We start from the raw sequence: 72089 nt of genomic DNA, 5'->3' as shown, positions 1-72089 counted from the left end.
TCTGATCTGCAGTTAGAGCTCCTGTCCCACCCCCCATAGCTCCTCTCCTTGCTGCTCATCTCCAGGGAGACTGATAGATGACCCCATCAACTGCCTTAATCTGCCCAGGTGAACACTGGGTGAGCTTTTGGTGGGAAAAGTAAGATGACCACCAGTATCTGCATGTTTCCCTGCCTAGGGAGGCCTAATATCCAGAAATGAGATCTCAGCCTAGGCCAGCAGTCGCCTTAAGTATGAGTAGTGAGAGGGGCCTGAGGCTCTCATGTCCCAAAGCAGCTGCCCCCATAGCTCCCACTCTTTGCTGCAGCAGCCCTCAGGCATGTGGCCTTGGGCCATCAGGTGGTGACAGCTGCCAACAGCTGGCAAAAGAGGCAGTAGGACGTCTGAGTTTTAGGGCTGTGTTCTGGCTGGGCTGGAGCTCCGTTCAGCTGCATGGGAGCTAGTGAATTACATGCAGGGACTTGAATATCTCTGAAACATTTCCCCCTCCCCATACAAGGTTAGCATGTAGAGCTTCTGCTAACAGGGCCCATAAGGAAAATCGTAGCAGCAGTGCTAGGGTTGGAGACTTCGTGAGGCTCATCTGTGTCCAGGGTCTGAAGATCTTGGGACTGTCAGAGAGCCAGCTAAAGAATCACAGACAGAAAGCTGGAGTTCTGGGACATTGTGGAATTACCAGGCAGGTCTCTGTGAGACTGGGGAGGTAGAGGGAGAGTACCTGGATGGTTGTCCAAGGAACTCATTTTTCTGGGGACATAGGCTCCTGTCTCTCTACTCCCACTAACCCCTCTCCAGGTTATCTTAGCAGCCAGTTCAAGGAACCCTTATCCCACTCCTTTCCAAGGTCCTCCAACTTTCTTAGCAAAGAGTGGAGGGCTGTATGTCCAGGGGGACAATCTGGCTTTAGTGGGGGATCCAGTGATCCTGCTGGTCAGGTTTTTTTTAAGGCTAGAGGCCAGCCTTCATGAGAACCCAGGCCACACAGGGTCCAATATCTGACCCTTCAGTGAGGTTATGTGCAATCATGAACCTGGGATTTGTCTGCTGTTCTGAAGCCTGGGCATGATCTCAGCTCTGACCCTCCAACAGGTGGCTCGAGGGGGCATGGCTTCTAGAACCCCATTGTTCTTGGTCTGGATTTGCTAGTGCCCAGGGCAAGCACTCCTGACTGGGTGCACGGACCAGGTTCTCTGGGACTAGGGAGACCCTCTACTGTGAAACCCCAGGAAGCCACCCAGTATCTCAATGCACTCTTAATAGGACAGAAGCTGGTAGAAGCCAGCGGTAGACACACAGAGGGAACACACAGACCTGCTTAAGAGAAGTTCCTTGTCCATTTACAGCTTTTTCTTCTACTTTTCCCTCTTTCTCCCAAAAGCTGTCCTTCATTTCTCCTTTTGGAACTTCTCCAAGGCGGTCGGCACCCGCCTCACTCATAGACGACAAAAACCCTCTTACAGAAGTAGCCAAAGTAACAACAGTCGAGCAAGAGCAGCCACAGGAGGGTCAGTGCTCAAGGCACAGGTGGTGGGAACATGACTCCAAGGTTGACCCTCAGGTAAGGCCTAGATCCTTCAAAGGTCAGAAGTGAGCATCAAATTAGGACCCTACCACCGTGGTGCATGTGCCTATGACATTGGTGCTCCTGCTTCCTGGTATGGGGCTGGGTGTACTGAACCCAACCCTATACCTGGACACAGACAGACCGGGCCTCTCACAGGAGCTTTTTGCTGCTACTTTCCCTAATCTCTGTGCAGCCATTCCTATTCCCAATTCAGATACATTCCCAAGTTATTCTCTACCCAGCAAGTGGCTGAACTGGGGACTTATTGGAGTAAGAGGAGGCTTCTGCATCATGAATTCTAGACCCACACTGACTGGGTGTGTGGTGGGATCATTTGTGTAGCTGTGGGTACTTTGCCCCACTGGGAGGAAAGACTTGGCCTTGTTTGGCTCTGCAGAGTCTCCCAGGGCCAACACTGAGCACAGGGCACTCCCAAATCCTCATGCCAGGGATCTCTGGCTGTGAAGTAGAGGTTCTTGCTCCTGATTCAGCAGAGTAGAAGGGCTGGGGGAAGATTGCAGGATATAGAGGGTCCCAGTGAGTTGGGGGCTGGGCTAGTTGTCATTGGCATAGGTGGGGACAGAGTTGTTGTACAGGGGTAGACACTGGAAAGGCTAGGCAACCCAACCACTATCTTGGACTTCTGGAGGTGCTTGGGGCTGGTGTTTCCTGAAGCCCTGTTTTTGGAGCCCACGAGAATTGACCAGGGGAACCCTAGTTGGCTGGAAGCACTGCTCTCACCTATAAACCCTTGTAGAGGCAGTGGCTGTGCTGAGGAGCCTCTCAGGCCCAGGGCCAGTATACAGGCCTGAAGGAGGCACAATCCACCCTTTGTTTCCAAGGCAGCCGAGCCTTCCAGCCAAGAGGAAATGAGAGGAGCAGCAGCCAGCAGTCCTTGCCAGCCTGCCTGGGCCTGGCCGCCAGAGCCCAGCCCAGCCCAGGAGCTGCAGGGCCCTGCTTATGGGGAGGGGCAGTTCATCGTCCACGTCTCTGCTCAGTTCGGCCCTAGCTGGCATACCTGTGAGGCAGTGGAACCTGAGGGAGCCTCAAGGATTCTGAGACATGCATACAAAGGGTAGAGAATCTGGAAGGGCAAGACTGGCCTAAGAAGGTTGTGCTACCACAAAGTCTCTACCCAGGCCCTAGGCAAACACTCCTGAAGAGCCCTTTATTGGAAACCCGGGGGAAGGGTCCCAACTGCATGGTTCCAGCTCCTCACCAGCCTGTAACCCACCCTCACAGCCCAGGGGCATTTTGGAGGGCTTGGTCTCTTGAACCTGCAGGACATATGATCTGGACTCCTGTTTTGCATGTTCCATGTGTGCTATGGCCAGGTCTGGTATATGGCTCCTCCCAAATCCTGTCCTTCGAATTGAAGACATACCTCTCACTATGACCTCCAGCCTCCCAACCCACGTTCTTGCTAGAGAGTGGTAGAAACCAGTCAAGGGTCTATGGGATTAGGTGCCCTGCCCTGCTGTCTAGAAAGGGTTTGCTCCTGCCACCTCCACTTCCCACCCGTGGACTGAGGTGAAGCTTCTACAGGGCATCTTCTGGCTACTGTTCTTGTGCTCACTGAGGAGTCCAGTCTGGAGAGCCAATCTTGGATGGTCCCAGGCTCACCTCAGAATCCCATCTCCACAGCTACTGATGGAAGTGTGCATATGCGAGTGTGTACATATACTTCTGAGACTCCGCTGTCCCCTCTGTCGCATTTCCTCAGAAGCCCCCTAACCCACATGTGGCTTGGTCAGATGGACAACACGGCTGAATTCACATAATGGTCCCTTGGGCCCCACAGTGCTAAGGTTGTTCACTGAAACCCCTCATCCCCCGCCCCACCAGCAGGGTCTCAGACAACAGCTAGGCAGCCAGATGTCATCTGCTAGTTCCTATTCTGTGGCACCCTCCAGCTTGGCTGGCTTAGGGCTGAAAACAGAGCTCTGAAGACCTGTCTTAGCTCCATGCTTATGTCCTGGGTTCAGCTCTTTATCCAGCTGACCCTGCCTTTGATCCTGACAGGCATAGATCTTCATCAGGGCCCAGAAACCCTAGGGGACCAGTGTCACCTAGAATATAAACAGTTCTCATGTCACTAGCCTCGGAAACTTAAACCTCAACCTTTGTGACAGATCCTCTGGAAGGTCCTGGGACCTGAAGCTCATCTAGAAGTATGAGGGGCCTGAAAAGCTACTCTTGAGGCCCAGGAGTCATCACCTTCCCCAGAAGTCTTGGGTTCAGCTGTATGATTGAGTGCTTGCACCCAGGACTGCATTACATGGGCTTGAGTGGAGCTCCTGTGGGATCCTGTCTCGGGAGCAGGAGGATGGCCAGTGACTAGGCCCTTTGAACCAGCATGTTGCCTATGTTAGGAGTAGGGAACGGTTTCTCTATTATTTGGGGCCTTGTACATCCACCTATAGGAGAGGAAAAGTGTACCCAAGCTTGAATACCATAAGCCCTTAGGCATGTCTGTGTACTTGCATGTGCTAATCCTGCCAATCATTAGTCATCAGGGACCTCTCAGACTCACCCACAGCTCTGTAGCCTTGGACTGTGGTGCCAGCAACTGCTAAGAAGGCAAACACTCAGTCTAGGGGTAGGATAGGGCAGTAGCTCCCTGATCTGTGAAGGGGTTCACCTTCACTTTTGGTAGATTCCAAGTATATCTGGTACTATCTTGGTTCCCCAAATGGCCAGCATCTTCTCCTGGCTATTTTCCACCCCATTTTTGGTGTATCCATCACATGGAGAAGTTCTTGGAGCTCTGAACACCTTGAATTCCTATAATATGCTACACATCACTAGCCCAATGCCTGAATTCTGCTAATCAGTAGCAAATCACTAAGGTATGGTTGACTTCTAGTGCTTTCATTGGGGCTTAGTCCACCCTCTGTCGAAGAATCTCAGAGCTCGCTCAGGAAGCTTGCCAGAGCAAAACTCGGTTGGCCAGGAACACAAGCCCAGGACTGCCTGACACTGAGGCTGATAGTCCCCTAGCCTGGTAGACAGGTTCAGGGTGCTGCAGTCAGAATAAAGGGACATGTCACATTGTATGAGAGCTTCAAGGCAGGCACCAGGGACCCCCTATAGCTCCTGGTCTGACAAGGCTGTGAAGAATAACTGGAGGGCTACATGTGACAGGCAATACTTGGCTTTCTTTCCAGGAACAGTCTTGCCACATACAGGACATAAAACTTGCTGAAAAGATCCTACTGGGTGGCATGGGTAACTTCCCCAACAAGGGTACTTGCCAGCCCCTATAGAAGACTATATACATAGTAACTCCATAGTGGACATTAGGTACCTGCTGGCTGGGTGGCTTTAAGTTCTGAATTATTTGTGGATGCTGCATCCGCAACATACAAGCATGGCTGGGCTTGGAAAGAGAAAAGTCCCCAAGGCTGTCACTCTAGGGATTCAGAGGTCTCATTCTCCCAGTGACCAGGGGTATGTCAGTCCTGAAGGTTAAAGTTCAGAAATGGCATCCCAAGCTGGGCAGGGCCCACATCTGAGTGTAAAAACAGACCCTTGCCCTGGGTTTCTGGGAGCCTTTGACTATGGTGGGGATCACTTCTTTCTTTGGAGCATAAATTCCTAAAGTGAATATTGCTCAGATGAGGAGCCCTAGGTCAGCATAGGGCTTAGCGGAGAAAGCTGGGAGTCAGAAAGGCTGACCCCACCCTGCACCACCCAAAGATCTTTAATATTCTGCTGGATGCAAGCAGCTGAAGCTTCAAAGGGCCACCATGTACTCAGTTCCCTCCACAAACATGGCGAGCACCTTCTGTCTTCTAGAAGTTTGGCTGCAGGAGGGCTGCAGAATCAACAGCTTTTTGTTTTGAACCATGGCAAGGTCAGGTGGCTGCTTTCAGGACAAGTAGCCACAGGTTTGTCAGGCTGGTGGATGCAGATTTCTGCCCCCGCAGGAGATCTCAGAGCTGAGGGAGCATGCGTGCGCAGGACAAAAGCTTGTTCCTGCCAAGTTGCAGCACTGCTGGGGCCAGGCTTCACTGCTGCGCACCTCTGCTTCCCACTGGAAGCCTAGCCATTTGGAGCTATACTGCTCATGGTGTTAGTCTCAACAGGGCCTTCAGTTTCTTCTCCTTGGCAGGCACCTCACCTCCCCCTCTGAAGATGAACTCTGTGTTCCTATCTGGGTGGAAAGAGCTAGTTAGTTTATCCTGGCCCCTGTAAGGGTCACTAGCTTCAGGTGTTGGAGGCATCTTTTGGTGAATCAGCACAAACTGCTTTGGGCTGTTGCTTCAGTTTCCACTGGAAAATAGCCCCCTGGAGTGCTGGCTCCAAGCTATGCAACAGTTGCCACTGTTCTGAGTAATCCTAGGCAGACATGGCCTCTTCTGCTGGACCTGTCCAGGCGGGGGGGGGGGGGGAGACAGCCTTTGGCTTATGAGGGACGAGAGAGTCAGCCACTCAGAGTCCTCTGTCTTAGAAACTCACCAATGTGTCCTAGAGTAGGCAGCAACACAAGTAGCTTCATAGTCAGGTCAGGAGTCCACCCCCAAAGTAAGCCTCACCAGGTCCCTAATCTCCCAGGTATCATTCTATATGCCCAAGAAGCCATATGCCCATACACATGAGTCTGTATATAAGTGGGTGTGTGCATTAGTGTGCACCTGCATAGGCAAGTGTGCTCAATGTGTAGGGTCAGAACAGAGCTCAGAATCTCCCACTACTTCTGCAATCATGGGGAGACCTGGTTTCTGGAGAGAATGTACCATGAGAACTCATGAATGGGTTACATTGGGTAGCAAAGGGCAGGCTCCCTGTTTCCTAGTGTCCTTTAAAGAGGATCCCAAGGGTGAGTCAAACAGCTTCCTGTTGGGCTGAGGCTTCTTGAGCCTCTAGGCACTTACATGTCAAGCCAGGTCCCTCTTCTGCCAGGGTTCAGGGCCTGTGTCCACCCACCCAACACGAACCTCCTGCCCTGGCCTGTTTTCTTTGGAAGGCAGAGGATGTTCTTTGGTGCAGTATGGTTGATACACCAAGCTACAAAAGGACCCACTGGGTAAACTGGAGGTCTCAGCCCCTGAGTAGGCTGGACCCTCAGGAGTACAGGAGGATCCAGGGGCAAGAGTCATGCTCTTCCTACTCAAAAGTCCTGGTACCTGTGGAGGACCACAGGCTAAGAGCTCTGGGAGCTGAGGTAGAGTTTCTTGAGTAGCACCTGGTAAAATGCTTGCTCTGCAAGAATGAAGAATGGATTTGACCTCAACACCCACACAAAAGAAGATGAAGCTTGTAATCCCAGTCTTTGGGAGGCACAGAGGGATCCCTGAGGCTCACTGGCCAGACAGCCTGACCTAGGTGATGAATTCTAGGCCAGTGAGAGACTGTGTCTCTCCTTTCCCCAAATCAAAAGCATACGAGGAATGACACCTGAGGTTGTTCTTTGACCTCCATGTGCACATGCACATCCATACATGTGTGCCCCACACATACATATGTACTTGTTTACAAATGAGTGTGCAGAAACACACACACACACACACACACACACACACACACACACACACGCTACTTCAAGTAGCTCAGAACTAGGCATAGAGGTTGCCTGCCTACTCCCTAGTGGTCAGACAGATGACCAGCAGGCCCTTCAGTTCATGTCTGGCAACTCAGGGCAAACCAGACCAGGAGGCAGGAGCTCGAGATGAGTAAAGGTGGTGATGATGCAGAGAATTCGAGAAGTCACAGTGTATCCTGTCCTATTCTCAAAGTGTGGGATTCTGCTCTACCAGAGTGGGCAGGAGGAAGAGAGTAAGGGGCCTCTTGGATCATCAGCCCCAGGGGTCGTGTGAACAAGGCCTCCTGTGGGCAAAGCCTTTGTGCTTCTTCACAACAGGAGAACTTGATGCCTCTTCTCATGTTTCCTGCAGTGTGTGTGTGCAAATGCACACCAGGGCTACCTTCACTCCCGCTGCCTCAATCACAGACAACAAGAAGGGCCTGGTTGGATTCTACAGCTGAACTTTGCAGAGAAAACAAACTTTAACAGAAGGGCCTTCTGCAGTGCTCCAGGGCCGTGTACTCAAATCATTAGCCAGTCTGTCCTCACAGAGGTCTTGGCTCAGAAAAGTCTTGCGGCGAATCAGTTTTCTGCCAAGTGTCAGTCTGAGATGTAAAAACAGGGAAACCAGAAGCATTAAAACTAAGCAGGATGGGAGGGTCGTCTCAGCAGGAAGCAGGCCTGAGACGTGTCTGTGGCCAGGCCAGCAGCAGTCTTCCCACATGCACCTCACTGGGAGCATTTAGCCAGTCCCTAGGGGAACTGCAGCGTCTTCACTTCCTGTAGCCTGGGACCTGGTGTCAGGACCAGATTTCCCAGGACCAGAAAGAGCCAAACAGCAAAAACCATGGCCTCCTGGTCTGGGGCCAGTTGCATTTTTCACATCTTCCTGGTTTCTCAAACACTGGGTTTGAGAGTGATCCCCAAAACAGAGTCCATCTCTCCTTGCACACCACTGGATACTGTATGCCAAGAGAGTCACAGTGTGCAGACTGCTCCCACGGGGCCTCAGGTCCCAGTGTAAGTGTGTGGTATAAGGAGATTCCAGGCTACATTCTGTGGGGTCAGCATATGAACAGCAAAGGGAGCCAAAGGCACCTGTCTTGGGAGAGACAGCCTTGAGGTATGGCCTGTAGGCTATACATGAGATAAAGCTTCATTTTCCCTAAGTCTGGAGCCCAAACCCAGACATATTTGTGTCTTTGGGTCACCAACTCTGACACCCTCCCATCTGGATTTGGGTTTCTAAGGATGACTCGTACCTTTCCTTGCTCTACATCAGCTTGGGGGCATGGCTTTTGTCCACCCTAGCCTCTAACAAAGGAGTGAGGATTATGGGATGAACCTGTGTGGGCTGTGTGCTGTCCCACTACACCCCATCTAGCCCTTGCCCCTGAATCTGACAAAACAGACAGAGGCCATGGAGAGGGGATACAGGAGGGGCCGAGGTAGAGATGGTGAGAAGACACTCTACCATGGTGCCCGAGTCTTGTCCCTATACCCTTTGGTTCTTCCCAGCCCCCACCCTATGTCACCTCCCCTGCTGCCCTCTCCAATGGCTGCCAGGCTTGGTCAAACCTAGACCAAGTGACCAAGGGGATTGCCAGACACCAGGAAGGGAACCTGGGCACCCTTTCATAATCCTCACACCCTGGATACTCCCTCTAATACCTTCCCTCAACAGGGCCCTGAAGTCTAGGTCTTTCCCATGCTCAGCTCAGGAAGAGCTGTGAAAGGCTCAGAGGAGTTCAAGGTCATATTTCTCAGTGTTTCTATGGTGGGAGAAAAGATATTTCCTGAAAACAGATTCCTGAGGTTTCTAAAGTGCCCTCACTCCAATTACCAAATTCCTTCCTCCTCCTCCTCTGAGAGCTACACAGTGCCCTATGTCATAGAGAATGCACCTCAGGCAGCCTCAGGATACAGGAACAGCACTGGGGTCCTGGGTCTCCTACCCATACCTCTAGGCAGCTAGAGTCTCTTCCAAGTATTCTGAAAGTCCCTTGGGGAGGAAAGTTTGGGTTCCTGGCTGGACACACGCGGCTCTGAGGCCCCAGTGTGTTCTGTAGGCTGACTGACACCGAGACTGGTATGCTCTGCTCAGATGGCAGCCTTTGAAGGAGAATCCTGTTACACTGTGTTCTATGCTGTGTGATCACAGGAGCTCTTTTGGAGGGAGCTTTCTGAATAAATGTAACAACAAATGACTCATTGCCTTCAGAAAACGAGGTGACATCTCCCCACAGACAAGCCATTTTATCAACAACTTTTCAGGAAATCTTTGGATTTACCTAATCCTGTTTATGGATGTTCACCAATTCGTGCCCATTCTGATCATGTTGAACCTGCAGCTACTGTTCATGGAGATGGTTATATAAGCAGCTACCAAAGCCTTATGTCCTTCACATACTGTTGATCTGGGGTTGAAGTTCACCTAGTCAGGCATCCCCAAGAGCCTGCATAGACCAGGGTGGCCTCTGCTTTTCCTCATCAAAGTTGTGTCCCCTTTCTGTTGGTCTAATCAATTCTTACACTCTGTGGGAAACTCTAGAGTCTCAGAAACCTCTGGTTTCTGGTCTGGTACAGACAAACTTCTGTCTGCCTGTCTATCAATCTGCCTGAGGATGAACTGCATGGCAGGGCCCAGTTGACCCTGGGTGAGAAGAAAAGGTGAGAACTGGTAGATGTGCATACATGTGGCTAATACTCCTGTCTGACAGTAGCAATAGAGACTGACGTGCCCATAGATAGGCCAGAAACAGAGCAGATCTTAGGAATAAGGGCCTTGAAGCACTGGTCTAAGCTGCTCTCTGCTGTGCCCAGTAAAATAGTTTAATTTTTTTCAGATTTAAAAAAATTTGAGGATCAGCAAAATAGTTTAGTAGGTAAAGGCATTTGCTGCCAAGGCTGATGACCCAAATTTGACCCCTGAGACTCACATCATGGAAGGAAAGAATCCACTTTTGCAAGTTGTTCTCTGACCTCTATAACATACACTGTTTGTGTCAATGCACTAACAAACCCATATAATGAATAAAAATATATGTAATAAAAAAGACAATTGAATGCGGTGCAGAGCAATGAACGCAAGTTTTTGCACATGCTTTATCACTGAGCTATTTCCAGTTCCAACAGATTAGTTTTGTGTATGGTATATGTAGGTGCACATTGCATAAGGAGGTCAGAGGCCAACATTAGGTATCTTACCACTATCATTTTCTCCACCTTTATTTTTTAAGACATGACTTTTCAGGCTGGGCAGTGGTAGCACACAATTTAATCCTAGGACTTGGGAAGCAGAGACAGGCAGATTTCTGAGTCTCTCTGGTCTACAGAGTGAGTTTCTAGGACAGCCAGGGCTACACAGAGAAACCTTTTCTTGGAGACACCCACCAAAAAAAGACAGAGTTTTTCACTGAACCTGAAGTTTATTGATTCAGCTATGCTGGCTGGCCAATGAGCTTCAGCTAATTCACCTCTCTAGAGCCAGAGTTAAAGATATTCACCACCATTCCTGTTCTATATGGGTGGTGGGATTCTGAACTCAGATTCTCATGCTTGTGTGACAGGCACTTTGCCCACCTCCCTAGCTCTCCCGAATAGTTTAATCTTTGAAAAGAGAGACAGAGGAATTATGGAGCAGCAGTATCCCCTGAAATTCAAGACAGCTTACCCTGTGCTTCCCATAAGTGACTGCATAGGGACACATCTCTATCAGTGACAGTGTATAGTCAAGGTTACCGATCATAGGTCCTGGCATCAATGCCTGGGGTTGAATCATGCCACACTCCTGAGAGGCTCAAAAATATCATGCATTTAACTGTCTCTTGTGTGGGCTAAACAGCATTCCCTGCTATCCACAACTACACTCCACCTGTACCACAATTGTGGTGCCATCTGTCCCTTCTTTGGCCCTTGGAGCTGCAAACCAAAGCTCTGTATATCCTGGCTTTTCTGGACCCACCTGTCAGCAGAGTTGGCATTTTTCCTAAAGTTTTGTGTGCAGCAAGGCCTTCCCAGGTGACTCCTGTGTACATGTCCACTTATGGGAAACCATATGTGTATTCACTGATGGGAGTTCTATGTGTGCTAGTGATGGGGACCATTTGTGTGCTACCTGAGGGAGAACCATATGAGTACCCACTGAAGAGGAACTACATACATGCCAAATAAAGGAACCAGGTAAGTGTCCACTGACAGGGAACTATACATGTGTTCACTGAAGGGAACTATGCAAGTGCCAATTGATAGGGAAATACTTGTCTGCCAACTGAGGCAAACAGAGTGCTGATGGGATTTCACATACCTAATGCAGACTTGTCTTTCTCTTCAATACTATCTTTGAGGCTTAGTCTTGTTGGTGCTTTTACATCTAACTCAAGGATGTTTATAACTTTGGCATTTGTTTTTTGTTTGTTTTTCAAGACAAGGTTTTTCAGTAGCCTTGGAGCCTGTCCTGGAACTTGCTCTGTAGATCAGGCTGGCCTCGAACTCACAGAGATCCACCTGCCTCTGCCTAACTTTGGCATTTGTAAAGCCAAGTCTCTCACGTGCCTGTCTGTGGACAGTCTGGATTGTCCATGTGGTGTGTCTCTCTTTGGTGCAGAGGCTAAACTTCAGCCTTTCCAGCTCTGTTGTCAGTATCCCCAAGACACTTGTGTTTCCAAGAATCACCAACTAGCATGGTGGGGACAGGGTCTGCCGATGGCTTCAGACGAAGAGCTTTTATAGCACATAGCCCGAGAGAGTTCACTTGCAGTGGATACTGGTCCAACTCCAGATCCTTGGCCCACCCCCACAAGGAGGTTTTTTCAAAGCCTGAGTTAGTTCGGTGAACTGTATAGGTAGACATACTGATGCAAAGTACATTAGATGGGGAAAGTGTTCCATCAGGACCTGAAGCCATACGAGGGCTCTCTAAGAACCTTTTGGCACATAGCCCAGCTGCTTCTCAACTCTGCACAGCAGGTGGAAACATGCACAGCGTGGACATGCACTTTAGACGATTCTATAGCTCAGACCTGTCCACAGTTTTACATTAATTGAATCTAGTAAAAAAGAAAACCACAAAACTATGAGATAAGCAGTTACTAGAAAAAAAAATGGGCCTGTACTTTGTACTTTAAGAGATTTGTTTCGTAAAGTTTTCAACTATATTTTACCTAAGTATTGCTTTGTGACAGTCTAGAGCAAAAATATTTGTCAGAATGTAGGTTGGTGCACTCTCATCTGGGGCTAGCAGGTGGTTATTGCCTTGAGACTAATGGATATCAGAGCCTTGGGCATTCTTTTGGTGGGTGCTGTGGGTCCTGAGGAATGGTCTAAGTTAACTGCTAACACCTGTGAGAATTCACCACATTAAAGTTGAAGCCCAGCAACTAGCTTAAAGAAAACAGAATCCAAACTCAACTAGTCCCTCTAGGATTACACCACCATTCATGTATTAGTAAATGTGCTTAGAAAAAAAATATCACCAGTAAAAGGAGCTGAATCTCTGTGTTCACCAAAGGAAGATATTCATGAACAAAAATCAGGCCTTTGTCTAAAATAGTCAATGTCATAAAACAGGCAAGTTATGGAAATGTTCCAGATCCAAATTCACCAAAGAGGTACTTTATGCAGCACAAGTTCCATACTAGACTTGATCCAGACATACCTGGCTGTGCAAACTGGAACACAATCATGGGATGAAACTAGTCTGTGGCTGACCTCAAGATTACCTCTAGAAAACACACAATAGTACACAAAACCTGCAACTATCAAATAGCTTACAATAAAATTGTATGTACATGTAAATGTGGGCAGACAAGAGCAAGCATGTTTGAGTACATGCAGGAGTATGTGCAAACACATGCAGGAATGTGTGTACCGAACATCAACGTGTTCACACGCACACACACACACACACACACACACACACACACACACACACACACATATATATATATTCACTGGGGGTGTCAAAAGCTGTTTTTTTTTGTATCTACCTCTATACTGTAAATTTTCTGCCACTGTGAAATTAATCTCAAACTGAAAGGTAACCATAGGTACTTCTGATGAAAGGGCAAGGGCAGGTGGGACATGATGGCCTAGGGAGACTCAGGATAGCAGTGATGAATGGCTTTCAAAGTGTGTGTGTCCAGTACACTCTCTGCCCAGCTCTCCAGTAGGCATTTCTCGTGAGGATGTGGGGTCTCTTTTAGGGTTTGTAGACCAATTTGCACTGATACAGGAAGACCTGGAGTGGGGCTTCGTAGGGGTAAGATAGGTGCCAGGGCAAGGTAGAACTTTATGGATATCAGGTTGCAGGCCACACTTACTCCCAGCCTCTCCTTTGGTGCCATCTCTACCTAACAAAATGCTCAGTACCAGTGAAGTCAGTGTAAAGGCTTGGATTTACCACATAAGAATTTTAGGAATTTCCTCCTAGTCTGAAAACTTGTTCAAAACATCCCTTCATATTTACAATTGCTTGGGTTTGAATTTTTGTCCTGTTCAGAGAATCCATGGCTTCTTAAGAGTTTGTGAAGAACAGATCTGACACTTCAGGCTGTCTAGCTGTGCTCCATTCCATTTGATGCTCAGGCTGGGTCAGTATAATGGTGCTGTCCTAGGAAGGTGGCTAGGAGCCCAGGGTTCCTCTGGGCCTGGACAGGAGAAACATCACTGCTTGGAGGGCCAACTAAGAGTGACTCAGGCTCAAGGGAGCGTGTCTTGTGGTGACAGGTCAGCAGAGGTGGCTGGAGCACAGGGCTTTGGGCCATTTGGCTAGACCCATCTCCTGTATGTTGGTACACTTCCTGAGCCTGGTCCTAGACTTTCTTGTCTATTTGGGGGCTTCTGGATTGTTCTGTTAGGACTGGTGGGTGGGTGGGGGTGTAGGGGTCTCCACACTGTTATTTTTCCCAATCCCATTTTATGATTTCTAGTTTCTCAATGATAAGGCTACACAAGCAACTGCCTGGATGCTATAGTCAGGAAAGGCACATGTTTAGCTGAGGCTAAGCACTCTGGTCTCTCCAGAAGCATGCCATCAGTAGTAGATTCTGCATGCCACTGGAAACAGTACCACTTATTTTGAAAAGCACATTGTATAGTAACATCCAACTTTATAGTCTTTATCCTTGGAAAATTTAAAGCTAAAAATGCAATCTCTGCTAGAAGTCAGGGAATTTTGAGCATTAGAGATGGAAAGCCAATAAAAGCAGAAGTTGTGGTTGACTTAGAATCTTGTCAGTTCAGCAAGGGCACATGAGAAGGGACAGTACTGGAACCATAAGAAAAAAATAGGGATTCTGATATGGGAGTGAAGAAGTTCATGTCAGGAAAGAATGTCTCTCTAAGCAGTGTCTAGGATACCTTTGAGATATGTTTGGGGAATAAAGTGTTGGACAGAGGAAATACAACACCATGGAAGTCCGGAAGTATTGATTGCTCAAGGAAATGTGAATGAGGCACAGTACTTACTGTTTTCAGGGAACATACTTGGATTCTGGTTTTGGTCAATGTGGGCAAGTGCTGCATCCCCTCAAGAGCCTTTTACTGAAACAGAGATGGTAATGTGAACAGACAACTGGTGCAGATGGATGGACAAACCATAGAGAACCAGTTAAGTCTACAGAGAAAGGAGAGAGGAGAGAGGGAGAGATGAAGAGAGGGAGAGGGTGGGTGTGAGAGAATGCTAATGAAGACCGAAGTAGGGGATAGAGGTCTTGAAAGTTTTTAGTAGGTAATTCTACCTTCAAAACCATGCATGTGTATGGAATTGTGAGCAGACTTAGAACAACAATCCCTAAAATGAGCAAGAAGAATACTGTTGCCTGCTTGTTCATCTGGAGATATAGCTATACAAGGTCTCCTACAAGGGTACCTAGAGAAAGCTGCTGGTGTGGGAAGAGGGCAAACGTGACCAGTCAGCCAATCATTGGGCTTGGGCCCTAAGCTGACTCTTTGATGCAGATGTGGACTGTTTCGTAATAGAGCTTGTCTTTATTAAGCCTAGCCATAGCTTTCAACAAGATGGTCCCCTGAAACTAGTGAGGTCAGCAGACTGCCACCGTGTCATTGATGATTCCCTCTGAGCTCAGCCCACAGGAAGCCACCCTTGCCTTCCTTGTATGGACCTCTAACCCTCCTCCACACTCCTGTTCCTTGGCCACTTACTCATATTGACTCTGTTCCCACTGTGCAGAGAAGTGACAAAGACCCATATCTCCACTGGAGCCCCCAGTTGGGTCACCCGATCCTGTTCCGTGTTAGAAGGCCATTGTGAAATCCCTGGTCTCTCTTGTCCCCTATATATCTACGAAATTCTTCCCATCTTCTCTGTGTGTGTGTGTGTGCGTGCGTGCTCGCACACGTGTGCATACACATGCATGTATCCTAGGCCTTCAAATCTCCCTGCTTCAGTGCTGGAATTAAGGCATGTGCCACCAAGCTTTATTGGAACAGATTAAAAAAGGGATTTACTTATTTTTATTTTATGTGTATGGGTATTTTACTTGTATGTGTCTGTGTACCACATGCACATAGTTTCAGCAGAGGCCAGAAGAGGGCTCTTGGATCTGGAGTTACAGACTGTTGTGATCCACTATATTGGTGCCCAGAACCAAACCTGGGTCCTCTGCAAGAGCAGCAAGTGTTTTTAACTGTGGCCTTATCTCTCCAGCCTCTGGGTAGATTCTTAATGGGACTTCTGCTTCTGACTTGGGGCGGGGGGAAGGTTCAGCTGTGCCTCCTGTACTCTTGGTCACTTGCTCTTGTATGTGCAATAAGGTTATGGAAGATAGGCTATAAGGTGTTATCTTGTAATCCAAGTTAGATACATACAGCATGGGCTACACAGCAAGATCCTGTCCCAAATAACAAACAGCTGGGGTTGGTGGGGATGTGAAGTGTGCACTCAAGAAGGAGGACGATGAAGAAAAGAAGATAGATAGTTACAGTGGGTAAGGATAATATTTACTCAGTATCTATTGGGTGTGCTATGATAAAGGAGATTAGAGATGAGAAACAATGTCATTATAAGACTAATTACCAATTAAATAAGAATTCAGTGTGGAGTAACTTAAGGCTGTTGGACTCCATTCTATGTCTGAATGTTTAGCGATAATCTTTACTTTTGGGCTCATGGTCCTGCTGCTGTACATAGGAACGCTCCTAAGATACCCTAGCTTTTAGGGACATGCAGTTGCACCCAGTGTGTCCCCCTGGTGTCACTGATAGACCGTGAGGCACACACACTGGAGAGGAATCAGGCAACCTCTGCATCTGACCTTATCCCATTTTTCCCTTTGTGAGTTTCTTCAGTTGCCCAAACCTTTCACAATGCTGCACTGAATAGATGATGTGTTTTTCTGTGAAATGAATTCAACAGGGGCTCAGAGCAACACCAGCTTGCATGGTCCCCTATATACCTATGAAATCCTTCCCATCTTGCGCCCCCTAGTGTACCAGAATGTGCTGTGGACGTCATGTTTTCCCCAGGAAGGCACTGCCCCACATAAATGGATCTGTGCTTTGAGATGCCACTGCTAACCTGTAATTACTTTACCTGTCAACTAGTTAGTTACACAGACTTTCTTAAACCACACTTAAAATGGCTGTCTTTTCATTCATTTTCATACTATAGCACGATTAGCAGCATTTCCCCCCCCCCCCCAAGACAGGGTTTCTCTGTGTAGCTTTGGTGCCTGTCCTGGAACTCACTTTGTAACCAGGCTGACCTCTAACTCACAGAGATCTGCCTGTCTCTGCCTCCTGAGTGCTGGGATTGAAGGTGTGCAACGCCACTGCCTGGAAACAGCATACATCTTAAAGGAAATGTCTTGTCAATCTGGACTAGAATTATGTCATTGTCCTAAAGAATATTCCACTAGCTCACTGATTCTGGCTCCAATGAACAATCTGCTGATGGTGAGATGGTAAAGATGGTTGCTAACAAGCCTGGTGACCTGAGTTTGAACCCTAAAATTCACAAGGTAGAAGGTGAAAACTAACTCTTGCAAGCTGTTTTCTGACCTATATGCATGCATACATACGCACATACATACATACACATAAATAAATTTAAATGTGTAGTAATAGGAGCGGCAGGGCTGCGTCCCCAACACCCCAGCCGCCTGGCTATATGTTATGCCCGAAATTTTAATCACTGCTTGGCCCTTTAGCTCTAGCCCTTACTGGCTAATTCTGATATCCCGATCAACCCATCTCTAATAATCTGTGAGCACCGGTCTTACCGGGAAGATTCTAGCCTATGTCCATCCTGGGTCGGAGCTTCATGGCGTGCATCTGCCTGGGAGCTGGGAGCATGGTGTCTCCCTGAGGCGTCTGCTCCCGAGAGGAGAGCTGTCGAGTCTGAGCTCACTTCCTCTTCCTCCCAGCATTCTGTTCTGTTTACTCCACCTACCTATGCTCTAACCAATAAAATGGGCCAAGGCAGTTCCTTTATTAGCCAATGACCTTCCTCCATCATAAATGTAAAATTAAAAAAAACCTTTCAGATTTAATTCCTCTTGTCCACTTCCTTTTATAATATTCCTTCAGAATCTCACATGGTGATAACATTTTCTGTTTATAAACATACTGTCTGTCTTTAGTCTTAAAGATTCCCCCCCTCCCCAAAACTCAGAAACTTACTTAGCAAAAGGAAAATAATAACTGTTCATTTTCTTGGTCAGGTGTAACACATACTGAGGCTATGAGCACTTGTAGCTGTGCTCCACTGGGTCTCTTAGCAAGGCCTTTACTTGTTGGTTGGCAGGGATGCTCACAGGGAAAGGGGGCCTATGAATTTGTACAGTTAGGGAGGAGCAAAAGGGGACTTCTGAACTCTGCTGCATTGTGACGTTAGGAAATAAAAGTCCATGTGGAGGACAACATGTGACCATCTGACACAGCACGCCATTGAGCCAAAGCTATACTGTTAGTTACCATGGCAGGCCAATGCCAAGGCAGAGCTCAATTGCTGATGAACTGCAGGTGGGACTGTGGCAAGCAGGATCAGGGCAGGTGGGACAGGGTGCTTCCCCTCCAGTCTGTCTTCTCTGCTGCTCACACCACCCACCACTGACCTCTGACTTCCACACACTCTGTCTCTGAATAATACACATTTCTATGCTGCTGTTGGGGGATTAATGTGGGCTTCCAAGATTGATTAGTGACACTGTCACCCAGGATCCCCATCTTGGAGTGCTACCACCTGTGTAAGTAGCAGGGTTTGGGCAACTACCTATATGTTTGCTTAAGTGGAGATTACTGGAAAAGAGCAACAGATGGACTGGTGTTAGTGATAAGTGCTGATGAAAGAGCCGGCAAGGGTAAACATCTCAGCTCCACCAAATGCTCAATTGTAACAAAATAAAAATAGTGTGCAATGCTAAAAATCATGGTATAAAAATTTGTATGTGGAATGTAATGTAAAGCAATGAAGAAATTGTAAAAATTTAAGATTACATCGGAATAATCAGCCCTGTGACCCAGGGCTCCTCTGAGGGAAGAACATAGCAGGGTGAGATGCACCTGCTGGGTTCCTCAGCACTGTTTTCAACAGCCAGGAGTGTGGAGTTCCATCTGCTGTGCCCCTTGGCACCTGACCCATGGGTTCACACTGAGGTATCATAAACACAGGAGATCTTTTACATTTCTCATTTATCTGACATCTTAGCATTAAGTAATCATGTTTTTTATTATATGACAGAAAATCTTTTGTATAATAAATATGGATTTTATAACATTTTATAAATTTCTGGGAATTAGAGGTGTAGAGCTGGATTAAGAGTGCTTGTTAGTTTAGTGTACTGGTGCACGCCTTTAATCCCAGGGGGAAGATGCAGGCAGATCTGTGTGAGTTCTAGGCCAGATTGGTCTATATAGTGAGTTCCAGGATATCCAGGGTTATGGGAGAGACCCTGTCTTAAAACCAAAAACCAATAACCAACACTCTGCCCTTCCCAAACTACACCAAATAACAAGAAAAAGAATGTTTGCTGCTCAATCTTGAGGACTAGAGTTCAGATGCCAGCACCCATGTTAAGTGGCTTACTATTGTCTATAACTCCATCTCCAAGAGATCCAACGCCTTCTGGACTTGGCAGAGCTTTGCTCCCCAACATATACAGATACTTACACAGACACATACACATACAATGAAATAATGTAAATGTTTTTTAAAGACTAAGTGGTGATATGATCAAAATGCACTGCATAAAATTTACAAAGAATTTATAAAAATATTTTCACAAACAAATTCTGGAAATGAAATCAACTTAGAACAGGTATATTACTACAAGATTTCTGAACACCCAACACTTACTTCTAGGATCAAGTACATGGCTTTTCTTGGGGGAAAGCCATGCCTGGGTCATATAGCCTTCTGGGACAGCAGACACAAGGCTTATTCCTGCTCAGCAGCCCAAGCATCATTTCCAGAAGACTGGGGAAATGCAACACAAGCAAGAACATTCATAAAGGTCACACACTGCTGCAATAATCCAGCGTGCAGTCTGCCTGCATCTCAGCCTATCTGCAGAGTGGGCACTTACTTCTTTCTGCTGTTAATGTCTTTCTACAGAACCAGACGAGTTCTCTGACAAGTTAGAGACAAATAAATAAATAAATAAATAAAGGATTAGCCATTATGGTGTTGAATTATGAGAGATACAGAGAATGGAACTGAGGCACATGCCACTTACCTATGAGTGCCAGATGTCTCCTATAGAAAGGGTCTGCTGTCCAACAAAGCAACAGGTTCTATGCCCTTAGGCCTTACCTGCAAGGTCTCTGCAGAGATCTGTCCATGGTATATAGCTTGTGGCTGGCACAAGCGCTAAGTAATAGAACTATGCCACTGGAAACCCACAACACAAGGAAGAAATAGAACCACCCTGAACTGTTGACCCTCCATGGAGGATGTTCCATGCACATATATTATGCTGTGGCACTGGCCTGGCACACCTGAATCCCAGAGAGCTGCAGCTGGAGGTCCCTGACAATAAGCCACAGGTGACTGCTCACTTTGCCCCCAGCCACATTTAGGAGAGTTCTACAGTGCCAGGAAGAATACAGCTGCAAAAAAATTCTACAAGGCTGTCCAGTTACTTTATCAGAAAGCTAAAAGCTACTTTATTTAGATACATCATCTCTCTGGAATGAACGGTACAGTGATATTTACCGATGAACATACATATGCCAAGGGCTGGCTGTAGAGCGTAGATTTGCAGGTGTGGAGGGCAAGAATGGGTTCATCTTCTCAGTGTCCATCCCCCCAGGGGATGCTGACCCTGTAGGAAGCATTAAGAGATGTAAGGAGTTCTGAGCTTTGAAATGACTTCTTAATTCTATACTGCTGAAGAAAACAAGAATGCAAATATCAAATAGGAGAGATAAGTTAAAAGAAAAGAGTTTACTGGTTTAAATATGTGTTTTTAAAATTTCATGTTAAATTAGTTCTTTCAGAGTACTGATGACTAATGTAAAAACCTGTCATAGAGACAGGAACCAGCACTAATGGCTTCTGAACTACTGCCAAGAAACTGAGGAGTATGAGGTTTTGTGTTTGCCCTCACCACACGTATCTACACAAACATCTCATGTATGTACTCTTCTGAGAGCAGACTTAGTGCCAAAAAGCTAGATGAGCACTTGCCTGCACACTGCCTCTGCAGCAGGCCAGAAATGCTGATGGGCTGCCTGGGTAGTCCAGTCCATGAGCCACTAATGCTGGGAGAAGGCCCTTGTGCTGCTCTGCTGGACAGCTGTGATGCTGGAGCTGGTGATCGTTCCTTGAAGGGCATCTGCAATGGTGGGACTCTAAAAATAAATTAAACAAAACCATTCACAAATCTTCATATTTCTGGTAACATAGTCATCCAAGCACTGACTACTGTTTGGCCTTAAAGGTCATCTGTTTATGAAAAATGTATTCTGAGTACTCAGGATAAATAAGGCCTGCTCTAGACTGAGAAGGTGGTGACCAGGACCACACAGAAGGCTGCCCTTGTTCTGTCAGCTACCCTAAGGTCTTGCTGTACAGACGCAGACCAAAGAGGCATTTTCACTTTCCTTAGGGTCCACGACAATGAGTAGCTGAACAGAAATAAAGGGCCAGGATCTTTAAAACTTCATGATCTTCTCTGTCACCACAGCTGGCTTCAGCCCATATTTACCTGTCCCTGGAAGCTACCTCACTCCACATTCCCCAATCCCTTCTAGCAACTCTAGGCAGTTCTAGCAACGTCTTACCATGTGGTACCATCTTGCCTCTTCAGGTCAGCCTGTAGCTCCCTACGCATCCTTTAGTCACCAAGGGCTCCGGGTTTCATTCTCAGCATTCTGAAGGTCATGAACGCTTCCTTGGCAAGCTGGTCCAGACAATGTTTTTTACTATGGCCTCGAGTGGAGTCTTGACTCATGTGTGCTGCCCAGGCTCACCTTACAGGCTGTACTCAGCATGCTGTTATCATCAACTGACTGAATTCTCCTTCTAATCTCTAGTTTTTCTAGATTTTATGGGTTTTGGACATCCTGAAACCTTGCAGTTCGTGGGGACACTGTTCATCCTGAGGTAGCTAACTTCTATAACTCATGAACAGCTTGCTTGTGGGCACACTTCTCACAAGCAAACCTACTTGCCTACAAATTCCTCTTTCAAATTCACACACACCAACTTTTCTCTTGCCTGTACATCCTGGATAGGTGGGGACTGTCAGTGAGTCCAGGGTCCACAGAGTTATCCAGAATGAACAATCAACATTTCTTGCCTTCCACAGAAAGCACAGAACAAGTTTATTTTCACTTTTCCCTGCCCTTTCTTCAAAAATCTCTAGATAGCCATCTCTGTTGCCATCTTACCACAGATGATTCAAATACAGCGAGGGTATTCAGCAACATACTTGCCCTGTCTGTATAACCATGTAGTTTAGAGGTGTCAGTAACAACACAATATACCACCAACCAGGGGACTCAAAAGCCAGTAGAGATAAGGGAAGGTTGGAGCTTCAGGGTGAGCCAACTTCAAGCAAGAGCAGATAAAGTCCTCAGGGTGGGTAAAACTTCTTGTCAGGCACTTTAACCAACAGACAAATGCCCAGAACCTCAGGACCCAAGAATCAGACACAGTTACATGGACTAGGCCATATGCTTACTGCAGCTGGGTGAGCTGGAGGTGAACAGTAAAATGCAGACTTGATGTGGCATTGTAGGATGTTCAAGGGAAGCAGCTGAAGGAGCAGGGCTTGCCTTCTTGAGGCTGGCCTTTGAGTGCTCAGAATGTGTGAGAGAGACACTGGGAGCTGCCTACCTATCCATGGAGAAAGGTGTGGGTGAATGAGAGGTATGTCCTTAGAGCTGGCATACTATAGCCATAGGCCAAGCCAGCCTGTCTCTGCTTCTGTGAAGTATCTTATGGGGCACAGTCAACTTCTGTTCCTCCAGCTACAGTCCTCTTACAAAGGCAGAGCTGAGGAACTGCATGAGAAGCAAGATTATTTACTTCTTGGCTATTACAGGAAACCTTTGTGACCCAAGCTTACTCCTTTAAGGAGTTATTTTATGCTGTGGGACAATGGTTTTACCCTGTAAAGATTTGTTTCTTGTACTTGTTTAATAAAATGCTGACTGGCCAGTAGGTAGGCAAGAAGTGTAGGTGGGATGGCCAGGCAGGAAGTGTAGGTGGGGTGAAGAGAGCAGGAGAATTCTAGGAAGAGGAAAGATTCAGTCTGCAATCGTGACCCAGCCACAGAGGAAACAATAGGAGAATGCCTCATGGATAAAGGTACCAAGCCACATGGCTAACATAGACAAGAATAATGGGCTAGTTTAAGATGTAAGAATTAATTAATTAACAAGAAGCCTGAGCTACTAGGCCAACCAGTTTATAATTAATATGGACCTCTGAGTATTTATTTGGGACTAAATGGATGTGGGACCTGATGGGACAGAAACCTCAGTCAGCAATTGTGCAGCCATTATGTAGTTCTTTTTGAGGTGTCTAAGTTATACCTTGGATTAAAAAACAAAAACATAAACTATAAAGTGAAGCATATAATACCACATTCTCCAAACATGGACACATAGGATTAAAAGGCAATCTGTCAGTTTAAACACTGGCTGGAGGTTTTGTTTGGCTTATGTTTTACCCTAACGAGGACCTGCCTGATAGCCGTCGTCGTCTTCATGCCTGCATGGCTGGGTGTTAAGTTGAGATGCTGGGGTCCCCGGCAGGAGACACTGCCTGTGGAGGGAATAGAACACGCTGTGTGGTACCAGTACCAGACCATACCTGCTGCTGCTTCTCTGCAGGTGTGGTCACGTCTTCATTAGGAGACCAGTATCAGATGGCATGTGCACCCAGAGATCACCTCTGACTCTAGGTAGCCCTCTGAGCGTGACTATTGACTCACCATGTACCCAAATCCTTCCCACTGCCACAGACGGAAGATGTTTCTTGTGTTCTATTTTTCACCTATGCCCTTTTTCAACTTGGAGATAATGTGAACAATTGAAATAATTTGGCAGCTTGATGCCAGTAGTTGGGACCAGAACCAACCAGGGTAGCTGAATTCTGAGCCATAGTGTTTGATCTGCTGGCCAGTAGTTAGTCAGTAAGGGCCATACATACATGGTACGTAGGTGTTCAGTCAGTGACTACCAGGTAGCCACATATTAAGGCCTGGAAAGCACCTGTAGGAGAATGCTCCATTTAAACTGAAAAAGAATGTACATTCTGCTATTGTCAAGTCATGTCTGTATATGCTTTTTTTTATAAGTTATTTGGCTAAACTTCTTCTAGTCTTCTAACTTCTCAGCAATTACATATTCAGTGATTTTTCAATTATAGAGAATAGTATACTGAAATACCCAAACTATAATCTTTGGTTTTCTCTTTAATTCATCATATATTCATTTGGGTTTGTTGTCTACACACAGTAATTGCTTTAGCTTTCTAGTAAATATTTGGCATCATAAAATGTAGAAGGAGAGAGCTGCTTGTTGGTTCTCGGCCGCCTGGCTAGCTTAGACCCAAGATAATTACACAGAAACTGTATTAATTAAATCACTGCTTGGCCCATTTGTCACGAATTAGGTTGGCACGATAAATAGCCAGGCCAGCTTTATGGTTATAAGGGGGAACTCATGCTACAAGAGTGGAAGGTCCGATTTCCTATCTGTCAGGCGGGAGTCGCACAGAGAGAGAGAGAGAGAGAGAGAGAGAGAGAGAGAGAGAGAGAGAGAGAGAGAGAGAGAGAGAGAGAGAGAGAGAGAGCAAGCGAGAGAGTGCATCTGGTTCCTCCCACCTGGGCTCCAGATAGCCATGCCTTAACTAGATATGATTGGTTGACAGAGTTTCCCCATCACCCATTAGCTCTAGCTTCTTATTGGCTAACTCTTACATATTAACTCTACCCATTTCTATTAATCTGTGCATCACAATGAGGTTGTGACCTACCAGCAAAGTTTCATCACATTTGTCTCCTTCACGGCCCCATGGCTTCCCTCTGATTCTGCCCTTCTTTCTCCCAGCATACAGCCTAGCTTTCGCTGCCTAGTTCTGTTCTCCGCTGCCATAGCCTCAAAGCAGTTCTTTATTCATTAACCAATAAAAACAACGCATAGACAGAATGACCTCCCACACTAAGAAAATGTCTCTTTGTTACTAGTGATATTGTTATCTTAAAACTTACTTTGTCTACTATGAATAAAAACCACTCTAGTTCCTTTCCAGTTGCTGTTTACATGATGTCTTCTCTGTCAGTTTTCCTTCACCTATTTATGTGGTCTATATTAATTATAGACAGAATGTAGGTACAAATTTCATGCCAGTCTGACAATCTCTGCTTTTTTGCTGGAGCATTTAGTCCATTCCACTGAAGGGAACTTTTGGTGTAGTTGTATTTGGGTCAACACACACACATTGATAATGGGAGACTTCAATACCCCACTCTCATTAATGGACAAATAATTCATACAAAAGAGACATGTCAGAGTTAACAGATGCTAAGAACCAAATGGACCTAACAGATATCTACAGAACGTTTCACTCAAACACAAAAGAACTTCTCAGCACTTCATGGAACATACTCCAAAACTGATTACATCTTTGGTCACAAAGCAAGTTTCAACAGATACAGTTTTTAACCCCCTGCATCCTATCAGGCCACCACGGATTAAAGCTAGATTTCAACAACAGAAACAACAGAAAGCCGATGAACTCATCGAAACTGAACAACTCTCTACTAAATGACTACTGCATCAAAGCAGAAATAAAGAATTTAAAGAATTCTTAGATTTCAATGAAAATGAAGGTGCAACACACCCAAACTATAGGACACGATGAAAGTGGTGCTAAGAGAAAAGTTCATTGCACTACATACATGAAGAAACTGGAGAGATCTGATACTAGCAACTTAACAGCAAACCTAAAAGCTCTAGAACAAAAAGAAGCAAGTGCACCCAAGAGGAGTAGATGTCAGGAAATAATCAAACTGAAGGCTGAAATCAATAAAATAGGAACAAAGAGAACAATACAAAGAATCAATGAAACAAAGATTTGATTATTTGAGAACATCACCAAGATAGACAAACCATTATCCAAACTAACTAAAAGACAGAAAATATTCAAATCAGAAAAATTAGAAATGAAAAGGGGGACATATCATCAGACACTGAGGAAATCCAAGAAATCTTTAGGTTATACTTTAAAAATCTGTACTCCATAAAACTGGAAAATCTAAAAGAATTGGATAATTTTCTTGATAGATATCACTCATCAAAGTTAAATCAAGAACAGATAAATAAATAGAACAGATAAATTTAAATAGAACTATTACCCCCAGTGAAATAGAAGGAGTCATTAAAAGTCTCCCAACCCCCCCCCCAAAAAAGCCCAGGTCAAATGGTTTTAGTGCAGAATTCTACCAGACTTTCAAAGAAGAGCTTACACTGAAACTCCTCAGATTATTTCACAAAACAGAAACAGATGTTTAAATTGTTTAAATTTAATTTAAATTGTTAGTTCAAATTAAACTAATTTTATGAGGTAACAGTCATTCAAAAATCCAAAACACAAAGATTCAACAAAAATAGAGACCAACTGCCCTCATGAATATAGGTGTAAAAATACTCAATAAAATACACATCAAGAAGATCATCCACTATGATCAAGTAGGCTTCATCCCAGAGACACAGGGATGGTTCAACATATGAAAATCAGTCAATTTAATTCACCATATAAGTAAACGGAAAGGAAAAAAACCCACATGATCATCTCATTAGATGCTGAAAAAGCCTTTGACAAAATTGAACACCTCTTCATCTTAGAGAATTTAGAGATAAAAGGAACATACCTAACACTGCTTGGCCAATCACTTAAGCATATTGCTAGCTAGCTCTTATATCTTTGGTTAACCCATTTCTATTATTTTATATTTTACCAGGAGGCTCATGGCCTACTGGCAAGGTTCTAGCTGGTGGACTGCGTCTTTTTCCTCTGGTGACTCCATAGCTTCTCCTTGATTCTGCCTTCTTTCTCCCAGCATTCAGTTTGGTTTTGCAGCCTAGTTCTACTCTGGCGTATCACAGGCCAAAGCAGTTTCTTTGTTTATTAACCAATAAAAGCAACACATTGGCAGAAGGACTTCCCACATCAGTAATTCAGTGACATTTGAACTGTATTTTAATAAATAGATTGCCTAAAGATCTGAGAGTAAAACAGTCTCATTGGTTAGCCTTACAGACCAGATTTTGGTAAGGCACACCTTTAATCCCAGTAGCCATAATGACACGCACCTTTAATCCTAGTAGCCACACTAGTTGCCATAGCAACTTGGCGATGCACGCCTTTAATCCCTGCCTTAGAGAGAAATATAAGACGGGGGAAGACAGCTCTCACACACAGTCTCCTTTTGAGATTCTTGGAGGCAGGACTGCCATTTCAGACTGAGGTCAAGGTAAGAGCCTTCGAATCTTCAGGTTGAACCCCAATTTCTGACCCTGAGCTTTTATTAATGGTGCTTTAGAGTAACTCTAACCAAGTAAGTGAAAGACTTGTATGATTAAAAACTTGAAATCTTTGAAGAAAGAAATTGAAGAAGATATCAGAAGATGGAAAGATTTCTTATGCTCATGGATTGGTTAGGATTAACATAGTTAAAAATGGCCATCCTCCCAAAAGCAATCTACAGATTCAATGCAAGCCTCATAAAAATTCCAACACAATTCTTTTTTTCATTCTTTTTTGTATTATTATGATTTTATTACTTTAAAAAATGCGAATCCAAATTCTTACTCCCTCCCCTGTTCCCACTCCCTCCCCTGTTCCCACTCCCTCCACACACTCTCCCCTCACCCTCTCTAATCCTAAGAGAGGGAATATTTTTCATTCTAAATACTAACATTATTCTTTCTTGAATAAGCAAATATAAATATCTGCTTTTTGTAACATAAAGATTCCAAAACATGTGAACATAGCCACAATTTTCAAATAAGAAAAAAATAAATATTTTGTAGTCTACTTCATATGTAGTTATAAACTAACATTGCAACTTGTTGTGATAACAAGCAGGCATTCTTTCTTAGTGGACATTATGTTTACCAACAGCAGTCTAATTGCATCTATAATTATTCATTTACAAATGAGATTCTTATATGTTTTTCTTAACATTATTTCTTTTGCTATTAGTTCCAAACCTAGAATCACACATATTCAGTATGTGCTTCACAATTCTTTACAGACCTTGAAATAACAATACTTAACTTCATACAAAAAACCAAAAACCCAGGATAGCTAAAACAATCCTGTACGATAAAAGAACTTCCAAAGGTATCACCATCCCTGATTTTAAGCTGTATTACAGAGCTATAGTAATAAAAACAGCATGGTATTTGCATAAAAACAGACAGGTTAATCAATGGTATCCAATCAAAGACCCAGACTTAAATCCACATACCTATGGACACTGATTTTTGATAAAGAAGCCAGAAATACACAATAAAAAAAGAAAACATCTTTAGCAAATGGTGCTGGTCTAGCTAAGTATCAGTCATGTAGGAAAATGCAAATAGATCCATATATATCACCCTGTACAAAATTCAAGTCCAAGTGGACCAAAGGCCTCAAAATAAAATCAGATACACTGAACCTAATTGAAGAGTAATTTTTGACCTACAATCTGTCCTGCCTTCACAAGATGAGTTGGAGTAATGGTGGTGCAAAACTTGTGGGAGTGGTCAACCAATGACTGGTCTAACTCAAGGTCCACACCACCAGAGTGAGTTCATGCCTAACATTGCCTGGATCGCCAGAAATCAGAGGCTGGACCATTCAGAGACCCAGGATAGAAGATGACTGGTAAAAGGCAAACAAAACAACAACAACAACAACAACAATGAAATGATCACTAATGATATTCTGCTTTACTTACAGATGGGGGCCTAGCCCAATTGTCATCAGAGAGGTGTCATCCAGCAACTGATGGGAGCAGATACAGAGATTCACAGACAAAGGATTGTAGGAGCCAGAGGGGTTGAGGACATCATGAGAACACAGCCCACAGAATCAACTGAGCAGGGGACACAGAGATGAAGCAACAATCATGGAAACTGTAAGAGTCTGAGCTAGGTTTTCTGCATATGTATTATGGTTGTGTAGCTGGGTGTTCCTGTGGGACTCCAAACAGTGGGAGTGGGATATGTCTCTGACTCTTTTGCACGTCCTTAGAACTCTTTCCTCCTACTAGGTTGCCTTGGGCAGTCTTAAGGGTTTGTGCCTAGTCCTATTGTGACTTGTTATGTCATGTTCAGTTGATATCCCTGGGAGACCTGATCTTTTTTTTTTCTTTTTATGAAGAGTAACAGAAGAGTGGATCGGGGGATGGGGAGGCAGTTGGGGGAGGAACTGGCAGGAGTGGAGGGAGGAGAAACTATGATTGGGATGCAATGTATAAGAGAATAATTAAAAAAAGACTCCTTCCTGGTATCACAGTTGCCTTGAATTAAAGACTGTCAGTCAAACAGCTAGTTGAACTACCCTTATGATAGCACTGACTGTCCCAAACACTCTATGGATGCCTTGTGGTAGCTACATGACAACTAGAGCTGCTTGCTGCTGAAGCACAGATCCAGCTCTTGAAGATGCATACCATTGCCACAATGATTTCAAACAGCAGTGCTAGACTCTGCTATCACAAATTTCAGTGAAATTTTCATCCAAGCTAGAGGAACGTGTATCCCCTAGAGACTTTGACTGTATAAAATGGACAATACTATAATTGGTGAATGCAGCATGCCATTTACATAGTGGCTGTGCTGTGGGAACTCCTTCAACCAATAACCAATAGCTTTTAAGACGCAGGCCCAGTTTGGGCGTGGTCTCATGTACGATAAATTTAGATGAAAAGCGTGAGCTTTTCCCTTGGCTGCTGGACTCAGTTCCAGTTCCCTACTCATGCAGAGGACTGATAATCACTGCTTTTTCTGTAAGCCTACCCATAAATAAATAAATCTTTATTATACTCCATTCTGGGCTAGTATGGGGCCATTTTATTTTAAACTGCAACAGATTGGTGTCCAACATGGAGCCTGAGTTCACACCATTACTGGGACCTGCCCAGAAAGTCTGCAGCCTTCTCCCACCCCCACCCAATGCTGATCCTTACCAGTAAGCCAAAACCCTGTGCTAATACATAGATTAATAGAAATGGGTTAATTTAAGATATAAAAGTTAGCTGGGAGTATGCCTGAGTCATTGGCCAAGCAGTGTTGTAATTAATATAGTTTCTGTGTCATTATTTGGGTCTGGACAGCCAGGAAATGAACAAACAGTCTCTGCCTATATGGCTGTTACTGTTGCAAACCTTTTTGTGGTTATATAAGCAGGTTGTTCAACACACTTCTGAAGCCAGCTTGGAGATATGTTCTTATGCTATATCTGGCTATTGAAATATTAAGCCCAATAAAAGTCTTCTCTCAAGTATTTTCATCTACTTTAGATTTTCATAATTAATTTAGCAGGATGATATGGTTAACATTAAGATGGAAGTAGCAGCAGCGGTAGGAGTAATAACTGTAGAAGTGATTTCAGTAGGAACCACGGCAGCAGTGAAGTAGTGGACAGAGTTATGGCAACAGTGACCGCTACAGGAGTGATAGTGGCAAGAGCCATAGCAGTAACTATAATGCAAACAGTAGCAGAAGCAGAAGCAGACGTGTCAACAACATGCGTCTAGGGGCCTTCCAGGAATCCCTGCCCTGCCCAAAAGTAAAGGATCTGGTGGCTGTGGGCATCATGGGATGATCTTTCTACCTGATGTGCCACTGATTCAAAGTTGTCTGATCTGGAATCACAGATCTCTCATGTGAGAAACATGAATGCTGACTACACCCTGTGGTCCACGTCTGGAATGTATTTCACTTTTGCTATACGACTGTCACTCTGCTCTGAAAATGCAGCCTTGTGCTCCCTGGGGTCTAGTGGTGGCAGTGATAGTGGCAACAGCAATGAGAGGCAACTGAAGTGTTGTGGAGATTGGCCAAGCCCAAAAGCCAAAGGTCTCAGACATCCTAGGCCTGAAATCTGGGAAATTCTGGCATCTTAGACACTGAAGCTGTAGTGTTAGCCACTGTCAAGGGCTGGGGAATCCTAACTATGATTGTTCAAAAAAAAGATAATAATAGTGGGTAATAGAGTGAATACTTGTGAGCTATTATTTATGGATAATTTACATTACATTGGTATAGTTTTTGTATATCGATACAAGTTCAAATTATATTTGTTATTTTTGTTTACATTATTTGTACACCTATGCAAAGTTATTCTGTCAGAATGTATATTTGCACGTTTTTACCTTTGGTTAGAACATTTTGTATATTGACACAACTTTTAGGATATATTTTCATATTGTATTATATATTACTCCTACCTCTGATCAAGATACTTATACACTGTTTACATTTTGAGGTCATTGTCCTCATTTGTTGCACATTTGTTTACAGATTATTTAATAATCTGACATGAAGTTTTAGTCTTTAAGTTATACAGGTATTAATTATTATAGGTCAATAGTTGTTCATTTTTGTTGTACATATAGTCAGATCAATTAGGTTCTTTAGATACACAGAGATTGTATTCTGTCTAGATAGATAATCTTCAACCACTTCAAGGATCTGTGGAACATGGCATTTAAATAACGTAGGGTTCTGTTGACATGAGACATGATTGCTTCTGACAGCACCACTATATTCCTGAGAGACTGTTGAGCACCAAAGACACTCCACTTGGAGCTTGTTTTCTTCTAGACAAAACTGGCCTTTGGGCAAGGAACTGACAATGTCTCAACCACTGACAAGATACATGATATCCAAAAATGGGTAAGCAAGACTGTCAAATCTTGCCAAAACAGGGTAAGATGGTTTTGAAAAATTTCCTGCCTCTAAAAATGGTCTGTCAGTTATGCTAGGTCTAAGCCAAAGCTGGTTGTTTCATTGTTGCAAAATGAGACTTTGGGTGTCTGCTCAGGTAGCTAATTGTGTCGTGTCCCCCTCCCCCCCCCCCCCCCCGTCATATATTGCTCTCTTTGGAAGCTACTTGATTGTACTTCCTGCCTGCTCAAGTAATATTATCTCCCTTCTTAGGTCTTCTATGGGGTTGAAGATTGAATAGTCATAGTTACTGTCCTCTTATGATCTAGCTAAGCCATTTCCAATATAAGACTTAGACTCCATAGGATAGAATGTTTATTAAAACATTGAGCATATGTTCCTTGTTTAATATTATGTTGGTTGTAATTCTAGTTATACTTGCTATCTGTTCCTAGTGTATATAGTTTTGTATTGGGTTTGGAACTCTCTTATTTAAACAAAAGGGGGTGGTGCTGTGTGAGCATATTCTGCTCCTTCAGCCAATAGCCTTTAAGATACCAGCCCACTCAGTCATGGTCTCTTATACTGTAAAAGCAGCAGTAAACGTGCGACCACTCTCTTGCTTCTGTCTCCCACTTCCAGCTGCTAGACTCTGTTCCTGTTCGCGCAGAGGACTGTTGTCTAGGATAGTAATCTGTAAGTTTTCCCCTTAAATAAATAACCCTTTTATTATTCATAATTCTGAATTGGTGTGGGATTGTTTTGTGACTTATGTCATCATTCTAGGTCTATATAATCACTATAACACTTGTTACCCAACACTGAGAATACCAGTGAGGTCTGCACATAAATCATAATACTACAGAATAACACCTGCTCCTGCCTGCAGCCTGGCTGAAGAAGCCAAGGGTTATAAAAGTTGTCAAAGGTTAGCACTGGCAGAACTTTTCCTCACTTACCCACTATTTCCAACCAGGTAGAGCAAAGGACACCAAACAGTGGCTGGTAACATTTTATGAGCCATGTTAACTGTTCCTTCCCTCCCCTCCTCTCCATCCCCTCCCCTCCCCTCGCCTCCCCTCCCCTCCCTTCCCCTTCCCTTCCCTTCCCTTCCCTTCCCTTCCCTTCCCTTCCCTTCCCTTCCCTTCCCTTCCCTTCCCATCTCTTCTGTTCTCCTCCCCCTCGTCTCTCCTGCTCCCCCCTTTCTCTCTCTCTGTGTGCACCTAGAGCTCAGGGGTTAATGTTAGGTGTCTTCCTCTGTCATTCTCTACTTTAGTCTTTGAGATATAAAGTTGCCAATTGCCAAATCTGAAACTTGTCATTTCAGCTGGACTGGCTGGCTAGTGAACTTCACTGCCATCTCTCAGGACAAGGATGTGCACTGTTGTATCAGGTTTTTAACACGGGTACCTGGGGAAGTGAACTCAGGTCCTCATGCTTTCACACCAAGCACTTTATTCACTGAGTTTTCTCTTTCCAGGATAGAGCAGGCAGAATGGCCATGGGCTCTATACTTCTTAGGAGAACTGTCAGGAGGCTATAGGTTTTGGAATTTTTATCTGTTAGCTAACAAGAGCTCCCACATCCAGAGCAGGAGGAGGGCTGTGGATATTAGGGAGCCCACATGACAAGAATCAGGGTCTGGAAGGATCACTGGACAAGAGCCACCAGGGCAATGAACTAGCAACCCAAGTCAATTATTAGCAAATAAAGAGGCAAAACAACTTTTGATTAAACTACAAGGAGACAGTAAAACAAGACTAGCATTTTTCCCCATGGTGCATGATCCCAAGAGCTTTTTCTAATATGGTTCAAAATATCTCTGCTGTGGTAAACCCCAAATCTCCCAGCCAGCTGGTGGAGGGCAGCCCTTAAGTAGGTAAGTACTGACAACTTTGGTGAAATATGCCTTTCAGGGAAAATACCCTTGTTTTTCATTGATTTAAAGTAAGATCACAGGAAATTTTACTTACCCATGCGTCCATCCTGAGGTGGACTAATCAGAGAGATTCTTGAAGGGCCTGCTGCCATCTCAGGCTATATAGGCAAAAGAAAACAGCCAGTGAAATGTCCAAATTGCTGCTTGTGAGGGTCCAATTCTGTTCATCAGGACAGAAGTCTTTGGAGCTCTAGCTCTGTAGTCCTGACGCTTATGACAAAACCACCTGCTTACCGGATGATAGCCTCATAGACTGAGACAGAACAGGGAAGGACAGAGGATCACTTCTGTTCTCCCTGGCCCTAAAATAGTAAATGATGCGGGACCCCACTAAATTCCTTTAGGAATATCGGGAGAGGAAAGGACAATTAAAATCCCAAATGATCTGGTTGGAGCTGCCTAGTCTGAACCCTCCTTCTTGGGCCCCCTTTTTCCTGAGACTCTAGGAGCACAGGTAATGTTACTGTCCTTGCTTGACTCAGAGAAGACTTCTGCCTTGCAAAGTTTAAAATGTTTACTAACGGCCCTCTTTCCAGATGTCTGTCTATGTGTTGTCTAACACTTCTCTTTGGAGTTTCACTCACTGAATTCTGTCCCCCCCCCCCCCCCCACACACACAGCTGCAATGTATCAACTGTGCCTGTTATCTTCTGTATCTCTAGCTCACCCCAACCGCTTGGAGGCTAAAGAAACCTGAAGCAGAATGACCTGCCCCTGCCCCCCATAAGGGTCCCTCTTCACCATTAATATGGAGATCTGGAGAACCATCAGTACATGCACAACAACCCTGAAACAAGGCCTCAGGCAGAAGGTAGAAGCAGAAGTCTAGCCTCTAAGGAGCTGAGAGACGCAGCAGGGATCTGTGAGCTTCTGGGCAGTATGAGGTAGAGAGCAAGGGAGAGTGGGAAATTGCCCACAGTAGAGTAGGTGTACACTGGAGGAAGTAAGCACGCACAGGAGGTAAGCTGAGCAGGGAGGTGGCAGTCTGTCTTTGTGTCAACTGCAAAGGACCTTAAGTATCTTCTCCTCAAGGCATGAATAACTTCTCATTCCCTGCTAAAGTCCTACCTATCTACTCTGAAATCTAGATTCCTTTATAAGCAGGTTCAGGAGATTCTCTTAGAAATGGACATGACTTCTGATTAACAAGTCCACACACTGGTATCTACCTTGGAGGACTATTAGGAGAATGGTCCTCATTTAAAAAGCACTTAAAGATGTGCTAGCGGGCAGGCCCTTGAAACAACACAGTAATAAATTCACACCAAAGAAAGAGTGTTATTACAGTGTATGCAGTCTCTCTCCTTTGCTTGATTCTTCTGGTTACAGCCCACCTGGTGATACCCCAGCCTTGTGAAACATCTCTGAGGGCCTCATGTTGGAGCAATATGGCATGCATAGAATCCAGTTCTGCCTGAACTGGTGCATTCCTAGGTTTGGTTTCATTTCCACTGCTTTTGTTTTTCTCCAATTTACAGTTGTGGCTTTGTTTTTTAAGCCTTACATGTCTGGCCCACTTGTTTTTAGTGCTGATAGGGTTGTTTATAATAAGCACTTCTTTCTTGATTATGGTCAAGGGAAGGTGAAATACAGGGCTCCAAGTCCTGCCACTTTTACTAACAATGCAAGGGACCCTGTTGCCCTTATCATAGGCCTAGCCATAAGGACAGAAGGGAATGTTCTTGTTTCTAATCACAACCCATCCATTAACTCTGGTGTTAACACAGTAAAGTGGTGTGGGATTGTCCCCCTGTATGCTGTGAATATGCTTTATTACCATTGGTTATTGAAGAAGCTGCTTTGGCCTATGGTAGGGCACAATACAGATGGGTGGAAAATCCAAGCAGAGAAAGGGAGAAAGAAGGAGGGGTGAGGGAGATGCCAGAAGCTGTTGGAGAAGCAAGATGTGAGGTAACAGTCACAAGCCTCATGGTAAAATATGAAATAAAAGAAAAGAATTAACTTAAGTTGTAGGTGCTAGTTAATAATAAGCCTGGGTTAGTAGGCCAAACAGTATGTATTTAATGTTAAGCCTTGGAGTGGTTATTCAGGAACTGGTGGGCACGAGAGAAACCTCAGTTACAATAAAAACCTTTGCTAGAGACCACCATGTGCCTTGAGCAATGTGGCAGCCCAGGTATACTTACCTTTCTTGCTTGAGGAGTCGGGTCAATTTCCATTGATTCTATTCTGTTAAACAGTGAAACATGCTAATGAGACTGAAAATTTACTGTAATTTAAAAACATAAATTTAAATATCCTTGTATGTAATAAGTCAGAGCAAATTTCCAAGTCCTTTCATGGGGTTGTCAGGGTGTGTATAGGTATAAGTTTGCTTCTTCCTATGTATTCTACTGGGTGTTCATTGACTGCAAATTAGGCATAATTTCTCCAGAGCAGAGCTACAGCCCCCACATTTGTCTTAGTTCTTCAACTGCTGCCTAGTACTACTGACTAGACCCCTATGAACAGGAACATTCACTGACTGCTGTTAATATATGATTAGCCCACATGTTACAGAATTCATTAGTCAAAAAGAAGACAGGGAAACATCAGTTTGATTTATTTTCAATTTGGCCTTTACCTAGCCTGGTTAAATGATGGTAGTGACCTCAGAGCAAGGGACACCCTTTCTTAACTACTTCAGCAGGAGTCCAGGATGGCTCATTATCTCAGCCTACATATACAGTTGCTCCAACATCTATTTTAAATTTAATTTTCCTGGACGGGGATGTCACCTCAAGAGTTTTCCAGATCCCTACCTTCCTCTTTGTTTTCACTGTCTTCTATCTGGATGTTCTACATAATATTCTCTTTGTGACAACTCCCTATAGGGCAGCTAGAGACAGTCTACTTGACTGGTAACTTCACAACCCACAAGAAAGCACAGATGTGACAACTTCCCAATCACAGGAGAATCTCCTGGAACTCACACCTACTTGCTGCAGACCCATCAACTAAACCCATAAAAAAATTATGTTTAGAGAATACGATGGGCCCATTAAAGGCACATGCCCATGGTGATTCCCTCCTTATGCCTAATTCTATTTCAGACTCATGAGGAGCAAGGATGGAAACTGCTTTCCCAAATCAGGTTTTAGGGGTAAAAATGGTATAATGAATGTGTACTTTCCAAGGGATAGCCAGAGTTTCCTAAGGCTGAGTTGTCCCAAAGATACTCAGAGACACAAGATAGGACTCTCAGAGTAGAGTGGTACATGAGGTAGAAGGACCATCCTGCTATATCTACAGACACAATCCTCACTTCTGGGTAGGGCAGGGATTTCTGGGGTGTTCATAGACACCTGATCATACTCAACTAATTTGCTGTGGATGTAGGAATAGAGTACTATGACTGTCCAGTGAGAATCTAAGTTCTGACTCTGGAACCAAAGTTTCACACTAATGTAAGCTAAGTACTTAGAGCAGCTAGACATCCAGTGACCTGCTCATGCGCTTAGTTAATGGGTAGGATTTGGAGATTTGGAAGTAGAATCAGATAGAAAGAAAATGCAGACGTGTCCATAGATATGACTATGGGTTACTCAATTTTCAAAAATTCCTACACCATCCCACCAGGCCCACACACCTGTCAGGAAGTGAAGAGTTGGGTGGCAGCAAGAGGTATCCATTTGGCTTTGCTGAAGGAACAATGATTTAAAAAAGCCTTTTATTAGTGTCTACTTTTTGTGGCTTAGAAGCAGGTATCTTTATATTCTCCTTTACAAAATTACTTCACTTACTTGAAACAGAAGATTTGATTGTGTTGAAAGCTGCTTGATGTGATGACCTCATACTAAATATATGGAGTAAAGGTTAATTAAATGGATGGAGTAAAGATTAATTAATTAAATTGATTTCTCCCTCTTTCATCCCAAAGTATAAAACGGCTTGGAAAAAGTTAACTGAATTTCTACACATTCTCTTGGCCTACTGCTTTATTCCTTTACAACTAGAATGCAAAGAAAACCAACACTGGCTACCATGTAGCTGATACTTGTGGTTGCAAATATTATACTAATGGGTCATTGACAAGTTATGTTTTAAGTGTATGAAATTCAAATGTAACAATAAGAGATACTAACTATTCAGATTTAATGGCTAACAGGAGAAATGGAACAAGTTTTCCCCAGCAAAGCAAGCCTGATCTCTGTTACAGAAGGCAGAAGAGACAACCTTGCCTGAGGTCTGATACCTAATAACCCTACTCAATGCTGCATGCTAAGCTGTCTGTTCCCAGCAGGATGCACCCTGGGCTCTCTATCTGCCTAGCCTAGCCTAGTAGTGTTTATGTGAATGTAGGGCAAAGCATGTCTGTTTCTAAAGACTCACAAGGCATGTATGAAAAATGCAGATGAGATACTGCAACATACACATTGGTCTGAATGTTGAGAAAGTCTATACTTGCAATCAGTCCAGTCAGACCAAATAAGCCAAGAATAGACATTTATCGAGAACTGTGACCTGGGCTTCTGTTATAAAGTCACTTCCTGGAGCCCTCCATTAGTATTCATTTCTCTCACCCAGTACCATTTCTCACAAGAGTACATGTTCCTGTCTGATTTAAGTTCATTTATTGCCCTCCCTCAAACAGAAGCACCTGAGCACAAGCAGTTGACATACTTGGCTCACATGAATATCTAAAGTCAAGAATGGTGCCTCTTAGGTGCCCATGGAGGCTTGAAGAAGGCATTTGATTTCCCAGAACTAGAGTTATAGACAGCTGTAAGCCACCTGATGTGGGTGCTGGGAACCAAACCATGGTCCATTGAAACAGAAGCAAATATTCCTACCTGCTGAGACATCTCTCCAGCTCTTCCATTTTTTTTTTTTAAAAATAAGGATAGAGAAAAGATGTCCTTTTCTTCAAGATGGAGGTAAAAAAGAGTTTGGTCAGGAGCTATAACAGGTACTCACACCTACTTCCTGGTCACATTCCCAGGCCCAATATGGCCATGACACCTTTAGGAGTTTGGTTGGTAAGGCTAGTAGGTGTCCACATACTCAGGTAACCAGTGAGAAAAACCTTCATGGGTAATTGTACCACTGTCTCAGAAATACACAGCCACCACTGGACAAATATGCACCATGTCTTGTATCAATGTGTTGTCTAAACTATGGTGTGTTATGGAGTTCATATTTCATGGACATTAAGTACAAATACAGAGCTTTAGCCAGGCAGTAGTGGTGCACGCCTTTAATCCCAGCACTCGGGAGACAGAGGCGGTAGGCAATCTCTGTGAGTTTGAGGCCAGCCTGGTCTATAAGAGTTAGTTCCAAGACAGGCTCCAAAGCTACAGAGAAACCCTGTCTTGAAAACCAAAAAAAAAAAGCTTCACAATTGCAGCATTATTATGGCACTGACCAAAACAAATAAGAAATGAGAATTTTTAATGTTTGTTATTTTTCAGATATTGAAATGTAATATAATTTTGGTTATCTGTAGTACTTTGAGATATACCTCATTATAATATATGACTACGTGGTTCATATTAATTGTTAACTTGATAGGATTTAGAATTGCCTAAACCTTTGGCAGGTTAATGAGCAAGTTTCTAGACTGAGTTAACTGAGTTGGGGCAACTTATTCTGAATGTGGGTGTGGTACCATCCAATAGGTTAAGATCTCAAGCTGAAAAAAAAGGAGAAAGCAAGCGCCACCAGGATTTATCTGTCTCTTGACCGTAGAAGCAGTTTGACCAGGTGCTTCACTGCCACTGCCTCGATGTCTCACCTTTCACAAAGGGCTGCCACTTCAAAATGTGGGTAAAAATAAACTTATTTCCTTAAGTTATATGCTTTTGTCAAAGCCATGAGAAAAATAATTAATATAAAAAATTGGTACTGAGAAGTGGGACTTTTGCTGTGATAAAGCTAACCACATGGTTCTTAGGCCTTGGAAACCAGTTTGCAGGGAGAATGTGGAATAGTTTGGAACTTCAGGTTAGAAAATTTTCAGAAGTTGGGTAGTGGTGGCGCACGTCTTTAATCCCAGCACTTGAGAGGCAGAGGCAAGCGGATCTCTGTTCGAGGCCAGTCTGGTTTAAAAGAGCTAGTTCCGGGACATTCTTGACAGCTACAGTGAAATCCTGTGTTGAAAAAAAAAACAAAATAAAAAAGAAAGAAAGAAAGAAAATTCTTAGGATACCATAAGCAGAGCTTAATAGGCCAGTCTCGTGTCTGGTGGGAATTTGGAAGAATAAAATGCTGACAGAAATGTAGGTGGTGGAGGCTTAGCTCACGAGGTTTCAGAGGAGAAGAATTCTATTAGGCACTGGGCTAGAGGTCATTTGTGTTATCTTCTGGCAAAATAGTGGCTGCATTCTACTCATGTTCTGAGAACTTCGGTGAGGCTGAATTAAAAAGAAATAGGCTAATTTGATTGTGGAGGAAATTCCAAGATAAGATATTACCCAGGCTCTTACCTATTACCCAGGTCTACAGGAAGAAAGAGCAACAGCAGAATGGATAAATAAGTAAATTGCCCCTTAGCAGGGAAAGGACACAGTTTAAAGTTGTAGATAGAAAAGGTAGGCGATGAGAAAGAGCTGTAATTGTTAAAAAGATTAGCACCATTAAAGAGAAAACTTAAACTTTGCACTGGGAAAACAGCGCTCTAGGAAAGATTCTAGCCATTAAAGGCTCCATCTTGTGAAAGCCAAATTCTTTAGAAAGAAAAGCATCTAAACTGAGAATGACTGACAACCACAGCCTAGGGAAAACTTTCGTCAGGATCAGCCTGGAAGGTACACAGAGGCTGATACTACTATGGTCCAAGGTGCCAGGCTCAAGCTGGCAGCATAATTTGGCAGTCTTGTCCATGTGGTATTGGTTCTAAGGAATGGAAGATGAAAGAAAAAGGTAATCAGGGAAGACCACCCCTGCGACCAAACAATGTGTGGTATGGTTGGTTCTCTGCTAGGGGACCCTGAGGGGCTACTGTATGAAGATGTGAAGCTGAAGTCCAGTGGAGATCCCAGAATCTTGGAGATGCCAGGATCATAATACTTTAGCAAGGAAAGCTGTAGGCATGGAGTGGGGTCATCCCAAAAGAAGAACTTTGTGCATTGAGCGATAGGCTACCCAAGTTATTTGGAACTGAAATGATTCTAGCAAGAATTTAGTGTTTTCTTTCTGGGTATTAGTCTTGTCTACCTTTGCTTTGCCCCAATTACTTCCTTCTGGACTACAAATGTTTAATTTGTGACACTATATGTTAGAAGTGCATAACTTGTTTTTTAAAATTTTATTTTATAGAATATCATAGTTAAGATAATGAACTGTGTCTTATAAGAGGCTCTACATTTATACTTTTTGGAACTGTTAAAGATTATGTGGACTTTTAAAGTTGGACAGCATTTTTCATTATGGGATGGTCATGGTGGAAAGTTATGGCTTTAAAGCTATGTTTAGGTATGAAATTGACAAAGGATAGACTGACAATGACTAATATCAACTTTACAGAATCTAAAATTTCAAAGGAAACAAATCTTTGGATATATCTATGAAAGAATTTATAGGTTGAATTAAATGAGGCAGAAAGACCCACCCTAAATTTGGGTAGCACTATTCCACAAGCAGAGATCTTGGACTTAAAATGAAGACAGTAAGCTGAACACCAGCACTCACTTTTCTCTGCTTTCTGAATGAAGGAATGATACAATCAGTGGCCTCAAGTTAGTGTTGCCATGCCTCTCACCCCAGGATCTACTACCGTACAAAATAAATTCCTCCTTCCTCAAGTTGCTTTTATCACAGAAATGAGAAAAGTGACTAATAAAATGAACTTACGCAATGCAAGTGCCTTGAAGAACATATGCCATGCTAAGCTCTCCCTTCATACCTGGCTGCCATGTCATGCACAAAAGAGACTGCAGGCAGCCACCATTTGCATTTTGGTCACTGTAATTCCTGGCCTTTTACCAATGCCTTGATAAGCCTTGGAAGCCTCTATGGGGACCTTTCATCTCTTTTATCTGTTTTTCTCTATCTCAGTAATATATGGAACTAGATTATTGTTTCCATGAGGCACTCTTACCTTTGTAGTTGCTTGATTTGTAGCAGTGACTTTCTGAGGGACTCTTCCAACTGAGAAATCTGAATATAAATAAGATCCCATTATTAGATAGACTATGCCAAGTGGCAGTTCAGAGAACACTTTGGTTTGTCTACAAATGTGACATTTCAGCAAGCCTAGCTCATCAGGATCTTTGTACAGAGCTGAGTCAGGTCAGAGCTCTAGAGACTGGGGACCCAGCTCAGTCTCCACAAGGCAGTAGACCTGAACTAGCCAGTAGGAGCCCAAAGCATGAAGCTCTGCTAGGTACTCCTTAGAAATTCTGATGTCAAGTCTTAAACATGTCCTCCTTTACACAGATGATTTCAGAATGCAGTCTGTAACATGTCAAGATTTAGATCTGGCGTTGTCACAAGGCACTGGGAAATGTCAAGGGGTAGATTTAAAGTCTTCAAATTTATAGTGGTATATGTAAACCCCCTCATTTGCTAAGAGGTTTAATAAGGTAATACATATCAAATGAGTAACCAAGGCTAGACTGGAAGAAGCCTCTAGGCTGGATTTTGGGCAGCTGTAGAAAGTGCTGTGGATAAAGCAGTGGATATCAGAGTGAGGACAGTGAACTGTGCACAGAACCTGAGGGCCCTGACTGCCTGTGTCATCTGTGTACCACAGTCGTGGACTGGGAAATGCTTTCTAGACTTGATAATGGGTTCTCAGAACTCTATGGACTTATAACTAGGATCCTCTCACTTCATTTATTATAGAGCCTTTGGAGTTTTTTTAAAAAAGGACTTTTATGTAAAAAACAAGAGGGGTGAGAAGAGAAGCCTCTGGGCTACTCTCATGTTCCTAAGGTCCTAGTATTGGCCAGTACAGATGAGGGAGTCCAGGTGGACAGAATAGTTAACTCTGTGTAGTCTGCCCAAAGCAGAAGGGCTCCTAGGCAGGTCAGGCAAACAGACTGATGGTCATAAGAAGTAACCACCTCCTCAACTGGAAATGCTAGTGAACCCTATTCAGATCATGGACTCAAAGTTGGATATAGTGGCACATGCCTTTAATCTCAGCATTCAGGAGGCAGAGGTTGGTGGATCCCCATGAGTTTGAGGCCAGCCTTGCCTACAGAGAAAGAGAGCGGGGCGGGGGGTGGGGTGAGGGGTGGGGTGGGGGGTGGAACTTGAACTATAACAATATGACATTGAAATTACAAGATCAAACAAATAAAGAAGAAAGAGTTTATTTCATTTACCTTTTCTTGATAGAAGGCCACCAGTCTCCTTCTGTGTTTTTCTTGAAATTCTGAAATCTAGTAAGACAACACATTTCAGCTGCTGAGGGCACAAAGTCATGGCATATCTCTTGTGGAAGCTGAAGGCTGGAAGAAACTTTAAGTGTGGGTTGCAGCATGTTCTGTTTTACATGTACTCCCCCAATAGACCTGCATCTCTTCCCATGGGGACAGTCACAGATTCCCTGGATTTGTTTGTGGTTAGTGTCTGACCAGAGTAGACACATAGTTTAGATGCTTCAGGAGGAACAGAATGCCAGAAGGTTGTCAAATGCAAAGGCAGGTAGGCTTATCCAATATGAACTCTAAACAATAAGGCTCTTTGTCTCTGTAGCAGCCTTTCTGTTTAAGATGTTCCAATGGTGTGCTTACTCTAGTGGTAAGTAAAATAGAATACATGGTCCCACTTTGAAGGTAGTGATTAAGGAAGGCCTCCTGCCTGGTGAATAACCTTAATACATTGACTAGGGCAGGATTGGAGAGGTGGAAAGAGCTGAAAGAAGAAAGTCCAGCATGATGAGTAGCCTTGTATGGACAGTTAGAGCCAGCTACATCTGAAGCCAGCACCATCCCTACCTTCACACTCACAGGAAACATCATATACCCTATGTGATTTGAATTGGGCTTTTGAGAATGGCAGTGTGAACAAGTGAGCAGGCTCACTCAAAACAAGAAAGCTAATTGATGGTTTGAATAATGGTGTCAACTTAGCTGAGACATTAAACTGTCACTCCTTCACCTAAATCTGCCACCACTCAGTGCTGGTCCACAGGTATAGGGTGATTATAGGTAGAGATTAATACTTTAAGGTTCCATATGTCCCTCTAAGTAATAATAGCACAGATACAAAGGTGGTATTCATTCACCACACAGCTTCCCTTGGATCATAGTAGCATCAGCCTCCATATACCTTACAGTATAGTTCTGTTGTGGAAAGCAACAACTCAACAGAGCATGCAACTCATCCACTGTGAGCACCTACTCCTAGAGATGGGACTATACAGGGAATGAACCTTCAGGTCAACAGGGACAATATCCTCCCTATACCTGAGCTCTGGCTCTATATTTTACATGTGGCTTAAGTCTTTGAGTCTCCAAAAAGAATCACAGTGTTTGGGACATGACAGGGACAATCAAAAGACTGTTGCTTACATAGATAAGTATAGACTTCATTGAGCCATCCCTGTAGGAATCCTCACTGGAGTAACAGTCAATATCCTTGAGCATATTCCTCAACTGTGCAAGCAACTCTTGCCCCTCAAAGTCCAGCACCAAGGGCCTTGTCATGAACTTTCTCTTTACCTGCTTGGATAGCCCTGATTTTCCAGCTCCTAATATTCATGAGAGAGACTTAGCGATAGATCCTCTTTCCCTGACTGGAAGCCTGCTGGTGTCATGCTTGAAGAGGGTAAAGTTATGTTTGGGGGATTTTCTTTTCCTTCAATTTTCCCTTCATACTGTGTAAGGCACATGACATTATCCATGTTCTGGATTTGACCTATGGGCCAGGTGGAGCTGGAAATTGTTCTGTCAGCAGACTGATGTTCCCAATTTCTGTTAGTAACTAAAAACTTGCCAGCTGCCTATCTTCTACTTTCTTCCTCAGTACACCCACACTGGTAACAAGAGAGAAAACTTAATTTGCTCTGCCACTTTCTCAAGGACCCACATTTCTGTAGCATGTGTCAACACCAATCAGGATGTAGGCTTCCAGTGGGTGGACACTGGAGCCTGGAAAGGCCTGCTCATGAGGAATGCTCCCCTTGCCATGGCACAGTGAGTTTTATATAAGGACCCTGGTAAGAGCAGCTTTCAGGACTATGGAAGATTCCGGTCTCTTCAGTTGCAGATTTGACAGACACAGCTGCCCCTAGGATACAACCAAATGGAAAGCAGTACTGGAACCTAGAGTCCTGTCATGGTGATGGGCTAAGAGATAGACTGGCACCGTAGATGACACTAGTCCAGAGAGTCTCTTATGATAATGGGAGCAGGCAAGACCCCAAGCATCTGTGTCACTGGGTCTTCTGCCTGCCTGGACTCTTCCAGGTCTGTAATCTCAGGTTGTCTAGGAGTTGTGGTTTGTGCTCCAGGAGGGATTGTGCTCTAGAGACTAGAGGGCTAGAAGTGGCCTCACAAGCGAGACTACATTCGTAAAACAAAACAAACAAACGGACCACGAAACCTGGAATGGTGGCACACAACTGTATCCCAGCATCTGGAAGGATGAGATAGGAGAATTATGAGCTTAAAACCAGCCTTGGCTGTATAAGAACTTCTGTGCTAGTTTATAAATAATGATCTTCACCAACTCCACATCAGACAGAGGTCTGATCTCCAAAATATACAAGAAATCAAGAGATTGGTCATCAAAAGAACAAATAATCCAATAAAAAAATGGAGTACAGATCTAAACAGAGAACTCTCAATAGAGGAATCTAAAATGGCTGAAAGACTCTTAAGAAAATGTTCAACATCCTTAGTAATCAGAGAAATGCAAATCAAAACAACTCTGATATTCTATCTTACACCTGTAAGAGTGACCAAGATCAAAAACACTGATGAAAACTTATGCTGGAGAGGTTGTGGGGAAAAGGGTACACTTCTGCATTGCTGGTGGGAATGCAAGCTGGTACAACCCCTTTGGATGTCAGTGTGGTGATTTCTCAGAAAATTAGGAATCAACCTTCCTCAAGACCCAGTAATACCACTTTTGGGTATATATATCCAAAGGATGCTCAATTATGCCACAAGGACATGTGTCCAACTATGTTAATAGCAGCATTGTTTGTCATAGCCAGAACCTGGAAACAACCTAAATGCCCCTCGACCGAAGAATGGATAAGGAAAATGTGGTACAATGGAATACTCCACAGCAGAAAAAAATAACAACATCTTGAATTTTGCAGGAAAATGGATGGAGCTAGAAAACATGATTTTGAGTGAGGTGACCCAGACCCAGAAAGAAAATTATCACATGTACTCACTCCTAAGTGGTTTTTAAACATAAAACAAAGAAAACCAAACCATAAACCACAATCTCAGAGAACTTAGATAACAATGAGGACTCTAAGAAAGACATACATGGATATAATTGACATGGGAAATAGAAAAAGACAAGATCTCCTGGGATAAATTGAAAGAGGGCTGAAGGAGAGCGGAGATGCAAGGAGGGGAGCAGAGAAAAATGTACAGCTCAATAAATATCAATTAAAAATTATTTTACTAAATGAAAAAAAAGAAATATAGTTGGCATCTGTGGGGGTATAATGTCTAAAGGAGGGTAGATCTAAGCTAAGTTGAGCTCATATGTATCTCAATGTCACAAAAGCATACACAATGACATAGATCAGAGATAATGTCAGCACTGAAACCTTTATGATAAACTATTTTACAAGTGAGATAATTAAAAAACACCAGAGAAGCAGAAGATATTTTCACACTCACCTCTGCAAGCGACTGGTTCCAGAACATTTACTTCACAGGGTCTCTGAGGTAATGTGCTCTGGGTATCACCAAGTCAAGCCTCAAAGTCGCAACTCACCTGAGAGGTTTCCTGGGAATACTTCTTACACAGACCATCTATGCTCAGAAAGAATGCCTGGATATTGGAGTTAGTCTAAAGAGAAAGCAAATGACTATGTAGAAACTTCTGGCCACTAGTTAAAAAACTGTATTTGAAGATCTACAATTAACTATGCATACATAACACAAACAAACAGCAATCCACCCCTGAGAAGATAACCACTCCTCTAAGGAGCATGCAGGGCAGTGGCACCCATTGGCAGTACTGAGCCACCCTGGACCACATGTCCCTCTATATCCATTGAAAATGTGCTTCAAAATGAAGGTAAAAGTTTAGGGTGACTTTTTTCCAGAGCCCCCCCCAAAAAAAATCCAAGAGGATTTGTCACCAACAGATCAATACTAAAAGCAAAAATAAAGGAATTCTGTGTGGGGAGGAAACAATCACCGACAGATCACAGAGTGTGGGAGGTAGCAGAGAGCAAGAGAAGAGGAAGCATGAGGAAATTCAACCAAGGATTAGCTATGTGTGGAACTGCTGTGCTTTTGGTGTAGCATGAAGTAAGAGCCAATATTCCATTGAGAAGGGAAAGCATGGTAAAAAGATCAATAGACTGAAACCACCAGAGGTCCTTGCATAGCTAGGAAAATCTAAATTAGTTGAGTCTTTAAAAAAGATTTTATTTTTATTTTAGTGATGTGTGTGTAGGTATGTTCACATGAGATCAACGGAGCCAAAAATTAGCTTTCTGAAAATGCTGAAATGAGTTCAATAGTACTTAATACACATTTGGCAAGGGTGCTCAAGAAGAAAGGACTCACAATAGTCACTAAAATTTAGAAAAAATACAGCAATGTGTAGAGGGAGGCACATGACTGCAATTCCAGCACTTGGGAGGCAGGGGCAGGCAGACCTCTTTAAATTTGAAGTTACCCTGGTCTACATAGCGAGTTCTAGGACAGTCAAGTCTACATAGAGAGACTCTGTCTCAAAAATCCAAAATAAATAAATAAGTAAAACAAAATAAAAGACCACCATTCCAGACCTTATATACCTGTTTTGAGGTACATAAAAGTGTAATTGATACTGAAAGCTTAAAATTCTAAGTAATCTCCATGGCTTCAGAATTTTAACTGTACAAAAATTCATCAAGATGTATAGTTTGTGGCTGGGTTTGAGTGGCTTTGTTAATCTAGCCATGCAGTGTTTCTATTTTTGAGTTCATTGCAATAAACTTATACATACAAACATATGTACATAAACACATACATACATACACATACATATCCAGGCTAGTCTTGAACTAGTGACATAGCCCAGCCTGGCCCTGAACTCCTGTTTCTGCCTCCTAAGTGCTGGAATTAGAGGAGTGTGCTACCACTCCCTACTCTAAGAACTTTTACGAAATTATTAACTATGATTTCTCAAACTTGAATATGTAATACAGGAAAGGAAACTTTCAACTTCAACTTGTATATGAATATGGGTGCAAGAATAATGAATATGAGTCCAAGTGAAATAATAGCAAATTCAATCTATCTACAAAAGTTGAAGTATGTCATTACAAGCTGACTCTATTCTTGGAATCTTATGTGGGTTTTTTTAATTTTAAAAGTAAATGAAGGGGTAAGAAAGTCGACTCAGTGGTTCCTAAAACCCAGGTTTGGCAGTTCACAATTATCTGTGTAGACGGAGTTTCTGCCCTGCCTGGTCTCACAGTCATTCAGTCCCAATAAAGCACACAGAGGTTTATAATAATTATATAATTTGGCCTTTTAGCTCAGGCTCATTATTAACTAGCTCTTACAACTTAAATTAACCCATAATTCTTACCTATGTTTAGCCACGTGGCTTGGTACCTTTTCTCAGTGCAGTGTTCTCATTTTGCTTCCTCTGCAACTGGCTGGTGACTGCAAACTGAGCCTTTCCTCTTCCTAGAATTCACCTAGTTTGGTCACCTCACCTATACTTCCTGCCTGGCTACTGGCCAATCAGCATTTTATTAAGCCAATACAAGTAACAAATTTTTACAGGGTACAATAGTATTTCCCACAGCATACCTGTAACTCCAGCTCCAGGGGATTCAATATCTCTGGCCTTTGTGGGCACAGTACTCATGTGCACATACCACATACAGACACATAATTTTTTAAAAAGTAAATGTATTCCCCATCCCACAAACAAAATATGGTAAAACAGAATATTATCAAGAGTTACAGAAAAGTAATAAATATAGTTATTTTGATTATATACCTAATTCATGATTTTAAAAATACCTTTTGCAAACTAGTATAAACTTACTTGGTGAAATACTAAAACCCTGATCACCAAGTTAAGAGAGAGACCAGGGTACTTGCTGTAGTCAGCATTTCTACACAGCACTACAAGGAGTTCCTGCCAATGACTGCATATATGAATATTCTAGAAGAATAGGATCTTTAGCAAAGTCACATTTTTGAAAAGTGTATTCACTTATTTTCCATACTGACCAGTTTCCCCTCCCCCCTCTCCTCCCATTCTCTCCCTCCACTTCCTCTTGCCCCCCCTAATCCATGCCTCCTTTGTTTCTGTTCAGAAACGGACAGGCCTCCCATGGGCGTCAACAAAGCATGGCATAACAAGTAGTGGAAAGACTAAGCACCTCCCCTTGTATTAAGGCTGAGCAAGGCAGCCCATTATGAGGAATAGCTTTCCAGGAGCCAGACAAAGCATTAGAGACAGCCCCTGCTCCCATTGCTAAGAGTGCCATAAGACCAAGCTACACAACTGTCACATATATGTAGAGGGCCTATGTCAGTCCCATGGTTATAGGTTCCCTGGTTATAGGTTCAGATTCTTTAAGTTCTTATGAGCCACGTTAGTTGTTTTTTTCTGTGGGTTTTCTTGTGATATCCTTGACCCTTCTGGCTCCTGCAATCCTTCTTCCTTCCGTTCATCAGGATTCTCTGAACTTGGACTAATGTTTGGTTGCTGTGGGTTTCTGCATCTGTTTCCATCAATTACTGGATGAAGGCTCTCTGATGATAACTGGGGTAGGTAGTCACCAATCTGATCATAGGAAATGGCCAGTTCAGGCTACAAATCCACTATTGCTAGGAGTCTTAGCTGGGGTCATCCTTGTATATTTGTGGGTGTTTCCCTTGCATCAGGTTTCAACCTGACCCTGAAATGCCCCCCTTCCAGTAATCTCTTTCAGTCCTCTCTCCATCTATCCACTCCCAAACCCAATCCCTCATGTTTCCATCCCCACCTGGCCCCCAGTCTACCCAGGAGATACATTCTATTTCACCTTCCCAGGGAGATCCATGCCTCCCCTCTTGGGCCCTCCTTATTATCTAGCTTCTCTGGGTCTGTGGATTGTAGCCTGGCTATTCTTTACTTTTCAGCTAATATCCACTTAAAAGTGAGTACATACCAAGTTTGTCTTTCTGGGTCTGGGTTACCTCACTCAGGATGTTTTTTTTTCTAGTTCCATCCATTTGCCTGCAAATTTCATAATACCATTTTCTAACAGCTGAATAATACTTCATTGTGTAAATGTACCACATTTTCTTTACCCATTCTTTGGATGAGGGACATCTAGGTTGTTTCCAGGTTCTGACTATTACAAATAAAGCTGCTATGAACATAGTTGAGCGAGTGTCCTTGTGGTATGATTGAGCATCCTTTGGGTATATGTCCAAGAATGGTATTGCTGGGTCTTGAGGTAGCCTGATTCCCAATTTTCTGAAACTGCCACATTGATTTCCAAAGTGGCGGCATAAGTTTACATTCACACCAGCAATGGAGGAGGTAACAGCATTTTTTACAGACTAGTAATGAATGCATAGGAGAAGATTTTTTCAAAGCTGCTCTGGTAGCTCTTTAAAACAATCAACACCTAAGGACAGGGCTACTACAGTTTGCAGGCCTCCAAGGAGAAGCACTTGTAATTTTCTGAAAGGTGAGAGAGCTCCTGAATAAAACACACCCCACATTTAATGGGTTAAATGAGCCTTACTGGGTAGATGTCAATTATCCCTTAATAAGTGCAAAAAATGCCAGTGAGTGAAGGGGAGGGAAAGGAAGAGGTATTTTCATAATCAGATTATTTGAAGCAGGAAGACCTACCCTACATCTGGGCCACATCTTCTAATGGCAGCCTATATAAAAAAAAACACACAGTAGAAGGAAAGTTTTCTTTCTAACTCCTGGAAAGTTCATTTATGCCATTGCTAAGGCATTTCTTAACCAGTATTAGATCTAGGTTTTTCAGGATTCCTACCTAGACTGATGATCAGCAGCTCCTCAGGAATTCTCCAAGACTACAGCACCAGATTTGAACTGCTGAGATATCTAGCCTTATGGACAGAAAAATCACCAGATTCTCAGCCTTTCCATTGTGAGACAGCCACTGTTGGACTACTCTGGACCACAGTTTTTACAGTGAATCATTCCTCCAGTGGAATACCCTGAACACTACTATTATTGTCCACGTCACTTTATAGGTTCTCAGGCAACATATGGTCCTTTTTTTCCAGGTCTGAAACCTATTAACTAGGAACATAAGGAACATTTTTGGGCTGTCATCATGGCCCAATATAATGGGACCTAGGTAAGACAGAGAAGAAATGCTAAATGGCCCAGAGATAAAAAAACACGGGTCTCAGGGGGTTCATTTTCTGTAGATCTTTTCTAGACCTTTGCCTTCTGAGGCATGTTTGCCTCTTTATCTCCATTCGGGGTTTTGTCTGCTTTAGGGTTCTGCAAGGTGAATGAGCACAATGAGTTTCCCTTACTCAGACTGGTCTTTATTGTTACAGTCATGACTATATTACCTGGAGTCTATCTAAAAGCCAGAGATTTTCCAGTCTCATTACGCATCTGTCTCCTTAAAGCTACCTATTCTTTTCTACCTCTGAATGAAAGCCAGATATATTTCACTTGAACTCATTCTTCCTTGTGGTCCTTCAGGAAAAAAATTCCAAATAAGACATCCTTCTTCTTAGCTCTGAGGTCACCAGAGGTTTTCTTTCCAGAGGCCCAGTTGCCTCCCTGACTCTTACAGGCATCTGACTATTACTGCATTGGTATTGTATTTCATGTGTGAACTAGTAGTGGCCCATTTTAATGGCAAACAAGTCAACACATAAATATGTCTCCTGTAAGAATATCCAGGTGCACCTTTTGAATAGCCTGGGATTTGCTGATAAAATCTGTTTATATAAGAGTTTTGAAGCTACAGACCAAACTAGAAACCACCAGAGGGCATTCCCTAAAACTTACTTCCTAGACTGAAGCACAGGTACAGATGAGACATACTGAGTGCATTACAGAAGCCTTCCTACTTTAGGTCATAGATTTGTTGAGCATAGATACACATGTTCAACCAGGAGTAGAATTGCTGGGTTTCTGGAGTATGTTTAAAAAGAAATTCTGGTGGTTCAGTGAACAGTAGTCTGGAGTGAGAGAAACTAGGAAAGTGTGCAGAGAGGCATGTTATATAGAACAACAGAAATGACAGTTACAGAGACCTAACTTGAATACAGGAGAGACCATGGCCATCTGAGAAAATATTCAGGCAGAAAGACCAGCCATGAGATGGAGTCATCCTGCTACAAAAGTAGCACCAGGTTGGAATTGCTGACCTGGAGACCAGGAGTCTCCCAGAGGTCTGGCCACAAGAACCCTTTGACTTTTTCCAAAACAGTGAGACTCATAAAGGTGGGATGTGCCTTATATACAAGTAGATCCACTGACTACAAAAAGGACAGCAGGAAGAATTAGCACCCATGGTAGGGCATAGCAGTGGGGAAGAATGACACGGGTTCCCAAGACACTGCTGAAGGAGGAACCTATGTGTTGATGGCTTAGGATGTAATGTTGGAGAAAGAGCAGAAGGAATGACCTCAATGTTTTTAGCAGCTTTACTGATTCATCTGCGTGCTCTCTCATACACAGAACAAAGAAGATATGCTTTTTACAAGCACCCAAATGCTGTGGGATAATGGTCTTATACTCTCATTGTAGGAAGGCTGCTTTGTTTCCCAGCTGCCCAAACTCCCAAAATAACCACACAGAAACTATTATTTAAACCACTGCTTAGCCAATTACTTAAGTACATTGCTAGCTAGCTCATATATCTAGAATTAACCCATCTCCATTATTTTATATTTTACCATGAGGTTTGTGGCCTACTGGCAAGGTTCTAGCATGTCTGTCTCTGGCAGCAGCTCCATGGCTTCTCCCTGATTCTGCCTCCTTCCTCCCCTAGTTTTCCCCACCTAGCTCTACTCTACCCTATCAGGCCAAGCCAGTTTTCTTTATTCATTAAACAATAGTATTCACAACATACAGAGGGGGAAATCCTACATCATGCTCTGTAAAGATTTGTCACTTGTATTGATTTAATAAAATGCTGATTGGTCAGTAAACAGGCTGGAAGTAGAAGAGGTCAACCAGACTAGGAGAGTTCTGGGAAGAGGAAAGGTTCAGTTTGTGGTCAACCGCCAGATGCAGAGGAAGAAAGATGACAATGCTTCACTTATAAAAGAATGGCTGTGGGACCAGGTGGAAGAAAAACTTCTGTCTATATCCAAAGAACAGTCATAACTACCATATACTAAAACATAATACTAGGGGCTGGAGAGATAGCTTAGTGGTTTAGAGCACTGGCTGATCTTCCAGAGGACCCAGGTTCAATTCCTGGCTCACAACTGTAACTTCAATTCCAAGAGATCTGCCACTATCTTCTGGCCTCTGTGGGTACCAGGTACATATGTTGTACACAGACATAAATGCAAGCCAAACAACCATACATATAAAATAATAAATAAATAAAAACACATTGAAAATCCTGGTTAACTAAAAAATACACTCTAAAGCCAAAATCTCTGGTCACATGCTATAAGATAAGATTTAAGCATAAAGATGATTGTGGAGCTAGAGTCTAACCATTTAGAAATTAAAGATGTTCCTATCTTTCTTCTTTCAATTCTCTCTCCACCATTCCTTCTTGTCTTACACTGTAGCCCAAGCTGACTGTGAACCCACAGCAATATTCCTGCCTCAGTCTTCTAAGTGGTAGGATTTTTGATGTATGTCACCATGTCCACCTGTGGAGGCAGAGGCAGGAAGATCTCTGTGAGCTCAAGGCCAGTCTGGTCTACACAGAGAGATTCTGTATCAAAAAAAAAAAGAAAGAAGAAGAGAAAATTATGGATTGTAGAGATATCTCAAGTGGTTAAAGTTCTTGCTATACAAGGATATGGACCAGAGTAAAGATCTTCAGAACCCATGAAATGCCAGGTAACCATGGTAACCCACCTTTAAAGGCGAAGATGGAGGATAATACAGAGCAAGCTAGCTAGTCAAACTATCTATATTGATGAGCTCTGGGTTCAACTCAGAGACTGCGTCAATGAACAAAGTGTTAAATGATTGATGAAGACTCCTAGTGTCAACCTTGAGCCTCCATATGCATGCATGTATATAAACAAGCACCACCCACATGCATATCAAACACATACACATTTATAAAAAAGAACACATTATAGCTTACTCAAGAATCATGAAGATTTGATATAACTGACATTCAGGCAGATCCAATTTAGTACTATTTATAAAATATATCGGGTTAACTTATTTTTTTGGCATAAACTTTCACATGTTTCCAGGAAAGCAGTCCTCGAGACAACACAGACAGATAGTACATGGAAGGAAATGGACAGCTTAACTACATATATTAATGCCCCAGTTAGGATACTTTTGCTGTGATAAAACACTTTGACCATAAAGCAATTTAGGCAGAATATGGTTTATTTTGCTCACACTTCCAAGTAATAGTCCATCACTGAGGGAAGTCAGGGCAGGAACTCAAACAGGCAGGAACCTGTAGGCAGGAGCTGATGCAAAGGCCATGCAGGGGTGCTGCTTACTGGCTTGCTCATTGTGGCTTGGTTATCCTGCTTTCTTATACAACCCAGAACCATTAGCACAGGGACTGTGCTCTACGGGTCAACTGTTAATTAAGAAAATGCCCTACAGGTCTGCCCACAGTCTTACATTATGAACAATGCTTTTAATTATTCATTATGACTTTTATGAAAAACTAAACTTGCCCCATTAGGAAGGCAATGTCGTACTAAGGAAATCTAAGTCATTTTCATTTCTCTTAAAAACATAGTACATAAACTGTGATTAAGGCCAGCCTATGGCCAAGAAGAAAAACAAAATAAGATTTTAAAACCAAATCCTGATTGGTGCAGAGGCTCATGTCTGAATGTTAGCACTCAGTAAACTAAGGCAGAGAATGTTGTGGGTTTTTTTTTATTTTAAAGAATTTTAATACAAACTTAATATAAACTATTTCAGTCCCTCTTAACATGTAAGACACTGACTCAAAATACTTTTATACCGTTTTTCAAGTATTGCACAATATAGGTACAAAATTAATATTTACAATTACATTTTCTTCCATAATATATAGCAAAAATCTTTAAACCTTTAACAGAAAATACATTTTTTTGAAAAAGCAAATATTCGTACATTTTAATTCCACCACTAAAGGAATATCCTGTACACAATTTTAGAATAGTTGACGTCTTTAAGATGGATATTTTACAATTTCAGTAAAAAAAATACAACATGAAGCTGCTGTCACAGATCACTGTAGTAAAAAGATAGAAATGCAATACCGTGTTGTAATATATATATATATATATATATATATATATATATATATATATATCTCCTCTGATATTTTACAAACTTTGTACTAAATTAAATTATACAATTAGAAAAGACCAATAAACCCACTTATTAGTGCCAATTTTTTATATAAAAAATCAGCCATGTCCTTGCTATATCTTAAATACTGTAAGAGGCAATATCTGAGAGTATACTTTAAAATATACAGTCAGTATAAAATAACTTTGTGCTTGGTTGGCAAATGAAAAATGATGCATGTTTTATTTTGTAACCAAGCTTGAATGTATCCTTACTATAAGCTTTTCTCGAGGATGTTGTGTTTAAGGATTTCCTGGATGACACAGTGACAAACTCATGACAAATGCATTTTGCTTAGAAAAAATAAAAACAAAATTACAAACACCAATCAACCAAAACCAATCAACAGTAAAACCAAACCACAGAACAAACAGCAAAATCAAACCATATTATGCTTTATTATTCAGAAGTCTCATTAGTTAATCTAGCAAAATGAATAAAAATTATAGATATTATAGTTACTAAAAATTTAAACTCAAGTTGAAAGGGAATACTATTATAAGGTATATTCAAATTGTAAAGATTTCAACTTACATGCTTCGAAAGTAAAACTGTATGACACGGAACTTGACAGATCAAGCATTCATCCTTTTTACCTATCAAAGAAAAACAAATGTTTAATTACATTATACTGAACGTGCTGCGAAATATGTGTGAACACAGACTTTGAGTTAGAATGCAGGAGTATATAGTATCTAAATGGTTTTATGTTCTTATGTGATGAGGCTGTGGATTCGGTGAAACAATTTATACAATCATTTATTTTCCTGCTTTGTAAATTTGCTCCCCCGCCAACAGTGACCATAAGTGCTAACAATACTTAAATTAGATTTTACAGTGGTATCTTTTTTCTCTTCCCACATCCAGTGCACTTGTGTGTGTAGTACCAGTCCTTTTAAAATTTTCTTTTTAGGGCTGGGCATGATGACACATACTTTATATCCCAGCACTCAGGAGGCAGAGGCAGAGGCAGAGGCAGAGGCAGAGGCAGAGGCAGAGGCAGAGGCAGAGGCAGAGGCAGAGGCAGAGGCAGAGGCAGAGGCAGAGGCAGAGGCAGAGGCAGAGGCAGAGGCAGAGGCAGAGGCAGAAGGAGCTCTGTGAGATGCTGATCTACACAGTGAACTCCAGGATAACTAAGCCTACATAGATATCTAGTCTCAAAACAACCAAATAAAAACAAAAGCTCACAAAAAACTCAAAACTTTTTGAGACTGGGTCTTGCTAAGGTGTCCAGATAAGCTTTGAACTTCCAATCCTCTTGCTTTGCCCTCTCACCTAGATACAAGGCAAGCCCTACCACTTGGTTTAGAGATTTTAATTTAAAGTTTTTAGCAATTTAAAATACAAATAACATCTTTAAACCTCTACAATACCTCTCAAGGTCACCATTATATCACCACTGTGTTCCTGCTACCTAAGAGCCAGTCTCAGCTGAAGCACAAAAAGTTTATATACTTGTCTACCTATCAGCATGTAACTAATTCACCTGCTCAGACTCTAGTTCTTTGCTGAGCACCTAGGAGGATCCTGTCCTTATTTCACTATCCTCTTCTCTATGTATCTGACCTCCATAGTACCTTATTAAAAACGCAGAATCGTCACAGGATTTTTTACAATTAGACTCCCTATGTTGAGCTACTTGTATATTCTCTCTCTCTCCCCCCCCCCACCCACACACACAGAGTAGGGGTTGTTGAGGATGAACAAATATAAACATGTCAAGGTCAGAGGGCAACTTCCATGAGTCAGTTATCTCCTACACTATGCTTTGAGGATTGGACTCAGTTAACCAAGTTTTACAGCAAAGTATGGTTAACTGCTGATGTATTTTGCCAACCCTCCCTCTCTTCTTATAAAGGTATTCAAGTCACCTTTCCCCTCAGCATCTATCCTCCACAGCATGTTTCTGTTCTCTCTCTTACTATGTTTTATTTTACTATCTCAAGTAAAGCTGCACAGTAAACTATTACAGAACAGACTCACAAGCATTGTGCTGGGGACGAGAGATTGAGAGGGGGCAGAAAGAAAATCTCTTTCAGGTTACTGCCAAAGTGGCTGGTATTTAATATATATTGTTTATAGGTCAACTAAAAGTAAATACTAAACTGTGAGAGGACCTGAATGAGCAATCAGCAAAAAGAAAAGAGACAATAAATGTATGAGAAGAAAATTTTGGCCATTCAGAAAAGATACACAAGTGAAGAGGGCACATCAAAGGGAGAATCTAGATGGGCATTGCCTCTCTGGAGAACCATTTGGTCTACTTTAATGTGCACATCCACATTTTAGCAGTTCTACCTCTAGGTGGAAAATTGTTTTTATAGCCAAATTTCATAAAACATAAATGTCTTTCAGTAGGCAATGAAATAACTTATGGTATAGTAACTGAGGATATTTACATCCTGAAAAATAAAACAGACTAATTGGTGTGTGTGTGTGTGTGTTATGCTTTGTTGTCATTGTTTGTTTTTTGTTTTTATTGAGACATGGTTTCTCTGTGTAGCTCTGGCTATCCTAGAACTCTCTGTACATCATTCTGACCTAGAACTCAGGGCTCCACTTGTCTCTGCCTCCCGAGTGCTGAGATTAAAGGCTTGCACCATCACTGCCTGGCTGAAACAGACTAATTTAAACAGTGAAGGCAATCTGTGCCCTAGTAAAGAATAAAAGCAATTTACTAAATAATATCTCCATCCATCCATCCATCCATCCATCCATCCATCCTCTATCTATATCATTGTTTTTAAAATCCAAAATACCCTAGCCAACAAACTAGTTCAGCTTGTGTAAAAACACTTGCTACAAAGTGTAATCCACATGGTGGCAAGCTTGAAACAACTTGTACAGATAGTCCTTTGACATCCACCCCACAGTGTGAGTGTAAAATTTCCAGCAAGGGCTGGAGAGATGACTCATCAGTTAATAACACTAGCCGCTCTTCTAGAGGACCTGAGTTCAATTCTCAGCATCCACATGGTGACTCACAATCTTCTGTAACTCCAGTCCCAGAAAGAGTCAATGTCCTTGCAGACACCAGGCACAAGCAAGATGCACAGACATACACATGCAGGCAAAACACCCATATATGTAAAAATAAGTAAAAATTAAAAAAGTCTGGGAGGATATACACCAGATTTTAACAACAGTGTATGAACATGGATCACTAGAACTAGCTAGGTTAAGACTGTCTAGTACCCCCTATCCTTTTCCTCCAGCTTTGTGTGTGTGTGTGTGTGTGTGTGTGTGTGTGTGTGTGTGTCCTCAGGGTTGTTATAATTCTGACATGCAGTACCTGTGGTTCTTGGAAGAAAAATTTCAGGGTACTGAACCTATGTTGTCTTCAAGAGTCAGAAGTACCTTGATGTGTCCCTACCCAAGACTCTAAACTAGTCACCCATAACAGTGTTGGGGCATTGTAATTTGCAGTATCACGAAGGCACATATCCTTAGGTTATGTGCTAAACTGTTTTAACTTTATTTCAAATCACTGGTGACTTCCACCACTGACCCAGTAGATATTTTCAAATACTGATTCTTTGACTTCAGGGGAAAATCTAGGAATCAACACCTCTACTTCCTTCTTTACCCAAAGTCCTTCTTCTGTTTCTATTTATCACCTATAAAACATACTTCCCAAGGTGGTAGTATTTTCCAATTGCCGAATCCTTTGGCACCAACTTCCATGTTACTGAATCACAATTAACATTCCTGACTCTTGAATTCCAGATATCCAACCAGGACTACCTCCTGTCTCCTCCCTAGACAGCTCCCATAACATAGGGTCTAAGGCAGCAGTTCTCAACTTGTAGGTTGTGACCCCAAATAGGGGTCACCTAAGGCCATCAGAAAACATATTTACATTGATTCATAACAGTAACAAAATTACAGTTATGAAGTAGCAATGAACATAATTTTATATATGGTTGGGGGTCACCACAACTTTAACTGTATTAAAGTATTGAGTCTAAGGTGAGCTTACCAGCTCTTCCCTCCATTCTGATGTCCAGCATCCAGCAAGAGTTCAGTTCCTTGCTTCCTTGAATTAAGTCTGTTCAGTCTACTGAGTATTTCCCAAACCCATTATTTCTCCTGATCCCAGGGCTACATCCTGTGCACACTGCTTCGCACAAGCCCCACTATACATCTGAATTTCTCTCATTACTACTTTTCACATCAGGCTTCCTCTTTAGAGCATAAACCAGAAACACAGGAATTCTACCCTTGGTTGCATACATGTACGTACAAACACATGAGCCAGAGTTTTCACAGTAACATCATCTGTCAGTTATCTGGAAACCACTCATGTTAGTTCAACTAATGAATAATTTGGAGTGTGACTACACAGCAGAGTTCCATGACTGTGGCACCTACGTGTACAATGCTGACACAAAATACTGTGTGTAAACTCCTAGATAAGGTAAGACTGGGAAATAAACTGAAGTTTCTGAGAATCCTCTGAGGGCTGGTGGTGTACCTGTTCCTTTACTTGCCAAGTTAAACATGTCGGTCACTTTGTGAAAACCCACTGCTTCTGCACCCTCCCCCGCCCACATCCGTCACCGCAGTTTACTTCAACAACAAAAACATTCACATCTGACCAACTGACTGCTCCCTACTATATGCCTAGGTAAGCAGCAGCTGGTTTTCTGCAGTTCCCGCTAGGGATCCCAGTGGGAGTTCGATGGTCCTGGAGCTGCACAGGCCCCTGCCCCGCCCAGTGAGAGGAAACCCAGCGCCCCTGGCCTGTTTCAGCGGACCTTTGCGGAGGCAAGAGTCGCAGTACACGTGCCCACAGCTGGTCAGGCTGAAGGATGACTTCCTATGCGGCGGCTGGAAACAGAGATTACAGAACACCCAGCTGGCCATGACCGGAGACCCACGTGAGGCCCACGCGACACCCGCGCGCGGTCAGTGAGGCCGCAGAGGTAGGACGCACTTCTCAGTGCCCTGGCGCAGACTAGAAAGGCAGCTTTGCGCCTGCGCTCATTCCAGCGCATGCGTACTAGCACGTGGCCTCCGGCCCAAACCCACACGGAGCCAACCGTGGAGTGGACGCAGGCTTCCTGAGGTAGCCAGTACCCAGAGCACCGAAGTAAAGAAAGGCCGCTTGCTTGGTGGTGGAAGGAAGCCTGTCGGGGCAGGGACATTGGTTTCTGGTACACCATGAGGAAGTGGGTAAAACTGGATGTCTAGAGAGACTGGGTGGCTCAGGCCGTAGGGAGATCTAGGTCCAGGGACATCTTTATGTCCTATAACGGAGAGGAGGGAAAACGAGGAAAACCAAAGAGAACCTTAGTGCCCTAGCAGGGTTGGAGGAAAGGACTACCAGTAGGTTGGGGGATGGAGTTATGAATCAGGCTAGCAGGGCTATAAGTACCGAGGGAGCAATGGTTGGGAGAGATTGCACTGGGCCATCAGAAAGAAGTATATCAGCGCAGGACAGAGATCCCTGCTTGCCGTCAACATCTCTACAAGAAAGGGATTAATTTAGGGAAGATCATTTTATCTTTGAAATAATAGATGGTGAAAGGGGCTAATTTCTGTTGATATTAAAATTATTTCAAAATTAAAAACTTATTTTTTAAGAACGTTTTCTAACAGTTGTGTTTCTTACATAATTCTGGATGCCTTTCCTTTCTACTTCATAAGTCTGCAAGGATTGTTAGAGGCCGTACGAGAAAGGTCTTGGGCTATTTATGTGTATGGAGAAAAGTTTACTGTATTTCAAGGAATTAGGAAAAAGTAAAGATGGAAAAAGATGCGTTTGATCTGTACAGAACTGTATTTGTTTTATCAAGTCCTTAAAATATAGCTGGTTCAAATTATGCTGTTAGCATAATGTAGAACCCAGGTTTACAAACTTAGTATGAACAAAATGTTGTAAAATATCCTTTTGCACATTAAAACTAATATTGTTTCTTTGTGTTATACTGTCATGTTTGTGAGATAAGGTCTCTGTGGTGGTTTGAATAAGAATGGCTCCCATAGGCTCATGTATTTGAATGCTTAATCATCAGGGAGTGGTACTACTGGAGAAGGAGGATAGGATTAGGAAGTGTGGCCTAATTGGAGGAAGTGTGTTACTAGGAGTGGCGTTGAGGTTTTAAAAGTCCATGCCAGACCCAGTGTCTTCTCTCTCTGCCTACTGATCAGGATGTAGCTCTTAGCTACTACTGTTTCAGTACCTGCCTACATTCCACCATGCTTCCCACCATAATTTACTAAACCTTTGAACCTATAAGCAACTCCAAATTAAATGCTTCCTTTCATAAGAGTTGCCTTGTTCATGGTGTCTCTTCACAGCAATAAAACAGTGAGTAAGACAGTCTCCTTTTGCTGCCAGGCTGGCTGGTCTCTACTTAGGGTTTCTAAGGATCCTCCTGTCTCAGCCTCCTTAAGAGGTAGCACTAGAGGCCCATGCAGGACACGAGAAAAAAGGCTGTCAAATCTTGCCAAGACAGGTAAGATGGTTCTAAAAAATTTTTCTGCCTCTGAAAATGATCTTCAGTTACACTAAGCCTTAGCCAAAGTTGGTTGCTTCAACATTACAAATGAGACTTTGGGTGATTGCTCATGTAGCTAATTGTCTCTGTCATATATTGCTTGCTTTGGAAGCTGATTGATTGCACTTCCTGCCTGCTCAAGTAATATTATTTCCCTCTCAGGCCTTCGATGGGGTTGAAGATTAGATAATCGTAGCTATATTCCTCTTATGATTTAGCCAAGCTTATTTCCGATATAAGATTTAGACTCTTTGGAATAGAATGTTTATTAAAACATTTGTCATGTATTCCTTGCTTAACATTGCTCATGTTTGTAAATTACGCATAATATCTGTTCCTATTATATATAGTTTTGTTTTGGGTTTGGATGGCTCTTGTTTAGACAAAAGGGAGAGATGATGGGGAAAGCCTTGTTAACCAATCATCCATAAGAGGTGGGTCTTTTCCTAGTCTATATGGATGCACAGCTTCCTAGGCCTGGATGTAGGGGTGAGGGCCTTGGACTTCCCACAGGGCAGGATTCCCTGCCCTCTCTCAAGCAGGGAGGGGGAGGGAGAAGGATGAGTGGGGGAGTGGGAGGGGAATGGGAGGAGGGGAGGAAGTGTATATTTTTGAATGGAAAAATAAAAAAAAGAGGTGGGTCTTAGTTAAGGTGTGGTTTTGCTGGGACCCAGGTAAAAAGATGTGCACCTGTGTGTGTGTGCTCTCTGCTCCTTTTCCCCACAGGACATTGCTGTGATTGGATTTCTCATTTCCTGTTTCATGAGTTTTTCTCTTTATAATAAATAAAATATAATTGTTTTATCCGTAGCTAGATTGGTTATTTATACAGATTATAATACCTAGGATTGAGAGTTTCAGCAGTTTATTATTTTCTATTTTCCATCCTTATTTTTTAGGTGTATTAAAATTATCTACTCCTCAGGAAAAATATGGTTAAAAAACATGAAAAATATTCAACCTCACAAGTAATTAAAAATTTAAGCCATAGCAAAACATACCTTGTTTATTGTCAGATTGGGAAAGGTTTTAAAATTTTTGGGTAATGTGGAGAAATAAATATTCTTCAAACTGTTAAAAGGACTGGGAAACTGTTTTGGTGTATCAGTTAAACAATGTGTGTTAAAACTTACAAAATGTGTATCTCCCTATAGAAAAGTATTCTATGAACATGTGCAAGTACACAAAGTTACATAAAATAATATTTACTGTGCTACTTGTGGTAACAAGATTATTGCTTTGAAATAAAGAATAAATCAAGTTAGGAACAAAATGTAACAGTAAAAGAAACTAAGAAACAGGTATGTAAACTAATGATGTTCATGCATTTGCTGGTGTATGTATGTGCCGTACTATCCCAGGATGACCTCAAAGTCTTAATTCATATACCCCTGCTTCTGGAGTGTTGGGATTACAGGTGCACCATCACACCTGGCTCTCCATGCTAATATACAAAAAAATCATTGTAGGATACTATTTTTATGTGAGTCTGAGGATAGACTGACTTCCAAAACTGAAAAGCAAAAAGAAAAATAGGTGGGACAAAATATCCAAGAACCGTGGAGGAAACTTACAAAAAATGAACATACATAATGGTGGTATCTGAAGGAGAAAGAGAAGGAAAACAAGAAATCTTTAAAACAGCCTGGACAAATTTGAAGCAAACTTTTGAAGCAAATTTTTGAAGCAAATTTTTGAAGCAAAAATGAAAATTTCAAGATTAATGTCAGATACCAGATGTGGTTGTAAATGATTCAGGAAACACCATGCAGGATTAATGTCCAGAACAAAACAAACAGTAACAATGGAACTATACCTATGAACATCAAATTAAAATGATAAAAAGCCAAAAAGTCTTGAAAGGAGCCAGAGAGTGAAGGTAATACAAGAAGATAACTTATAGAAGAATAAAGATAAATACCCCTGACTTCTCCAAAACCATACAAGAAGAGAGTATATCTATTATAATATCACCTTAGAAGCATGTAAAGAATATTCATACTATGCTATGACATACAGTCCTCTGCTCAAGTATTGTATTTGCTCATCACAAAGCTGCTGCTCCCAGAAGTGCTGTCCATTATTCCATATCAAACTTTTTCTCCAAATTTTAGTTAGAGATATAATCTTCTGGGCTTTTTTGTGATCATGAATAGTTCTTGGTCAATCTAATCTCATCCAGAAATGTTATAGAAAAACATTTGGGAATGTTTCTATACTTTAGCGGGTCAAGAAACAATCTTAAATTTTAATATATCAGATATATCCTATTCTTCCCACACAATAATGATTAACTTTCACATATCCATTTCTTATGTGGTATTTATTGACTTTAGAGATTTGCTTCATTCCAAAGACAGGACTTCATATTTATGATAACAATTTTTAAAAGTATACTGTTCTTTTAAAGTTAATGTTTCTTTTCCAAAGCATAGTGGAGTAAACATATATTCACACAGTGTATTGAAACATATTAAAATATATATATTTACCAAATCTGTAGTGATGTATGTCTGGACTCACAATGTGGAGGTAATCTCTCTCACCTGTTAGAAGACCAGCTACATAAGTCTCACCTGTCCAACACATTTAATAGCAGCCAACCCACAGGATTCTTGAAAAAAATATTTTTCTGCCCTCCTGAGGGACTATATTAACACATACTGTTACAGAACATTGATGTTATTTGTAGCATTATCACCTGAAATTTCCCCTCTGCAGCTAGTCAAAACCATTCCAGAGACTATAATACATATAATTTACACTGTCTGTTTAGACTATAGCAATATTAAATGAATCATCCTTGAATTCACCAACAAGAAAGGAGTTAGGACAAAAAATTGCATTAAAGTTGCCAGAGTAGAAAAAATACAAATGTATGAATGAGTAGTGAAGACAATATTAGGACCAAAAATAAAAAAGGAGGAAATATTATTGGTACAAGAGAATTTAAATCATGAATCCTTGCTTCAAAGTATGGCCTTAAATTAGCCTTCCTACCTTGGATGGGGGATGTGGAGAAATTGTAGCTCGCATGGTGAATTTGGAAAGTAGTTGTTAAATATTATCAGGAAGGGAAGTTTTGAGTGATAAAACCTAAAGTCTATTCTGTGGTCTACAGAAGATACATTTCTTTTTTTTTTAAAAAAATAGGATTTTTATTTATTATGTATATATAGGTTTCTTCCTTCTTGTATCCTGCAGTACAGAAGAGGACACCAGATCTTATTACAGATGGTTGTGAGCCACCATGTGGTTGCTGGGAATTGAACTCTGGACCTCTGGAAGAGCAGCCATTGCTCTATTCCTCTGAGCCATCTCTCCAGCCACCCAGAAGATACATTTCAAGATCACAGAATTGTTAACAATTTCTTTGAGGATTAGTATGAATACAGAGCTCCAAATCTCACTTTAAGAAAATAACTTCTCCATTTGTTTCACAAACCCAAATCATTGGAAACAGATGTTTTCATTTTTCAGGTCTTCTTAGATAAAATAAACATTACTCAGATACTTGAGTTAGATCACATCAAAATATGGAAATGAAAAATGAAACAAACAAAACCCAAAACAAACGAATAGAGAAGACAAGCTAGAGATAGCCCCCAGCTCCCTGTAGAAAGAATAAATAGGGGAAATTAGGCTTTTTAAGTTATAATCAAAAACACTCTCAGGTTTAGTAAAAGAATTCTGTAAACAATCTAATGGCAAATGGGATGTATTCAGAAAGAATGTCTAGGGTTTCAGGGCATGCAGCTTAGGCTTTGGTCCATTGTGCTGAGATAAGATCAGGAAAGAAAAAAAAAGAAAAGGTTTCTGGGTTGGAAGGCATAAAACAGGTATCTTAGCAGTGAAGGTCTGCAAGCAACTACATTAGTCAGAGGGGCTTCTGGGGCATATTACAGCATATCTCATCCAGGAGACAGTCCTCCCATCTTACTATGTTTCACGTGCATCATGTTTATTTTCTCCCTCTGGAGTCACGCTGCTCTGATCAGGGTGTAAAACTTGATTTTTTCCTACTCATAGGCTTCTTTAGTTGTGCCAGTGAACCTCTCTGGAGTTCTTGTCAGAAGGTATTATGAACTGCATGACGCTTTTGTCAAGGAGATTACGGGTGATCGATCACAATATTTTTAAATCCATGGAGTGATAATTTGATGCTTCTTTCTTCTTTAAAAAGTTAAGTGTTAACAAGAACACATGGTATTATATCCAAAGCATAGTTAAGCAGGAATCCAATCTTCTATAGCTTTCAAACCTGCTAATTTTATTTTATTTATTTTTTGCCATCCAATGTGTCCCAGGCTTTATTTATTATTTAAGAACAAAATGAGTGACAGGCTCACGATCAAAACAGCATCACTGAACTTCATCTTCCCCACCCTTTTTGTGCTTGCGACCTCTCCTCAGTAAAGGAGCTTCACCCCAAAGCTGTGGTGGCTCCAGGTTCTATCTACCTCTCTCCCCCTCGCCTCAGCTTACCTCATTCCCAGGCAGGGCTGGCTCTTCAGTTTGAATGCATGGGAGAGCCCAGAGCAGCGATGGGAACAGTAGGAACGGCCTCGCCTTCAGGAAACGGGACTGGAGAGTAGAGTGTGGTAAAGTGGGGGCTCCCGTAGCTTGGGGCACCAAAATGGGGCCCTGGGGGTAGAGGAAAAGATACAGGCCCCGCCCTGGGAAAGGGGACCCGGCAGCCTCATACTCTTCTCATTGGGAATAATCAGCGCTTGATCGTTTGCCCTTCTGGCGACGGTTACAGAACCACACTCGGACCACATCCTTCTCCAGGCCGAGCTGCTCGGCGATAATGCTTATCTGCTGTAGGGTGGGCTTCGGGCACTGCAGAAACATGCTCTCCAGGTTCCCCCTCACTTTCTCAATGCTCTTCTGCTTTCTCTTTAGCGCCTGCACCAGGGTCTCCGCTTTGCATATCTCCTGAAGGTTCTCGTTGTTGTCGGCTTGCTCTACCCACTTCTCCAGCAGGGGGCGCATCTTGCACATGTTCTTGAAGCTGAGCTGCAGCGCTTCAAAGCGGCAGATGGTGGTCTGGCTGAACACCTTTCCAAAGAAAATACCCAGGGTGTACCCCAAGGTGATCCTCTTCTGCTTCAGCACCTTGGCAAACTGCTCTAGCTCCTTCTGCAGATCTTTCATGTCCTGGGACTCCTCGTGACTTGGTTCCACCTTCTCCAATTTCACAGCACCGAGGCGGACAGTGCCGGGCTCAGGGGAGGCCCCCTCCTAGTTGCTCTCCACTCCTGCTCCTGCCTGATCCTCAGGCTGCGAAGTCTCCAGGCCAACTTGGGGCACTAGGCCCAGTCCAGCCTGAGGTCCACAGTATGCCATCCCTCCTCAGAATTCATACGGCGGGGGACAAGAGGAAATCCCCAACACCTCTGAGCCTGGCCCAACCCCTGGCCAGATTCCAGGCCCACCTGGAGGCCCTTGGAAGCTTATCCAAGTCCGAGGGTCCAAACAACCTGGCTCCAGCCCTCCCGACCTAGCACTCCCACCAGGTGGGGGTGAGAAGGCGAAGTCTGAAGCCAGGTGTCCAGCCATAGGGAAGGGGGGCACCCCAAGCCGGGGGCCTGACAGAAGGAGGGCTCACCCGGGACTGCTTAAACCTCTCTCCCTCCAAACCTGCTAATGTTTAACTAGATACCTAGACATTGTGGTGAAAACACACTGAAAATTAGCTATCTAGCAATTTCAGTAAAAAGATACATTAAAGAATACATTTTTCTTAAAATAACATCCAATTGTTTTAAAACCTTCATGTAATAATTTCTCATTTATACTTGAAATGTTTCCATACCCCGATATTAAGTCTCTCTGTAGATGCAATAAATCAGATCAAGCTGAATTAAAAGTCTAGGGTTAATGTGCAAAGCAGCTCCTGGGTGGCCTCAGTGAGGAAGTTGAATACCATGAGGGGTAACCACGAGGCAGGTGGGTTATTGCATCATAAGTATTGTAGGCACGGTCCTGTGCTTGTCAGGGGGAGGAATTGACCCTTGACAGGCTTTCTGAAGGGGTGGGGGTCTGGAATGGGAGGAATGAGGCTGGGTGGGGCTTCCATATAAACATCCCAGAGTTCTTGGGTATGTGGGTGCACATTCAAGTCTGACTAATTCCTACAGGTATGGGACAATATGGGGAAGGGGTAGATAGGAGTCTGTGGGCCCAGGCTTATCAGGTGGTACGAGTGGAAAAGCAGCTAATTGTCATCCTGGAGACCTTAGGCATCTGTTCCTTAAGGAGGGTAAGAAGAAAGGCTGGTAAGGAAATAATAGATTATCACCAACCCTATGAACTGGGTTAGCCATGGGAAGAAAGAAGACTGGCAGAAAAAATGGAGCAGATACGTACCCTGGTTGTACAAAAGAGACAAGGCTGAAAGAGTGAGACATGAGAGTAGATGTGCTCTTCATTGGAACATGTTTGGAAAACTAGGTCCCAGTTGCTTGATAGGTGCCTGCTCTAGTGTGGAAAGGTGATACCAGCACTGATGTCCCAGGAGCTTGGGAGCTGGAGGTAGCATGCCAAATGGATGGATGATGTGTTCTTCAGAAGTACTTGAGGCATCATATCTGCTACTTCAATGGGGGTGGTGAACACATCCATCCTCTAAAGGTGTTAATAAAAGTTAACAAATAATGGTGCCTTTATTAGTGGGCTTGTGGCTGAGATCAACCTACCATTACTTGCCCGGTTAGCATCCACGAAGATGATGCCAGAACTGATGTATCTGGAGGGCCCCCTGTGGCAAGAGGAGTGAACCTACAAAATGTGCTTGAAAATAGGTAGGGTCAAAGAGGGGCTCTGGAGACTTGTTTCCAACAGACCAAATTTCTTGATACAGTAGCAAACATGTCCCAGGAACCTGCAGGTATCTTTAAAACAACTGGGATAGGTTTACACCTTGTTGTCAAAGCAAAAGTCTTTGGATTAAAAGGCATGAACATTTTTCCTACGGCATGGTTTTAACCAGATGAAACAAACATTTAAGTCTAAATTCATTGAACAAAAGAGGTTGAGTGAGTGGAGGAGGATGAAACTGAACATACCTATAGGGTTCTATTCCCTCTCTTATCCTAACCCGTGTTTTAAAGCTAGGACCAGTAAAATCAGCAGAAAGTTAAGCACTACAGAAAACTGTTTGCAGTCATGGCCCTATCAGTTCATCAGGACTGCATTTTCAGTGCTAAAACTGTAAACCTCTGAAGTTATATCTGAAACCCGTTTATCCCCTGCAACAAAGCCTGTGAATGAGGAACACCTGTCTGTACTCTTAAGAGGAAACAACTAATGAACCAAGAGCCACCAAGCTGGTTGTAGCCTTGAGGGGTGTGGGTCAGGAGAAAGCTGCTAAACTGGTAAGGCTATCAGTATCCTACTCATCCAATGCCATCAGATCTGAGAAGGATAAGCATAAGTGAGAGAGATTTCCAACTACCTAGGAAGTCCCAAATTTCTCCATGGTTATTGTGGGGCCAAAGATCCAGAAGCAGTAACTGTCTTTAGATGCCGAGTTCAGAAGATCTGACAGACATTCCTGTGGGTAGAAATTTGGGGAGAGTGACCTACTTGAGTTAACAAAATGGAGCAATGGATCCTCCAATGTACTGTTGTGGAATCTTGACAGGGTCCTGTCCTTGGTTTAAAGATTAAGCAGTTTCTTGCTTCATAGCTGGTTTTGCCATATTTAAAGCATGCTTCCAGGTGGAAGTTCTGTGGCCATCAGTCGTTTTTGAAGAGATACAGGACACTGCCTTCGAGAGGACAATATTCTTCTTTTAAAGATTTCTTAAGTAAGAATGGTAAAATAACGTGCTTAAGGCCATTGCATCCATTGGTCTTGAGTTCAGAACTATTCTTTTCGTAGTGTAAAGCCTGTCCTTTCTGATTACCTCACAATCATGATGATGAGCTTAGTTAGAGTCACAATATATGAGCAGGCTTCCTTTTAGCTTATTTATAGTATTAGTGACTAAGCAAGGCAAGCACTTCGGGAGCATACTTCTCTGTTAAGATTGTACCTTGAAAGTATGTTTTCTTTTATTTCAAGCTAAAACATTATGGTCCAAGCTATGCTCACTCAGGGGAATTCAGTACCTTACTGAAATATTTTATAGATGTTCTTCATGACTTTAAGCTAAGCAAGGTTTCTACTCCATGTGCCTAATATATTTTTTCTTTAAAGTATAATCTTATATATACTCACTCATGAGTATACTCCACAAATGAGCATGTTTAGGACTGGTTTTATACTCTTGGTCAAGGAGAGCAAAAATATCGCAGGAGAGGCTATTGGTTTTATGTTAGATATTTATGAGTGAAGACTGCACTTGTTTCTACAGCCATTACATGAAATGCAATAAGGGATCCTGAGCTTTGTACTGTGAACCAAGAGAGAATATATAAAAAATAAACATGTATACAGCTGTCATAGATCCTAGCCAGGAGTTAACTTCTATTGTTTGGTTAAATAGCTATGGTATGTATGTCAAATGATTTCTAAACATCGGTCTTCATGTCAGTTAGCTACTGTTGGTCATGAACCTTGTTCATGGAAGAAAAGGTCTTTACAAATTGGTGGTAGTTACAACAGAGAGTAGCAGCAGGCTACCTGTACATCCCAACCTCCCATCCCAAAATAACCTCACAGATACTGTATTAATTAAATCACTGCTTGGCCCATTAGCTCTAACTTCTAATTGGCTAACTCTTACATCTTAATTTAACCCATTTATATTAATCTGTTTATTACCACGATGTTGTGGTCTACCAGCAAAGACTCAGCATGTCTGACTCCAGTGGCTCCATGGCGTCTCTCTGACTCCATCCTTCTTTCTCCCCATTCAGTCCATTTCTCCCTGCCTACCTAAGTTCTGTGCTATCAGCAGGCCAAGGCAGTTTCTTTATTCATTAATGGCAATTACAACACATAGAAGGGACTCCCACATCACCTCCCATTTTCTGTTTAAGTAAAAAGGAAGGTTATAACTTTAGCATAGTAAAATTACATATAACAGGTATCAAGCAAAAATTACAGTTACAATATTTATATCTACTTTATCTATTATCATAACTCAGGAAAACTATAACTATCACTATAAATTCTTCAACTCCATCAAAGACTCCAGAAGTATATAATATTACTTAAGTAAACAGGAGATGCATTGTAAACAACTTCCAAAACTCTAGAATGGACAGACATCTAGCTGCCTTGAAAGTCAACTAACGTTTTTCTGTAACACTGGGACATCCATATTCAGTCTACAGACCCATAATATCCAGCAGACTTTTCATGAAGCAGGAAAATTCAAAGACAGTTTCACCTATATTGGCAGTTTCTTTGTCCCATTTTTTTTCTTTTGTATCCTGCAGAATGTCTAGCAGACTCTTTCATGAAGCAGGGACCCCAAAGGATCATCTCACCTTTAGGCAAGTTCAGCAGTCAGCAGGGGAGGGGACAGGAAAGGGGGGAACAGAGAAAAATGTATAGCTCAATAAAATTAAAAAAAAAAGAAAAATAGGACTAATTATAGCTCATAGAGCTTAGTCCTCCTATAATCAATCAAAAGGTAAAGACAGATGGACACTTGAATCTTTTTGACTATTTAGTTAGTCAAAGCTTACACTGTGTGCTACTATTCATATTATTAAATTGAAGGCATTGATTATGTGGCTTTGGATGAGGTCAACCATACCCCAAATCTTTAATTCTAGAATTATCACATTGTAACTTTTCTCTTCCCGTCCAGTTCCAATACAAACTGCAACAGACTCTGCACACAAATGCCTGTCATTAGAAGTCTCATATGTCTCCACTGCTAATGAAATCTGGTTCTCTGTCTCATTATTACTTCCTATCCCTTGATAGACACCACTGTCGCAGATCGTCAGTCCCTCTTCGGGCTTCATTTGCTTGCCTAAGCAGCCTTGACATTAGGGTCAGTCGTTTTATTAGATTGTCACACTCTAATAAATTAGAATGCCCAAGAGCTGCCATTCTAATTCCCAAGAATGGGTAAGTACAGTCATCTGCCTTCTTGCCTCCCAGTCCCAGGCTGCCAAACACTGCAGGAGAAAGTCACACAGACATGTGGCCTGGTTCCACTCAGTGCTGGGCACTCCGCAGTCTGACAGAACTTGTTCTTGTGGGTCTTTGGTCTCCTCAATGCCATGTGCAATATTCCTTCTCACTTAGGTTCTAATGAGGCACTTTCTTCCAGTCCCGAAAGAAAGTGAAACCCAGCTTGATTTTCTTATCTAAAATTTCAGCTTTCCTGTCTGGTCCTCTCTGGTCTCTCTGTCTCTTTGAGTCTTCAGCCATTTTATACTGTAACTTCGCCTTATGTACCCTTCTTACCAGGTCACTTTGGGCACTCATTGTGCCTTGTTTTGTCCTTGACCTTACTTGGAAAGAATGACTGCATCAATTGCTTTTGCCTCCCTACCTCCTACTCTGTCAATGTCTCCTGCTTTCTCTGATGACCTGTTTAGCTGGCTCCTCTCTGTTCTGTGTAAGGTGACACTGTTTTGTGTTAGTCCACTTTGTGTCCCCATCAGAAGCAGCCCCCTCTGACGCCA

General features: G+C 42.7%; 1 protein-coding gene and 1 pseudogene across 2 annotated transcripts; both read right to left on the bottom strand.

The window, feature by feature from the left end:
* Window positions 1-20240: 20240 nt before the first annotated feature.
* Window positions 20241-59912, bottom strand: Rnf212 (ring finger protein 212). Of its 2 annotated transcripts, XM_075942866.1 has the most exons (12): window positions 59745-59912; window positions 55522-55583; window positions 46240-46314; window positions 42657-42713; window positions 41426-41484; window positions 37131-37183; window positions 36977-37028; window positions 35535-35577; window positions 33422-33485; window positions 23247-23325; window positions 20740-20903; window positions 20241-20374 (listed from the first exon to the last, which is right to left on the bottom strand). In XM_075942866.1, exons 1-12 carry the CDS (start codon window positions 59851-59853, stop codon window positions 20262-20264), a joined length of 930 nt encoding a protein of 309 aa, XP_075798981.1. In that variant the 5' UTR covers window positions 59854-59912; the 3' UTR covers window positions 20241-20261. The 2 variants fall into 2 exon arrangements, with proteins under 2 accessions (XP_075798981.1, XP_075798982.1); XM_075942867.1 differs by lacking the exon at window positions 23247-23325.
* LOC142832440 (POU domain, class 5, transcription factor 1-like) lies at window positions 46296-67052 on the bottom strand (annotated as a pseudogene).
* Window positions 67053-72089: the final 5037 nt, after the last annotated feature.

This window comes from Microtus pennsylvanicus, chromosome 12, assembly GCF_037038515.1.
Source record: "Microtus pennsylvanicus isolate mMicPen1 chromosome 12, mMicPen1.hap1, whole genome shotgun sequence".
NCBI classification, from domain to species: Eukaryota; Metazoa; Chordata; class Mammalia; order Rodentia; family Cricetidae; genus Microtus; species Microtus pennsylvanicus.
This window is presented reverse-complemented; position numbering and strand designations above follow the sequence as displayed.

What these genes read in the sequence shown, in the direction of transcription:
- Rnf212 (XM_075942866.1), bottom strand. Translation starts at nt 59,853, where the DNA reads ATGGCCAGCTGGGTGTTCTGTAATCTCTGTTTCCAGCCGCCGCATAGG. An exon ending in CAAATCAAGCAACTACAAAG is followed by an intron (nt 37,184 to 41,425) that starts GTAAGAGTGCCT and finishes CCATATATTTAG; the next exon opens with TATGAGGTCATCACATCAAG. An exon ending in AAGACGACGACGGCTATCAG is followed by an intron (nt 20,904 to 23,246) that starts GCAGGTCCTCGT and finishes ATTTATTTTTAG; the next exon opens with AGTCCCACCATTGCAGATGC.